Consider the following 72,089-nt stretch of genomic DNA (forward strand, 5'->3'; position numbering starts at 1 on the left):
AAAGTGTTGTAAGGACTAGGTGGATAAAATAGTAAAAACAAGAATTTTTATGAAAGATTGTAGATTACACATTTTGGTGATGAGTGTACAGCTATATGAAGTCGTGATTTTTGAATACTTCTGCAGCATTATATATGATTTTGGTTTGTTTAAAATGCTTGGGTTGATTCAGCCAAATAAGTATTTGGACATGGGTTCAGAATAAACAGCTAGGATCTCTGAAAAGCACAGTACTGTGTGACACTACAGATGTAATTTAAGCACCTAAAGCCAAATGTTTAATTTCTTCTTTTGCCCAAATGCTGAGTTCCAAGGATCATCAAATACTGATTCACCAAAAATGCTGAGGAAGAGATGTGAAGAAGGTTAGGGTTTTGTTTCAAAAACCTTGAAATACAAGGTTTTAGATATCAGGAGATAATTAAAATAATAAATTAAAATATCAAATGAACAACAAGACCTGAAATATTACACTGTGGAATATTTTAGCCGAGAAAATGTTCAGGATGGTTGTGAATCTTCCCATGAATGGACATGCCAGCAAATGCATCCCAAGGTCAGACTCTGCAGAGAAACTGCAAAAAACCCAGGAGCTACATCTCAGACTCTCCAGGCTTCCGTTAGCATGATAAATGTTATTGTTTATGACAGTATGGTTAGAAAAAATGGAAGAAATATGGCTTTTTCAAAAAGGTTGCCAGGCGAAACCCTCTTCTTTCTAAAAAAACCAAACAAACAAAAAAACCCCCAAAACCCAAATAAACATGACAACATATATGCACAGCCCCATGCTTGGTGACAATTAAACCAGCACAATCACATCATACTAACTGTCAAGCAGGGAGGTGGAGGGGTGATGATTTGGGTTTATTTTACAGTCGCAGGACCTGAGCTCCTTGTGATCACTGAACTCCTCTGTATACCAAAGTATTCTAGAGTCTGACGTGAGGCCATCTGTCTGACAGCTAAAGTTTAGCTGTCACATAAGACAGTGATTCCAAATACAGCAGCAAATCTACAACAGGATGACTGAAAAAGAAAAGAATCAAGGTGTGACAATGGCCCAGTCAAAGTCCACACCGCAAACTGATGCACTGAAATAAACACGAGGCGTTGTAATATACAGAATAAAGTCTGTCATCGTTGCATCAGTGTGCAGTGTGCAACATTGTGTCCTTCCCTCTGTCCAAATCAAATTTACTACAAAAGTGAAATAAAATGAGATACGCTGTTAGGAGGGGAAAAAATAAATCCAAAAAATACAGTTTAATATCAGAGTACTGAAAAAGTGCCATTAAACAGCAATTTATGTGTTTATGTTATTAAAAAGGTCAAACATAATTAATGTGTTGAAACTGTGACATGACACAAACCAGGAGTAAATATCTGATTATCTATGACTAAAAATGTGTTTATCTTCTCCTGGAGGTGAATTAAGATGTTAAGATCAGGGAGCTGTCAATGTAGTTACATCATGTTTGGAATTTAGATGTAGATAAAAATCAAACATCTCTTTCTTGCCCTTTTAAATTCAGCCCTCGAGTCAAAATTTGTGCTGCAGTAGTTATCATGAATCACAGAAACCATAACTGATTGGGATTATTGGTCGCCATCAGCGGCTGTCACAGATTTAGTCGTACTTCCAAGATTGATATTTCTGTCAGCGAATCCACCTGCGCTTATTCACTTTTTAATCATCCCAGAAAGATTTTTCTTTTCTTTTTTTCTTTTCTTGCCTACTAACCTGCATTTAAGACACAAGAAGTTCAGTAAAAGTAGGGCGAGAGCACATAATCATTGATACCTGGTGTGAAAATGCACTCTGTCAGCATTGCCAGCATCAACAACCTGACACAAATGGTTTGATCATTAACTGTATCATTTTCAACTTGTGTTACTTTAAGAAGTAAAAATCTTTTATGACTCTTTTTGTGAGAGTGACCAGAAACTATGTCAGTTTTTCCAGCTGTACTGTGCAGCTATGAAACTCCTCAAACAAGGTCCGCAGACGATGGAAAGTTCATCAGCAGCAGGAACACAGGATCAGCAGCCCCGAGGGAGCAAGAGTAAGATGAGATGACTGAACTAACACCAGCAGTCCAGAAGCTGTTGAAAGGTACGGCGGAGGTGGGGAGGCTGGAGGTTCAGTGTTTTGATGCTTATCCTTTGACACGTGAAAGAAGTCAAGTACTATGACCAGAATCCAATTGTTTATGTATTTGGCTTCAATATCTGTTGATTGGCCTATTCATTCACTATATGATAGGTTTTTTACACTAGTTTTTACCAGACATAAATTCCCTTAAACCACAAAAAGTGACTAACTATTAAAAATTTCCCAGGAACCAACATCGTCACACGAAAGAGCATCAAGGCAGTACTGGATGCCAAGGGATCGTCTTTTAAAGAGTAATAAAGTCTGCATTTGGAGGTTCAGGAGTTGTCTGTTGATTGTAACACAAATTTGTAGAGCGGGGGACTCTGTTTGTGACCTTACTTTGGCAGCTTTCTGTTTTCCACTTGTTCACTCACTCACTAGATCTGGGCATTAAAAACTACTTGGTTAAGTTCCTTAACCAAGTAGTAGCGATGCGTTTGATACATCCACTGACAATATTAACCCTGCAATTTATCCTTAGCCAGTGTATTTTATAGCGACCCTTTACAAGCATCCGTGAGTGACAAGCCGGGAGTGAGTATCCATTTCATTATTGCAGTAACCTTATAACAAACCCAGCAGACGACTGTAACTTTACAATCACAAGAAGACTTTTATTTATGCAACTCTCTCAACCTACATACTAATTAGCTGTATGCATCCCTTGGTTTAAATAATTTCCCTTATTTAAACCAGGGGACAGTCTCACCAAATGTCCATGAGTGTCTAAAAATGAACGTCCATCTTCGCTCCAGCTCATTTAAAGCCACATTTCAGTGTCCAGTGTAAGCGTTAGTATTGTCTGTGATGTAGCAAGAGCACAAAAAAGGGAAAAAGCTGACTTTATGAAACATCACTTTATTCAAAATTTTCAAACAGGGCCTTGAAAGAAGATGACTCTGTTTATAATTTTATGACATATCAGATTCACATTTAGCTGATTTAGGTGCTCGGCAGCTGTACCAACCCTTTGCACCTCTCTGTTATCACTTTTTTAATTGCATTATAGATAGCTGGAGACTTTAGATTGTGTTACAGCTGTTGCAACTGATGTTAAACACCCATGATTAACACTACCTCTCACTTTTAACAACACAAAAACTAAATATGCAAATCCTGATAGTCCTGTTTATTGAATACCCTTTCATGAGGTCATAAAAACTGATTTCTTTAGTAGCTTGTCACTTTTACCTTTGGTACAAAGAAGTTTTTACATTTAATTTAAATAACAGTGACAATACAACTACGGTTTTATTCAATTAAAGATTTCATTACCTTTGTTTGGATACATTTAATTTTGCTTCTTCGGGGACAGATCATTCCCATCTAAAACATCCAAACCACCATGTGCTTCAGTCTTGTACCCACACTGTTCTAATTAAAATAATCATAGACTTTCTTTGAACTAATGAGCTGCATAACCATAAAATATTCATGTCTGTCTGGAATCCATTTGTTTGTCGTTTATAAAGCAGAAAGCTTGCAATATGAGTTAAATATTTTCCTTTTGAATGCATATGTTTCATTTAAAAGCCAGTATATTTCTTTCACAATTAATTAAAATACATGTTTTTTTGTTCCGTTATTTGATGCTAGGGACTCCTTGAGGCACTGCTTCTATGCTGAAGATATAATTTTAAAGTAAATGCTATTTATTATATTCTGATTTTAATTGTTTTCCCCTCAAAATACAACAAACTTGTCTCGTGTTTTCAACCCTCTATCCTTCGCTGCTGCTTCTTTTGCATTGTAAGCTACAATAACGTCACAGCAGTGCAAGACCTGGCTTTATTACATATTAAAAGTATAGTGCGTACTTCATACTTTAATAAATAAGAAATGTGCATCTAGCATGGTCGTAAAAAACATTTCCCCCACACCGAGGAACCCTCATGCAGAGCCCCCAGATGTGAAGTAGATCACACTCCCTTCACTTCCTCTCCTTCTGCCAGTCCCTCTTTCCACTGCGAAGAAAGAAATCATTCAGTTTGGGCCTTTTTTGAAAACATACCCCGCAGCCCCCCTACCCCTCTTCCCTTCCCCTACCAACCCCTCCCAACAGCAGGCAGGGGCACACAGACGACCACAATCTCCAGCCAAACCCTAATTGTGTGTGCGTGTGTCTGCATTTTTTTCCACTGACATGAAGAAGGGGAGCAGAGCGAGTATTTACGCGCTCCACTTGGAAATTGTAGTCCTGGAGCTTTTGAGTTGATTTGCGTGACTGAAAGAGTGGAAGTGGCAGAATCTAGCGTTTCTCTATCCGAAAAAATTCCCGGACGCAGGTAAGTTTGGTGATTGGATTTATGAGAGTCTGAGTTTAGTGTACAGTATTAATGGGAAAGTGGCTGCTTTCTCACTGTGTACTCCCCCTGGTAGAAGTAGATAAATTTGAATTTCACAGCCTTTTGTTCATTTTTATGGCACTTGTATAAAGTTTTGTGTGAAAGAGCTGCTGTTGGTGTGGATGGCTGCTTTTGAGTTGAACAGAAATTTAAAGGGATGGTGTTTTTTGTTTGTTTTTTTTTCACTGTCAGAAAAAAGCATATGCATATAAAAAGGTCACATTATAGTGTTCATATATTGCGTAGTTGTGTGCATGCAAAAACGTCTCCACTTTTTATCACTATGCTAACAAGGACGTTTCTAACTTCCAGGCTTTAACACTACAGTCTCTGCTCTGCTACCACACTGTTACGACTCCTTGTCCCACTAACACTGTAGCAAGTCTGTGTGTTGTGACATTTGTGAAGCCCACCTGTTCAGGCTTTAAGAAGAGGGGTGGGGGGGCAACAAGACTGAATTATAGGGACACCACAAACACTCAGGTTCACTTAAGCCACAGACATGGGAAAGAGCATGGCCACATTTAGAGATGTGATTGGAAATGCATTTCTGCAAGTGACATCATTTTCACTTTGATTCCAGTAATTAAGATTTCAGTAATCTGTTTGTCCTTTTTTCCTTCTATTTCATGTAGATTTGCTACATTTTATTCCATTAAAAGACAGTTTAAAGATGCTGACATGCACTTCAGAAAAGAGTGATGACCAGTTGATTATGAGGGTAACTGAAAGAGTTTACTGAATTAAAATTATTCTTAAATCAGCAGAACAGCATAACAAAAACTCTGCTTAATGCATAGAACAAACGGCTAAAGTGTCCTAATGCTGGTGTGTGAGCTTATGGCTGCTTTCCCTCTGCAGACAAGCTTCTTCTATTTTAAGCCAAAAGAAAAGTCAGCCTATAAAAACAGATCCTTCCTCTGAAGCCAAAAAAAGGTCACTATGGGCCACGGAGAGTCGAACACAAACCCTGTTTCAAAACCATAAGACGCCAGCGTGGAAACTGTTCAGACATTTTCCAAAGACAAAGGCAACTGCTCCCGCCACTCTGTGATGTAGACAGGAGCATATGTGCCTCTGGTCAGCGGCGTTTTTAATAGAATGAAATAATGCCACTAAACGTCCTTTGAGTCGCACCCGCGACTGCTGCGGCGGGAGCTGAACACAGAGACAATAACATTTTTCAAGATTAATTGCGTTTCCATTTGGCTGTATTATGTCATTAGGCTGAAAGTTGTCACTCTTGGCCATAAGGTTTGGATTTATTAACATCCAAATGAGTGCAGTGGAAGTTCACAGTGATAAAAAGTTTTGGATATGCTGCATCTCCACACTTGCAGGGCATTAAATGTCTGCTCTCCGCTTATCACAGGTTTCACATTGAACTCACCTACTAGTTTCTCTGGCTTGTTAATCTAATCTGCTGGAGTGAGTCAGCTTACTAAGAAGTTAAACACAAATTGTAGACTTATATAGGGCTTTTTCTAATATACAACCAATTAGTTTGAGGACAACACTGGAGGATATCTACATTATCGCACAGCTGTCTGCAAGGACTCAAATAGTCAAAATAATAAACCCCATTCGTACAGTATGAGATTTTTATTGATCAAAATTCTGTTACAATGTGCATGTCAGTCAAAAGAAAGCATTCTTCTTACTCTAACATAATGACGTCAGGCTCCTGGACTGTGTCTGTGCCTCAAGGTTTCTGTTGGCTACTTGTCTTACAGCAGCCACAGCAAGCAGTGTGTGAGGTCACCATTTAAACTAATCACAAACAGAAGGAGACAACAGTTGGTCGTTTGATGGGCTTTTGCCCTGCAACAGCTCATCTTTTTAAAAAAAGAAAAAAAAAAGGAGACAGTGTTTACAGTGTGCAGCTGGCAGGAGTGGACATTTGTATTTCTCAACAAGACAGAGTAATAGGTGAAAGTCAAGCAACTCTGATTTCTAGTTCAGCTGTTGGGAGCTAAAATACTTTCAAGGCTGCTGTGAAAGTAAACCAAATGTGCTCTGACAGCAGAAAAAGGTCTGCAATGCTTCAACCTCAGACCAGACTCAGTTTGAAAAAACAACCATATATATATTTCCAGATGGAGAAGACAGAAGCGTAAAATGGAAATCATCGACATGATAAAGTGACAATGCAGCTGTTTCACTGAAAACTGCAACACATGGGAAGGAAGAGCCTCTCATGTGTTGAGCTTGGGATAACAAGCCCTCACTGTTGTGTTTACAAGGTGAATAGATGTCATGAAAGATCCCAAGACTACCGCTGGTTACCAGAAACCACACACACCCTGCTGCAAGGGTACTATTGTCAGCTCTTACAACCCTAGCGTGACACATCTCATGGATCTGCTGAGCCATGGCTCAACCACAGAATGTAAAGCATGCTGTAGTAAATAACCACAACCCAAGCCACATAAAATGTTCCCCTATTTATACTTTTTTACAGCATTTACAGAGCATGGAAAGGGTTTGTTTGGTTTAACCAATCACATTTGAATTGAACGTTTTCCCTTTAAAGGCACAGGCAAAGCTGAAATAATCAAAAAACATTTGAGGGACTAAAAGTATTTATTATTTATTTATTCATTACAAAAAGTAAACAAACAACAAAAAAATTTGTTGTGCAATCTGAGCATTAAAATTAAAAAATTGAACATCTGAGAGGATGCATGTAGTTTCTACCACTGAATTTGACAGACTTTGTCAAACTGAGTGTGACAGAAAGAATCACAACAAATGTCGGCCACACATAACAACACGATGAATGAGGCCACACACGCCTTTGCCCAAAAAAATGGATGTACAGTTACAGGAGCATCCAAAGAAGCTGAGTCTTCCAGAAGGAAAGATGAGGATGGCTTTCCCATTCTGTGAAAAATCGTGTGGGCAAATAGATGATCAGTATCAGAAATGGTGGGATCATCTACAGCTAATCTCTGTGTGTAAGAGACGAGGCTGTAAACCAATAGCTGGAGACACTGCTGGAGTAGAAATCATTGCACAAGCTCGGGAACACTTCCCCAAACCATCGTCATCACTGCATCCACATATTCAAGTCAAAACTATGCCATGCAAAGCACACTCATACATGGCCAAGATCCACAAACTATCTGCTTGTTTAAGGACTGAGGTAACGTGGAAAACTGTTCAAACTGTTTCTGGGGTCTGAAAGCAAAATTCTGTTTGGAAATCATCCTCTGGGCTACAGATAAAAGGGATTATCCAGCTTGATCAGCATCAGTAATCGGGGGACATGAGTGCACATGGCATGACCCAGCAAACATTTCGATGTTGAATAACCACCTGGCTTTTCTTGCTGTAACTCTAAGTTAGAAAAACAGTTCCAGCTTGTTAAACTCGTTATCTGCTGGAGATAATTTTTCAGCATCACCTGGATGTCCTTTTTTGGCCCTCTCGCAAAGGAAGACATCATTTTACATGATCTTTTTTATCCACTAACAAAATGAAACAAAACATTCTCACTTCAGACGAGGGTGGGAACGCAGCGAACCTGAGCTGTTGACCTGTAGCTTAACTGAGTTAGCTGTTAGCTGCCGACGTGTCAAGGTACAGAGTGTACAACATTGTGGAGCAGAGGCGTTGCATCTGAGACAGCCCAGGCACGTTTAACAGCAACAACAAATGAGACCAAATTTACATTGAGAAAAAATACCAAACAGCGCTATTTATTTATTTATTTAAAAAAGAAAGAAAAAAAAACAGCCTCCAGTTATACTAGTCCACGTATGCGGTGTGGCTGCCTGTTCACAACGGTTGATTGACCAAATTAGTGCGGTCTTTCACACGATGAAAACATCTGGCACACTGTGAAATTAAAAATACAACAGAGCAGGCGCTGCACGTTTAAAATGAAGTCTTCAGCTTCCAGATTCCTGCAGAGTGTTGCTTAAGAACTCATTTTTGCTCATCACAGCTGCATATTTAGAAATGTTTCTGCCAAACTTGAGACCATAAAACTATCTTAAATGTAAATAAGATGTAAATAAGCTCAGCTTCAGCACTGAATACATGGTGTTTGTGCCATTTATACAAATTACATGCATGCATTGTGTTTTATGAATTCTAATTGACAACATGAAGAGTATCTCAGCTTTTTTATTAATTAAGCATGTAAGTGAAGTAACCCAGCCCACCTTCATATTTATCTCACTCAGTTTTATTATCTTCACCAGTTGGCCAAGTTCGCAGTCACTCACTTCTACCTCTTTTCAGGTTACCATGCGATATTGCTGGACAAACGTCATCTTGGCTTTGGTATCCATGGCAACCCTAGCACAGTGCCAAAGTGGAGATGGGGACTGGGGTTCAGGCTTTGACATCTACTCTGTGATAATGGCCACCAATAACACATTGCAGGCTGTTGGTGATGAGCCTGCGAAGGTAAAAAACAGCCACGACTGGACCACATCGGCAGCATCCTCACCGTCACCTACACCTGTGCTCCACCACGAGCCCCAGCCGGACAGGTGCTCGGTCCACTTCAGCACCAACACTGCTTCAGCTCGAAGGCTGAAGGCCCAGAGAGAGGAGCTGGCCTACCTGCAGGCCATACAGCATGGGAACAAGGCAGTGATGGAGAACTTAGTGCAATTTGTAGGGGATGAGCTGGGAGATCAGCGCTATGAAGATGTGATCAAGGAAAATGTCATTGGCATTCAAGAGGACCAGAAGAGCTGCCACGAAGTGGTAGAAAAAGCAGAAGAGGATCTAACAAAGCAGCTGGAGGGAGACGTGCCGGACTCCTTCTCTGGGATCCACAAGTGAGTGCAGTAAATCAAATGTGTTTGTGCCAAACGTCATAAAGTTAACAGCTGAAATGTAAAGACGACAGCTAAAAAGAAAAAGAAAAAAACTGCTGTTTGTTTCTGTAGTGAAGATTAATTAACTGTCGTAGCACATATATTGAAGATACTGTGGGGAAAAGCGACGTAAAAAAGAAAAGATATAGGTTGAATTAAATCTATCACCAGCCCACATAGCAGACAGGTCTGGGCCAGATCTGGTGTCAAGCCGGCACTGCTGGTTGACTTCTGGCATGGTAAGTGGTATGTCATCCAGATATGGGCCAGGCCTGGTGTAGATGGGACTGTCTATGTGATAGCGTGCCATATCTGGCCCGATCATGGTTTGGTTTATGTGGTCCGGGCTCACAGAAAACAGGTCTGGCCCGGATCCGGCATCAAGCTGGCACTTCTGACTGACTGGTGTCATGGCAGAGTGTATGTCAACCAGATGTGGGCCAGGTCTGGCAATGATGGCACTGTTTGGGATTTGGACTTTAATTGGAAAACACAAGCTTTGGAAAAATCTGATAACTATTATTCACCTATTCCAGAATCATAAATTAAAACACTACCAAAAAAAAAAAAAATAGATTAAACTAGATTAATCATTAATAATAAAATAATAATTGGTTACCAAACTGAGACTTATTTTAGCTATCTGAAGCTGACACACTGTGTAAAAACCAATTTCTGATATAAAAGGGAAACAGACTAAAAGGTGGTTAAAAAAAGGGAACTTTAATCTTGTTTTTTTGGAAGTACCTAAACACCTCGCAATTAGAAGAAATAAATCTCTGGATAATCAGCAGGTGACACAGGGAAAAATGTGCTGAAATGAAAAAGATTGAGGACTAAATACACACCAGGGAACTATGGTAACAAGGCAAAGATGAACTCAATCAGACAATAACAAGGGCAGGAGAAGAACAAAGATAGGCAACAAAAAGTATCACAAAGAGACCCCGTGGCATATAAGTGGTAGTTTCTTGAACACATGTGATCCCCCCATTATATTATCGTGTCCTCACATTTTCTTTTTATTACCCTCTGCTGTTGTTTCTTCTTGTGTCCGGTGCTTTCTCCTTGTCATCACTCACTCGGCCGGCCACCTGGACTGTTGGTCCTGCGGAGCAGAATCAGAGAGGAGTCCTTGGCCTTTGAAGACATGCTTCATGCTGCCGCGGACATCGCCAGCAGGTTGGAGAGCTCAGCACAGGCCCTGCACGCTTCATTCACCAAGCAAATGAAAGACATTGTGAAAATCCATCGCTGAGAAAGCATTGAAAAGTGTTTTGAAAAGTGTTTACGCATCATCCTTGAACTTGTGAATGATGGTTGGCATTCCGTGAGGTCTCAAATTCAGGAAATATACCCTCTCGCCATTTTATAATTGTATTTTTATGTACATGTGCTGAGCATTGCTGGGATGCAACAGTATGTTAAGGTTAGACTTCACATCAACTGAAGCAGTCAACGAAGATGGATTGTTGACACCTCCCTTTCACAGAATATCCCCAGGACGGATGACATATGATTTTCCATCCACGCATTATTCATGGAATTTTTGTGAGGTCAAATATGGGAATGGCATGCAGTGCAGCTTTGAGCTAAGCTCGGTGTTTATGGATCAAAATAGATGGGCCTTCAGAGAACAAAACATAATGACTCTGTTACTCTTCTCCAGGGGAAGCTATGGGTTGGCCATCTGGTTCCAGGGTAAGGATGGAGTCTGGGATATACTTATAATGACTATGTGGTAATAGAGATTTTATTTCTGCAACAATAAGTGAAGGACAGGACTGGAACAACTAATAAAGGGTTTGTTTTCTTAAGAGAAATATCCATGGGGATAAGTTTCTATATGAATATTAAGACAGATCCTATGATTAGAGAAAAAAAAGAAGGATAAACTGTCTATGCAAGATATGTTTGCAGTTTCCCGGCTTAAGAAACCTATTTAAACAAGGTTTCTCTTTAATCCCGGTAGGACTTCCTGAAGGGGGATGCCTTTTCATTTTGTAAAATAAAATATGTAGCATTATATTTTGGAAAATAGATTTATGTTCAATCCTGTAAACGACAAAAATATATATAAATAAAGCACCTTGTTGTTTGATGTTTTTTACACTTACATTGTTTTTAAACAAAAATATTCATTATGGTGTTTTCACAGCTCCTGTGCTCATCAGTAGTTTGGGGTACAAACTTCACTCACCCGGTCTGCCCTCTAGCTGTTTTCCAAATATATATCGCACCATGTTGTGCCGTGTTCAGCTTCACGTCACTCGTCAGAGTCGTCACTCATTCTTTGGATGTTTCAAAGAATAAATACTGTATTAAAGTCGAGGCTCATAACTTTTTAATGCATTTTTAACTTGGTTTCTTGAATAGCTGCTCAGCATTTAAACACACTGGTTCTGTGTATGTGTGTCTCTTAAACACACACACACACGGAGGGAGCGAGAGAGAGAGAGAGAGAGAGACAGACAGAGCGAGTCGCTTTAGGTGCCAGATAAAGAGGCAAATGCTCAGAAGTGCCCTGCATCTCCTCCTGTTGTTTCGGCAACCTTACATATTACGCTTATTACACTGTCCAGCTGCCAGTCATGGAAAACAACTACTTTGAATTTTAAAACAGAAGGCACTCACAGGACTCATCGCATTGGACGCAAAATTCTTGGCACCCTGCGTAACAGGCGCATTTGTTTGGATACTCTCTGCACAGAAAAAAATCGGACTACTTTCCGTGAATTGATTTCCTGAAAACAGATTTATAGAGCTACTTTTATGAGCTGGTATGAGCAATTACAGCAAAGCTGGGACACACAGTGTTATAGTGCCGCTCCCTGATTCAGCACCCAGTGATGGATAGCGCTCATTGCGCGGAAACTGATGGCACAGTACTCGCTCTCCTCCGGTCCAAACAGCGCTGACAGTGAGCAGAGACGGAGAGTTATGGATGCTGAGATCTAAAGTAAGTCAGTCAGAGCGCTGTCACTGTCATTCCCCGCCCACAGACTTGAAAGCGGTTATCGTGACAGTAGCTGTGATGTGGTCCTAACGTGCTTCTCAGCTGCGAAGATGACAGATGTTGCTCACACTTTTCCACATAGCGTTTCGACAGTGGACGGAAGCTGCTCCGTGCTTTCTTGTGAAGTTTTCTTTGCTGTCAAGAGGACGAAATGGGATCCAACCACCTGTTCTCCGCCGGGACAGCTTTTATTTGGGCGCTACTCTTGAGTCCGGCCGGTAAGTACTTTTACAACTGTGTTTTCTAGTGGGCTAATGTTAATGACAGCAATAATAGCAGGTGTGTTTGAACCATGGGGGTTCTGAGAGATGAGCAACTGAGCAAGTGCAAAGAAGTAAGTCACAGACTGGAAAAATATATTCTAACCTTACTGTTAAGTTATGCTCGGCACTTTTCAAAATTAAAGGTGAGCGGATCGATCCAAACAGGGATAGTATTGATGTCACTGCTAGTATCGGTATTGGATCGATTCTAGCGCGATACGTTCGATAGTTTGTTTCCTTCCTTTAAGTTTAGTGTGTAGCCCACTGAATTGTGTTAAATAAATTATATATCTGTTTTTAATGGAAAAATATACCTCAAACATGCATTATAAAAAAGGAGCAAAAAGGCTGTTCTTAAATACATACCTTTATATGTTAAAAATATTGGTATCAATATCTGCAATATTAGCCCTGTATTTGCTTGGTATCAGAAATTTGCAGTCTCACACATGACTACTTAAAAGGCTCACGATCCTATTTTCACATTTAGTTGGATGTCTGTTTCATGCATTGGGAACTACCTCTTCATTTAGCACGTTCACCTCCAGAGAAGCAGCCATTTAGCTCATGAGAAAAGAAGTTGTTGTTAGGAAGATAAATAGAAGAAATGTAAGAGATAAATGAAGGCGTTTGCTTCTTTCTGTACAAAAGCAGGACAGCGGACAACATAACAGTGTGACAAATGAGCCACACAAATTGGTGCAACAGCTGATAGTCATGCTGCTGAATTTTCAGAGGAAGTTAATCTTGTTTCAAAAGCTACAAACGGACCAGAGGAAGAAACATCTTTAAAGGAATAAACTGAGAGAAGACTCGATCAGTCGATGCCAGATCATGTCTCAATTTTTTGCTTTTGTTATGAAATGATTTAAGCTACAATTTCTTACGGTCTAGTGCATACTTTTGTGGAAACAGTGTTTGATTCATTCAAGCTTGACACTGAAGCCCAGTTAGCTACTCTGGAAGTCCAGTTTTACATGGATGTCAAAATTTATCAGTTGCAATCATAACTTATGTGCACACAAAAAGCATTCCCATACAGAGATTGGAGATAAAATGAGTTCTTGTTGAAAAGGGTTTCAAAGCACCAAATTTACTCAGTCTCTGTATGCTTCAGTTATCAAATGTGTAGGTAGACTACATAACCATATGCTTATTGGTATGACACAGATAGATTTCAGCTTTCTGACTTAAACCCTGCAGTTTTTCACACACACACACACAAAGAAAAGATCTGTGGCATTCTTTTAGTGAACTTTTTACAGTAATTATTTGACAGCCCAATTTCATGAAAAGCACCTCTGGCCAGAGAAGCTGCTGACTCGATGATCCAAACTGGTCAGTGTTTTAAACACCTTGCCAAGTGACTTGGCTAAGGTCCAAATATACTGGGCCAAGTGTGCCGGATGTTGAAGGTGTCACCTCATTTCAACTCTCCCCTGGCATGAGGTTTGATATGTGGCACCCAAGAGGCTTTTTTCCAGCGCCACATCTGGTCTTTCCCAGATGCACGGACAGATGAATGCGCGCTGCCCCGACTGTCAAGACAGCAGATAGGAATTCTCTAGTGCCTGCTTGTTTGCCAGATTGAAATTAGTTCATGATAACAAGACATGAGCCCAGGTGTACCTTAGGCAAATTGAAAGTGACTTCACATATTGATTACCACGTCTAATGTATATTTACTGCATCAACAAGATAAGAAGGACCTTGCCAAATTTTGCATCCTTTGCAGCCTTTTGTTGGTAAAGCCAAACCAAACCAAGCCATTCAGTTAGCACAAGCAATAAATCACTGAAGCAGATTCGCATGTATTGCTTGGATTAGCTCTGTGCAACATGTAAGTCCATCAAGTGGTCATCGTCTAGTGGCCTGTCCTACAGTTACAGGTTGTAAATACATGGTAATGCTGTCAACAGAGCCACAACTCACCCATGGACAGATAGTGATGTGTCCTTGGCTAAGCAACCATGGCTGCTGCCAGATGAAGGTGGTCCAAGGTTTCATTTGAAGGTCCCTTGATGGAAGCACACTTGAATGGATCCTATTATAACCTCTGCTAAGAAGCAGAGCTCCAGAAACATTGGTGTATTAGTGACATGTAAATGTAATCACATGTTAATGGAGTTTTTTTTAAAATTTTGATGCAATTAATTTTTTTTCTGCTTTGAGTAATTGAACAAGTAGGCAATATATCAGTAAACAAAAATGCCACATGATTAAATATTTTGACATTATTGAACGAGTATTTTCTTTGAAGCTGAAATCTAAACGAGAACAAAAACCATCTAAAAGTTATAATCTGCCATTTTGCAAAGACTTTATAGTGGGTGGTTTAGCATGAACAAAACAATATATTTTTAAGCCGTTAGTTAGCATTACAATTGGACTGAATGAGTGCAGCTACATCTATATGTTATGTAAAGCTAATCTCTTCATGGATGTAGACTTCACTTTACAGATATGTGTGTTAGGGCTGGGCCATATACCGTTCACGGTAATACCGGTATAATGTTAGGCAATGATAAGAAAATTAAATATTGCGATACAATATGGGTAAAACGCGCATGTGCAGTGTCTTTGTTTTCATACGCACATGGCAGAAAAAGCATGGCAGCCACAGAGAATGAGAAGGGGGAAAGTGGATCATTGAATGACAGATGAACCAGAATTGGTTTGTAAAAATGCTGCAACTCCAGTGGTGTGGAACTGGTTTGGCTTTCATCCGTCAGATACACACCAAAGCACAATTTTTGGTAGAGCATGCAAGTGGGCCGTCGTTATTAACACCGTGTTTTTCGGAAAATAAATCGCTCTTAAAATACTTTGATTTTCTAAAAAATCGACAGTGCCCCTTATAAACCAGTGCGCCTTATGTATCAGTTCTGGTTGTGACCTCTAACCGATTTTATGTGGTACACGGCACTCGAAAATCTGTCAAAAAATGTTTAAGTACGACCTCGTAAGCTACGAAGCCGCACCGCTTGATGGAATGAGCATTACGGCTACCGTAGTCAGGAGCCTTGCGGAGTGATACGTACTGTGCTTCAACATAATGTTACCATATTGTGTGTGTATAACCTCTTTTTAAGTTTTGTGGATATTATACATGGTTATGCTCAGGATCTGTGAATGGTACTCCTGGCCATTGATCAGTGGTCGTTGATCAGTGGGTTTTGGTCAGTGGTTGTTGATCAGTGGTCATGAGAATTTGCATAATTAAGATTAAGGAACTGACCTCCCAGCCCATTGTTCCTTCAGTGGGCTGGTTTCAGTCATTATGCAAATGTACTGTTTATAAGATTGGGGAAACCTGCTGAGACTGAAGAAGTCACATGGATGAGCGACAAAACGTTTCTCCCACAAAACGCTACGTCCAGATGAACAGAATCAACTTTTGGAGATTTACTTTCCTGGATGATTGAGAATGCATCAAGACGTTTTGGTTAAACTGTCAGCAAGGAATTTGCATTAAAAAAAACAGCTGCTTGTTTAAGTGAAAATACTTTGTTTTTAAAAAAAAAAAAAATTTGCACTAATAAAGTTGCGGAGTTGTAAAGTATTTTGTCTCCCGTCAATTATATTGTCAATTATATCGTTATCGCAAATTTTCAAATATATATCGTGATAAATATTTTTGGCCATATTGCCCTGCCCTAATGTGTGTTCATTTATAAGAAGTATATCGATGTAACATGTGATATTCTTAGACTGTCAAATTTATCAGGAACCCTTCACACAAACAATAAAGTGACAGTTTAAGAGGTGCATTGTGCCAGTACCTAGGCAGGTAGATGTACAGTAATAGCAAATATAAAACACATTCAAGGTACTCAATACAAGTTAGATGCAAGTTATTGGAAAACCAGTCTTACTGACCAATATTAGCTATTTGCAGATTTATTGGTATTGACATTTACACAGGCTGATAAGTTTAAATTTAAGAAGTAGAGGTGAGAATAGCAACTCCGAACCATATTATGAGTGTTGATGTTGAATACTTTGTCCACCGGAGGGCGCGCTACAACTTCCCTGTTAGCAACAGACATTTGGCATGCCATAAACACAACAACCAACTGATCCGAGCGCAGTCACATGAATCATAAATGACTAAATAAACAACCACACATAATAAATATAAGGGAAATTTAACTGCACGGTGGCGCGGTGCATTAGCACTGTTGCCTTAAAGCAAGAAGGGCCTGAGTTCAAATCAGCCGACTGGCCCTGATTCAAGGGGTTGTGTCTGTGTGGGTTCTCTCCAGTTTTGTCCCACAGTCCAAAGACATGCAATTAGTGTTGCCAGGATGATTGACGATTCTAAATTGCCCATGGGTGTGAATGTAAGTGAGACTGGTTGTCTGTCTCTCTGTGTTAGCCTTGCAAAAACTGGCGACCTGTCCAGGGTGTACCGTGCCTCTCGCACTATGACAGCTGGGAAAGGCTCCAGCCCCTGCTACTGTGATAAGGATAAGTGGAAGAGGATGGACAGAAATCTGTTTGTGTTTCTAAAAGAAAGAAAATTGTGTTTTTCAAAAATAACCAAGTAGTGGTGTCGATATCAGTCTTAAATGCAATAATATAATCATGAATATATATATATATATATATATATATAGCTCCCAGCATCAGTATGTGAAAACAAATAAAAAATTTGACAAACACACACAACCATTAGCCTCCACTCCAAATCAGGAGCATCAGTTAATTGTTTCATGCATCAGACGTAACACAGAGTGACAGACAGCTCAACAATAAACACCCTTCACTGGTGAGAAATTAGCTCACCTCCACTTAACAGTAGCGAGTAATGATGTGTGTAATTGACTCTGACTACACTGATGAAGGTGGAAGCAGTAATCCCCAAGGGACGGGATTCCTGTCTATTTCCATGCTTTTCATTCTGCAGAAACACAATACGGTGACTCAGTCCCAGCTTGTACACAAATCTGTCTAGAGTGCATATTCAGAATCAGTTTAATCAAGCCGCCTCTCACTGCGAGGTCTTACATACATAATAATAAGACTTTAGAGATTGTATAGCTGAAGTGATGTTACCGTCGAGGGGAGGAGAGACGCTTCCTTTGTCTCCACCTTCTCAGCTTGAGAGATTCTAGCAGGCAGCCCTCAAGGGGAGCCGAGATCAAGAGATCAAAAGATTTGCTAAGATGTGAAAAGTCGATAAGACTTTACAAAGAAAAGTCTTAGATGTTTAGAGTAGGCTTCTGTGATGAAGCACGACATGTTCGCAGTTCTCTCTTGCTCCCAAAAGCAACCCAGATGCCAGCCAGATTTACTAGTATTTGTTAAGTGAAGATTAGGAGAGAACCAGATGACAGAACATGGATGTCATCCCAACATATACCATTCAGCTTCCTCTTCTTTCATCCCGTTTCAGTCTTAGAATGACATACCATTCAATATTAACTAATAATATTAATGCATTAAAAAAGTGCAAATATATTTAGTGTCAAGATACAGGCGAGGTTTTTATCACAAACACCTTTAGTTTTAACAGCCCCATGTTAGCTTATTTAAATGTTAACAAACTCTATGATGCAGATCCAAGAGAGATGAATAAATATATTAACCGACAAGAGAATAGAAATATTACAAATTCCTAAATTACCCACTTATTGCATTTGTCTTCTATAAATGGCTAACTACACCAGTAATGTATCCACAGCCCTCTGTGATGAGAAGACCCACTCACATGCTGAAGATGACCTTTTCAAGACCCTGTTCGCTGGGTACAACAAGTGGTCGAGACCTGTGCCAAACATCTCCGACGTCGTCATTGTCAAGTTTGGACTCTCCATAGCCCAGCTTATTGATGTGGTGAGTGTTTGCCTTGCGTTTCCCACAAAGAGCTGGTGATGTGGCAACCGATGCCTCTAGTGCAGGGCTAGGCAACTCTAGGCCTGAGTGCCAGTGTCCTGCAGGTTTTAGATCTCACCCTGGGTAAACACATCTGAATCAAATGATTAGTTCATTACCAGGCCTCTGGAGAACTTCAGCTTTAAATCAGCTGTGTTGGATCAAGGACACATCTAAAACCTGCAGGACACCGGCACTCGAGGCCTGGAGTTGCCTAACCCTGCTTTAATGTTATTCAGAAAAAATAAATGAATGTTCCATTCGATTCAATTCAATTTTATTTATACAGCACCAAATCACAACAACAGTTGCCTCAAGGCGCTTTATATTGTAAGGTAGACCCTACAATAATACATACAGACAAAAACCCAACAATCATATGACCCCCTATGAGCAAGCACTTAGGCGACAGTGGGAAGGAAAAACTCCCTTTTAACAGGAAGAAACCTCCAGCAGAACCAGGCTCAGGGAGGGGCGGCCAAAGACATGCTGGGGAAAAGAGAGTTAGAGATTAATAACAAGTATGATTTAGTGCAGAGAGGTCTGTTAACACAGTGATTGAGAAAGGTGACTGAAGAAATAACACTCAGTACATCATGGGAATCCCCCAGCAGCCTACACCTATTGCAGCATAACTAAAGGAAGATTCAGGGTCACCTGATTCAGCCCTAACTATATGCTTTAGCAAAAAGGAAAGTTTGAAGCCTTATCTTAAAAGTAGAGATAGTGTCTGTCTCTCGAATCCAAACTGGAAGCTGGCTCCACAGAAGAGGGGCCTGAAAACTGAAGGCTCTGCCTCCCATTCTACTTTTAAATACTCTAGAAACCCATATGATCGGTGATGATAGGGTTATGATATTTCTGTGCATTGACTAAATACAGTGATGCCTGTACAGTATATACTCAAACTTGGGTTTCAAGGTTAGTATAGGCCTGTTCATGGGTACACTACATCCCACAGCTATGAAGGAAGCTGTGTATATGATTTCCATAAAGTCATTAAAGTTGCAGAAAGTTATATTTGAGTTTTCCTTTGACAAAACACCAAGAAACACAGACATATTTCTCTGGTCTGAACCCCCGGTTGACAATTTTAACAATATTTCCATCATTCTCGCTCTCTATCTGTCTGTCTTTCAGGATGAAAAGAACCAAATGATGACAACCAACGTGTGGCTTAAACAGGTTAGGAAATCTAGTGTCAGTGTTGATTTATTATTAAGGTTTTATTTTTATTTTTTTTTTATATTCAGGAGGGGATATGCTGACATGAAATGTTAGGAATGCAAAAAAGCATTCGCATTGTTGAAGTTTTGACGAAGTGAATGACTCATATGATGAATACAAATGGGGCCACGGCCCTCCAGACTGATTCGTGTTGTTTGTGTCTCGCAGGAGTGGAATGACTACAAGCTTCGCTGGAGACCGTCTGACTATGACAACGTGACATCCATAAGAGTGCCGTCAGAGCTCATATGGGTACCAGATATCGTCCTCTATAACAAGTGAGTCTGAGATAAAATGTAAGGGTTACTGCATTTCTTTTCTTGGCTATCTAATTAACTCTTTATTAAAATAAATATAAAATACACTCAGACCTACAGTAAAGCTCAGTTGTGCAAATGAGCGTATGAGAGTAAAATAACTATGATTGTTCAAGAAATGAATATCTAATATTCAGTTAAACAGCTTTACTCTGATATTTGTTGCATTTTGTTTAACAAACTCACTAAAATCATTCATCTTTTATTCTGATTAATATACAATTGATTATTAGTCTATTCAGTTCTGAACTACATAACCAATCACAGTTATTTCTCTCTACTGTACTGAGACGCTGCTGAACACTTTAAGGTTTGCCAAAATGCTTCAGAGGATTGTAATGGCAGATTTAGGGCTGTCTAACAGCTATGCTCTTATTGTAGTATGACAAAGGAGTCCAAACTCACGCCTGTTGCCTTAATGGTATGTGTAAGAAGATGGCACCATCTAGTGGTCTTTGAAAACAATGGTTTGCTCCTCTTTCTCATGTTTCTTCCAGTCCTGATTGGGTGGCTGGTTTTATTTGTACCTTCTGAGATATATGCGGTACAGTTTACACGCTGATGTAAACACAGCTCTTTATTATCTGTTTCATTTAGCAAAATGAAAAAGATACTGCATTTTATATTTTGCATGTCTGTTAGTAAAAGTCGGTGGAGTGCATTTCATTTCATCGAAATGAAGGCAGCCTTTACATGTCTATCGCTTCAGTGGGAAACTGATTGCAAAAACCACTTTTGAGAAACCTCTCCCATCACCTAAATTCACCTCCTGGAGATTAAACCGAGCACGCTGATGATAGGTTTCTGCTCCAGCGCGCTTGTGTAATCACAGTCTGTATGTGAAATTAAAAGAGGTGAGACTGATTAAATGATAAGGACGTATGATTACGTCTTCTGCTGAAGCTAGTGTTGCCATTAAAGTGGTGAATGGACGGGAGATTACAGTCAGTTTTTCACTACATAGTTTCCAAAATGAAAAAAAAAAAAGGAAAACGAAATAAAATCTCAGGAAAGAAGAAGGGGAATAGAACTGATCATATTGAAGGTTATGATTTCTTATCTGATGTAGCCTTTGCTCTCAGATGAGGTCTATTGTGTGTTTCCATGACTTATATGACAAACTTCTCCTTCTGCAGTGCTGATGGTGAATTTGCTGTGACCCACATGACAAAAGCTCACCTATTCTACACGGGCAAAATTCGCTGGGTGCCTCCTGCCATTTACAAGAGCTCTTGCAGCATTGATGTCACCTTCTTCCCCTTCGATCAACAAAACTGTAAAATGAAATTTGGCTCCTGGACTTATGACAAGGCCAAAATTGACTTGGAGCAGATTGAAAATACTGTGGATCTCAGCAACTACTGGGAGAGCGGTGAATGGGCCATCATCAATGCTGTGGGAACGTATAATACAAAGAAATATGACTGCTGCCATGAGATTTACCCAGACATCACCTACTTCTTCATCATCCGACGTCTTCCCTTATTTTACACAATCAACCTCATCATCCCCTGTCTGCTGATCTCATGCCTCACGGTTTTGGTTTTCTATCTACCGTCAGACTGCGGTGAGAAGATCACCCTGTGTATCTCTGTGTTGTTATCCCTCACCGTCTTCCTGCTACTCATCACGGAGATCATACCGTCCACATCCCTTGTTATCCCTCTCATCGGCGAGTACCTCCTCTTCACCATGATTTTTGTCACCCTGTCCATCGTTATCACTGTCTTTGTCCTCAACGTCCACCACCGCTCTCCCAGCACTCACAAGATGCCCCACTGGGTCCACTCTGTGTTCCTGGACTTGATTCCACGTTGGTTGTTCATGAGGCGGCCCGCACCGGATGGCCGCCGTCGCAGGCTGCTGCTCCTTCAACAGGAAGCGGCGGCAGAGCGGCGGCAGCTCCGAATAGCCGGGTATAAATCGGGCAACTGCATCAGCACCTCAGCTAACTGGCTAAGAGATGGGACCACACTGGAAGACCCCGAGAGAAGCTGTTATGAGGACTTGGAGCTGGGAACACTGACATCCTATTTCTCCTTCCGTCCTCCTTCGCCCAGACCTCCAGGGTCAACTCCTCCGCCACAACAAAAAACCCCACAGAACAGCCAGAGCCGACAAGAGGTGGTGGCAGGGGGGAACAGGCACTTAACTGGAACCAGAGGTAATTCCACTCCTCGGCCGGCTAAAGTTGACAATAAAGTGTCACAGTCAGCTTTCCTGCTTTCACCAAGTGTCATGCGTGCATTAGAAGGGGTGCACTACATTGCAGACCACCTGAGGGCTGAGGATGCTGACTTCAGTGTGAGTATCAACATCTAATATAAAAGCAGAATGGCATTTTGTTCATTTGTATTACTGATGGTATTCCAATTTACATTTATCTCAGTTATGATACAAAATCATACTCTGGGCATGTTGATTAGATAATACCTGTGCAAAGTGCAATCAAAACATCCTACTACTCTATATAAATTAAAAATCATACATGAGTTAAATTTGGCTGCCATACACTTCAAGATTGTCTTCAAGCCACAGACGACTCTCAGTGTTCCTCCTATGTTTGAAATGCACCCTGGAAGTTTTGTTCTGACCGCCTGCTGTTCAGTGAGTGCTGAATATTGTCCATGCATTTATGCATTTATATAAATACATAACTGTACATAGTTCTTTCAAACGCAATTTCTTTTAATACTAAGGCCTGCAATACCTTCACAGCCCACAGGGGGACCCATCCTACACTTTGGGAGTCACTGCAGTAGAGCCTGTAGTGCTGAAGATAAAACTGAATGACTCACAAACAAGCAGCTACTGAAGGTGGCTGCAGTACAGGCCTAACAGAGAATCTCCAGATGAGAATCATCCAAGAATGAAAATAATCTTTATATTTTTAATTATGAGTTTGTCCATTTATTTTTGAGCCATTCCAAATGGGGGATTGTGAATAAAAATGTATATAATTCCTAAAAAAGTTAGGGCAATATTTTTGTAAAACCCCATGAGTTGAAGTGTGCACCTAAATCTCATCTTGATTGTTTGATTTAAAATCCACGGAGATGGTTTGCAAAAGCAAAGCTGCATTTGTGTCGTCTGACCTAACTGTATACTGATACCCAGAACATGTAAAAAATAAATAAATCTTAAGCTCTCAGTTTACCATGACACCTGACAAAAAGAACCAAAATAAGGAGTATATACTGAAGTTTGATAACTCAGTCTTTTAGTGTCTCAGTCCGTAGTCTCTCAGTAAGACTTTGTCCTGCCAAAACAACTTGAACATCTTCCCTTTGGTTGTTAAAAAATATTATTCAGATTTTTATCAATATTGCGCCTCTTACTGGATTTGAAAAACCAGACAGGAAGGCAGAAAGCCTGCAGAGTATTCATGGACAAAATAGCAAGCATAAGAAATTTAGCATACTCTTTGTTATCCTTAGAACTGATCCCAGCTAGTATAGTGCGAGAGGATATGTCACCATCTGACACAGGGATAAGATATTCGCACTTCTGGGCAAATTTGAATAACAGAGTGAACATAATCCCACTAACTGCATATCTTTGGACTGTGGGAGGAAACTATACCCGGAGAGAACCCACACAAACAGAGCTAGAACATGCAAACTCCACACAGAAGGCCCTCAGCCTCAAACTCGGGATCTTCTTGCTGTGAGGCACCATTCTGCCCTAGAAAAGTAACTTTTAAATAAAAAAAAATACAATTTTTTTTTGTGTCATATATAGGAAGTTACTGAAGAGGTATAAAGACTGGCTTTGGCAGCTGAGTGACTGAAGAGAGCTTTTCTGCAGACAGATATTAAACTTCAAGGGCAGATACATGGAGCAGTAATGCATGGAGCTAAATCCCATTATATGCATAACATCACACTGAAATTACTGTTGGGAGCAGCTAAGAAAGAACTGTTTAAAAGTTTGATTGGTTACAGACAGGTTGTAGCAAATCGCATTGACAGAAGAAAATAGAAGAAACCGGTCAGCAAAAGTGAGCAGAAATGTGCATGAATATATGACATAGCTTGTGTGATGAGTATTTTTTCTTATGAAACATATTTTTCATAGCAAACAATACCACCCATGATGTGAATTATTATTTAAATTCATAATCTTTTTTCTGTTCTTGTTCTCCCCCCTTCTCTGTTACTTCTTTCTGCACAGGTGAAAGAGGACTGGAAGTATGTCGCCATGGTGATTGACCGTATCTTCCTGTGGATGTTCATTATTGTCTGCCTGCTTGGGACAATTGGCCTCTTCTTGCCCCCGTGGCTAGCCGGCATGATTTAAGGCTTCTGGGAAAGGGTTGAATTCACAGTCACCTCCTCTTGAAAGATACTTTAAAGTGTAGCTGAACTCTTCTTTAATCTGACTCAACTTTGTGTAACTCGGTGCAACCCAGGCGTCCTCAAAAGGCCGTTGTGCTCTTTACACGTCACCAAATATAACTTATGAATAGTGGAGACAACTCGGCTATTTTCATATTCTTATTCCCAGTTGGGTAAAAATCAACTACAATCTACATTTTTAAGGGAAGATCAGACTCAGCTACCTACTGTTAGCTATAAAGTCTTGGCTCAAGTTTCATCTCAGACGCACTTTGTCAGCCTCAGGTTTACTCCTTAAGCATCATCTGTAACATTTCTCAGGTTGTTTTTGACCTGAATGCAAACATTTGCATGTTAACATTCACTAAAGTTAACATGGCTGTTGAAAACTGTGCTGATGTTGGTATTTTAATGTGCAAATGTTAATCCCTTTTTAGCATGTTAGCATAACATGCTAGTTAAATATGTAGTGCCAACGGCTGTGTTAGTAGGGTGTCACAGTGATCACATTTTTCTTTCCTATAGTTTCAGGGATTGCAGCTTAAAACTCAACAACTTAATAACATTGCATTCACTGATAGCAGAGGGATCAGTGGAAGCTGTTTGTCATCTTGCTGTCTTAGCAGAAGTCAAACTCTGAATCAGACTCAGTTTATCATCCCAATGTTAGCTTGTTGTAAAAGGCTCAAGGATGGAGATTAAAACATTAAGAAAACAAGCTTGTTTTAAATTCGTCTCATTTTCATGCTCTTTACTTCATAGTTTTCTGTCTGTCTTTTTGATATGTCCAGAAAATGATGAAAGCGGCTATATGTGCAGGCGGGGCCATGCGTGTGTCATCACATGTCATCTGCCTTAAAGGCGTGAATAAAGGTTTCTTCAGCCAGGACACGCGAAGGCTTGATATTCCATACTTATGTGTTGTACCGAGTGAATCGACTGAAAGGGAACTAACTACTAGAGTCTATTCTACATTTGAGTCGTATTTTAATAATATTTGTCATGAATCTGTTCTCTTGGATTCTAAGCAAAGTTTTCTTTGACCACATATTCTGGATGGTGGTGAATAATCCTTCAAGAAATGGGCATTCAAATGTGATATACTCCTCAGTGCATCCCTAGTCTGATTTTAGTAGGGGTAACTGGACTGGCTGCGCCAAAGGGGATCTTGGATAAATGACTAAATATAATAATTTTCCATTTAATTTGCCACCGTTGGTCAGTGGTATTGCTCAAAACTGCTTCATGAAGTTTTGAATTCATTTGGTACTTTTAAAGGTTTCCAGTCATGAGCTAAAATATGAAGAGCTTAGTCTGTGTTGCAAGATTTATTAGGATTCATCCGCTGGAGCCATCAAATGCATGGAAATTTATCACAATCTGTTCAAGTTGCTATGATACTGGTAAACCAGTGAACGTTTAAAAAATAGGGAGAATTAAATATGTAAACAATGCCATCTGGGTTACTTTTTATCAGATTAAAAGTTGTTGATGACACTGTTCTCTTTGTGTATGGTGGGATGAACACCCATTATTGTAGACTATATTGGATGATTTGGGGTGACTTGGTTTGGACAAAAAAATGCATCAACACAGGTTTTTCATTCTGGCGATGCTGCAACAATTCCAAGTATTTTTGATTGAGCATACTATACAATAAAAACCCATGAAACAAATTTGAAAATTTGTCTGCACATTTTAAAAAAAAATATATTTTTCTTGTACAGTATTTTTTGTATTCTTTTATACAAGAACTGACTCTGAAACTACACTTAATGATCACCAGTAAAGACTTATATCTGTAAATGTTCCTATCTCCTTGAGCTTTCAGATGACCTCATTATGTAGATAATTATACAGTGGCATTTAGAGGTTTATATACAATCATCATGGGCATGAATTTCAAGGTAATGCTGGCTTCTAATGATTTATTTAAATTGTTCTTCTTCCAGGAGGGCAGGGGGGTTATATAGCATACATCTTTCATGACTTTAAAAACAAGAATTGGTTGCAGATCTTTCAATTTATTTCATGTTTTCTCTAATCCACATACTCAAAAATATACATACAGGTTTAAATATATATGCACTTCCACTAATATTTGGTGAAATGTCCTCAACCAGACACTTTTGATAGCCGTCAACAAGTTTCTGGCATAATTGTGACTGAATACTTGAACACTCTTCTTTGCAGAACTGACAGAAGTCATTTGAATTGGTTGGGTTCCTTGCATAGACGTGGCTCCTAAGCATAATCCACAAATTTTCAATTTATGAGGTTGAGGCCTTGGGAAAGCTATTCCAGAAGCTCAGTGTTAGCCTGCATTACCTATTCCACAACCACTGTCTTGTTGAAACACTCAACTGTGTCCAAGTTTAACCGTCTAGTGGATTAATTAATTTTGAGGTAGTCCCTCTTCATTAGGCTATCCATTTTGTGCAACTCACCAGTACCACTGGCAACAAAACAGCTGCAGAGCATGATACTACCACCACCATGCTTGACAGTTGATACAGTGTTGTTAGGTTTGAAAAGCCTCACCTTGATGCCTCCAAAAATACCTCTTGGTTTTGTGGCCAAATATTTTAATCTTTGTCTTGAAATATTTTTTGAAAAACTTCTCTCTAGGAGACATTTGATTTGTCCATATGGGCAGCTGCAAATTTCAGTCAAACTTGAAGCTGTTGATTCTTTCTTGGTCAGCAACCTCTCAGTCTGTGGCGATGTAAAACTGGACAGTGACGCCTCTCGAATGCTGGTAGGTGCTTTGAACTTTCACCTTCCTGCTTTAATATCTGACCCTCCTCCACTTCATCCCCAGACAGCTATGCGTCTGAGACCCTGTCTACAATTCTGGGTAAAATTCTTTTCGTCTCACTTACAAATGGGAGTTGCTAAGTCCTGCTGTCCACTACAAAGGACTAGGAATAAAAGTTTTGTTTTGAAAGTGTTAAAATTATGAAATCCAACTAAATCAAAGAATAATATGTGTGTATATATCGTATCATTTAATCTCCCTTAAATAAATCTGGAGCTGCAATGCTCATCATTTTGAAAAGAAAGTCCATGCGCTCTGTTAACCCAACCCCGACATAAGTGCCATCAATAGAAATCCCAATATGTCCTCTTGGCACTACAGTATGACTCAGATACATTGCATAAATTGTGGTAGATGCAGAGGTCTTAGACTCATGTCCCTAACAGAGGACAACAATGAATTGCTGGGTCTTTGCGAGGATAATACTGTGTGCTTTAGTTCATTGTTTTAGTGAGAGTCATGCCACTTAATTGGCCAACTAACCTTTTTATATGGTCATTTTTATCTCATCCAGCCGGACGACCAGTGAGCTCATGCCATGGCAAGGCAAACATCCACCCCTCCCTTTACAGTTCACTAGAATCACTCAACCTTCTAGAGTATGGCTCAGAATTTGCTGTAATTTGATCACCTAATGACTCTTCAGCCAAACTGTGCTTAAGCTCCACGTTTGTCATTTTACAGGCAGTTTTCAGAGTTCACAAAATTCGCAACTTATCCTACAATCTTGGTTGGATTTAAGTGAAACCAGATTAATCTGTCGTGGATATGATTGTTTGGGATCTTCCTTCACTGCTTGGTGGATTTTAATTCCCAAGACTTTGTGCAATACAGCCAACCAAAGACGACAACAAAACGCCATTGATGCTATATTTACAATTCACTACTGACAAAAGTAAACTGTTCGCATGTGTTTTCTTTTTTGCATGAAACATTTCCCATGCAACACATTTTATATTTACAAATACAATTTTCAAAGCAAATATCTGAGACAACACTTCACCAATCACACACAGGTACAGTTATCATTTAAAATTGAGCATAACTGACATCCTAAACATGATGCAAGGGGACCACAAAAGGAAAAATGACATATTTCTGTATTATTGCATTACCTAAGAACACACATGCATCCATATGTAGCATCACATTTAAACTAAACTCTCATTAACGTGACAGTGGCTATCCAAAGACCCAGTGATGCTGCAGGATTCATTTCACTTATTGATCGATGTGATCCAACTAAAAATGCATGCTTTACAATGCACAAATGTTAGTTTTGACTTTCACATGTTAAAAAACAAGGAGTCCCTATTTAGTTTGATGTGAAACTGAAAAAAAAATCTAATGTCCTTTAGGGGGCAGCAGGCTTTGCTAAATTGGCCCTGACTCTTGCTTGATCCACAGCGTCCAACATGTTCTTGCTGTCCATAGCCAGAGTGTGTGCGGCAGCCAGCATCTGTTTCTTACACTCCTCCTTCAGAGAGGTTATGGCATTCTGCTGAGCCAGCCGCATTTTGCTGATCAGCTCCCCCATGTCGTGGTTCAGCAGCTTCTGGGTGCCTTCGATCTGCGGTATTACAGAAGACCAATGGATCAGTCGTTTAGATTGCCACTTTGATGACTGAGTTTTACGTTTTGCCAGCTCTCCGGCTGAGGAAGAGCTGGCGTTGCGTATATTGGCTCACTAACACTGCTTTTATGATGCAGAAATATGGATTCTGGGTGTCCCCACCGAAAATGTAAACTTTAAAGGCAAGTGTATCATATTTGATGAGTTTTTGAGACTTCTCCATCAGTGTGATTTTTTTTAACTAAAAGGTTTTTAGAAATAAACTGAAGAAAATGTGATGTAGCAAATGTTATACAAATTAAAATGAAAATATTTAATATTCTTTATTATGTCAGGAGGATCATTTTTAAAAAGAAAATGCAACGTTCTGGCAATTATTTCATGGTTCATGATTTAAAGGGATAAAATAGTTGTATAGTTTTTGCTTTGCTTGTGTTTAAAGGGATAAAAATGCACAGAAAGGAAATTAAATAATAGAATAATGCTCTCATACTGTACCTCAGTCCTCACAGACTCATGTAAGGTGGGCAGTATCTCATCCACACTTCTAATTAAATCTCTTAATGTCATCCCAACAGACTGTGGGCAGAAATCAATACAGAAATGACTCAGGAGCTTTGTCTTTGCGTTTCAAAATTTGGCATTAAAGCAGCAACAAACTGTATCACTGAAGTGGAAAGCAGATCATTTGTCTCAGTGTACCTTGATATGGGTAATGTATTGTTCTGGCTGCAGCCCAGCGATGTCATTCTTGAGCTCGACGACTACTTTGACCAAGTCCATGACGCAGTGATATACTTTGTCATCTGTGCGGTCCAGCTCAGCTGTGGGCGCAGGCTGAAAAAGGAGTAAATAGGTTTTAAGAACTGAAATATTAAACAACATCACAAGACACTTACTCAGATAAAACAGTAGCATCGATGCCCTTTCAAAAAAAGGACAAATTATGAATAATTTTTCATTCAAAAATCAAAGCTATTAAATTAAATTATCTTTTTCTGTGGCCTAAGAATAATTTTAAGAAAACTAAATCTACTTACCTTTGCTGTGAGTCGTGGCGGCTTCTCAGGCACTGCTGTATGGCAGAAAGATGAAAAATATGACAGATGAGGAGAAAGAGCAAGATCAAATACAAAAGGAGTGACGGAACATCTTTAGATCATTTTAGATGTGAATCTGTGAATTGCTTTGAGTGCTTACCAGTCTCGATGTCAGTCGGCTAAAAGAACAAAAGAAGGATCTCATGAGGACGAGATGAGGAATCTTTACAATTCTTTCTAATCAACAGCTCACATTATGTATTGACAACAACGCACAAAAGTAATCATAATAATCGATGCTGCTGATAGTTATATGAGACCGATCAGCTGGTCAGTTTAAGCAAAAAAAAAAAAAAAAACGCTTAAAAAACCCAGTATTAGGTTTATGCCCCTGCTGCCCTAAATTAACAGTATTGGTAATTACCAAAATCATTTTTTGTGTTTCTGTATTGATTATTACACCAGTGTGAACAAGGTGTCTAATCAAACTGATATTTTAATGCTAAAATTAAATGACTGTTGTTATCCATTAATCTTTAAATGTACTGTTTCATAAAAAGCAGGGAGGTGCTCGTTTCTAAAAGAACATTATTATTTTTTGATTAAGATGTCAGTTATTCATGAACAGGAAAATTCATTTTAGTGGTTGAATGTTATGTCTGATTCATTTCTCACTCCTCTGGGAAGTCCAGTATGCTGCCTCAAACTTCCACATAAAATGTCACTTTCAGTTTTAAACAAGTTTTTGACAGATTTCTAAAATATTTGCATTTTTTCTTTATGACAGGTCATCTAATTAATTTGTTAAACACTGCACATCATCTAGACTTGATAAATTAGCCTTTTAATACTTTTTTAAACTTTAAATGCTTAATTAAGGTGAGAATACTCTTAAATAACACACTTCCTGTCATAAATGTATATTTCAAATTAAGAAAAAGGGGAAAAGCTTTGCAGGATATATCATGTGGATGCCTCATCAAAGAAAATGACAGTCAAATGACACAAACATACATTATTTCTAGGGTTATAATAACACTTTATATATAAATATTCTATTAATATTAAATATATAATAATTAAAAATGTAATAACGTATTTCATGTGTTTATTTTATGCAGCTCTGGACATTTATAGTAATTTTGGTGATACAAACACGTAGTAAAGCTTTAGTTTTGCCATCAGTACGGTGGCCCTGAGAGGCCAAACGGACTGCAACTTAAGAAAACACCAGCAATAAGAAAACTCTGAAAAAGCACACAAAATACAACGGAAATAGGAAAAAAGAAAACAGGAATAGAAAAAACGAAAACAGAAATAGGCGAAAACAGATTTCCAAAAGCACAAGGGAAGTGTTTCTGGGGAGACAATAACCCGACGGACCAGTTGCAGAAACCAAAATATGCTAAGAATTGCGCTGGGAGACACTTAAAAGAAGTGGAGGATCTATCGCAAAAAAAGATGAGCGGTAAGTGTGTTAGCCTAACTATTAGCCTAAAAATCCATCATCAGTATTATATGAATCATGAGATTAAAACACACTTACCTAGCATATTTTGGTTTCTGCAACTGGTCCGTCAGGTTATTGTCTCCCCAGCAATACTTCCCTTGTGTTTTTGGAAATCTGTTTTTTTTTTGTTTTTCCTATTTCCATTGTGTTTTGTGTGCTTATGCAGCGTTTTTCTTGTTGCTGGTGTTTTCTTATGTTGCAGTCCGTTTGGCCTCTCAGGGCCACCATACATCAGACAAGGCAATTATAATAAATTTATCATGATAGATAGACTTCAGGTGCATAAGTTTCTATTTAATAAAATATCTAATAAAAGAGTTAAACTAAGTTGACTAATAGTGGTCTGTACTGATCCCTGCAGGAAATGTGGCCTATGACGAAGCTCATTTTTCAGTGATCACAAACAGTCACAACTGGACTGACAACAATGTAAAAAAAACCCAAACATTTACTTTGTTTGTATATTAGCTATCTGAAAACATGTATGTCTCCATTGTAACTAATTCACTAAACTGCCTGTAATTAAAATTACACTCTGTACAGGAGCACACCTACCTCTGGATTGGCAGTATCTTCTAGTCCCATGGGGTCCTGCAAAGAAACAGGCAGGTTCATTTTATACAACAGAGATATAGACCCTCTCTTTGGAACTGTTATCAGGGGCACATTCAATTTAAGACTAGTGGGGCGTTTTGGGTGAACAAGTAGGCTGATATTATACAATGGTGCCTCGTTCCATGTAGCCTTCACAGCTACACTACACTCGGAACCAGAGGGGGACAGAGACACAGAGAGGGGTTTGACAAAAGTAAAGGATGCTCTGTTCCCCACCAGCAGTCTCTCCTCCTGTTTCAGCCACTTTTTATCCTCCATCATCTGCTCTTTCTGCTTGCGGAGCGTTTCATGTATCTGGTGTTTCTCCCTCTGCCACAGGAGCTGGGAGTCTTCCCCGGTGTTCCGTTCCACTCTGAAAAACTCGTTCTCCTACAAGTACAGCGAAGTGTAATTACAATGTAACTAAAACAAAGAATCGCATGAGTATCCTCTCTCCTTCCAGTTCTTGATTACTCGATATATACAATGCTTTAGTAGGTTGTGCAGATAAACCTTTAAAGGAACTGCTTAGTGTCTCTTACCCCCATGCTGCGGCGCCGGGGCGACCTGACTGGTAGTGCAAGAGTGTTGCTGGAGTCAACAGGAGACTGATAGTCACATGGGCTGGCTAGGTCAGGTGAGCTGGCACAAAGAGCCTCATTGAGCTGAAAAGATACAAACAGACACACACACACATACACACACTTATATATAGAAAAAAATTAAAGCTACCTCAAAGGATGTGTCTAGGGGTTGCTTAAAAGTACCTGAATGTGCAGACCAATACTGAGTGTGTTCCCAAACCGGGCTGGTTTCATTCTTGAAGGCTTCAGGAAATGTAAAACATTATAAAAATGTAATTCGTTACATCCAAACTTTAAGACTGAGCAGTAGGTAAACTTAAAAGTAATTTATACCTTAGGCGGGGGGTCAATGTTGAACTTGGTCTCCAGAAATTTGGTGGAACGCACTCTGTCTCTCTCTCTCTCTGCTTCCTGTTCTTTCTCCATCTTGTGGACATCACTGTTAAATTTGAGACACATTTTACATCATGCCTTTGTAATACATTCACAAAAACCTAACATGTAATTTCAGTTAGTCGGTAGCCAATGTAGTAACTTTGTGTCAAGCCAGCTCTGAAAAGCCAGTGGATTAACACAGCTAGGTCCATAATTTGCTGGACAAAGGCACTTTTTTTTTTTTTTTTTTTAAATTTTCCTTCCATGCACCACCCCAGTTATTGTTTTAAATCTAACAATCAAGATGGCATTTAAGTGCAGACTTTCATCTTTAACTCAAAGAGTGTTACATACATTTTTCATGGCCTTTTTGAGACTTACAGCCATTTTTATACAGTGTCCTCTATTTTCAGAGATTAAAAAATAATTGGACAAACTAACAATTTTAAAGGATTTTTTTAAGGGTTGTGTAAAAATCCTTTGCAGTCAGTGCCTGAAGTTTAGAGCCCATGGACATCAAAAAATGCAGTTTTTTCTACTTTGAGATGCTATGTATTCACTTGTATCTCCAGTAACTGAAAATATGGTCTTGTTTGGTTAAAATCAGGTGACTGACTTGGCCACTGAAAAATATATCCAATCTTTCTGTCTTGAGAAATTCTTGGGTTGCTTTTGCAGTATGCTTTGGATCATAATCCATTAACGAGGTGCCTACTGATTAGTTTTGCAGCATTTGGCCGAATCTGAGGCCTGTACACTTCACAATTCATGCTGCTTCTTCTATCGCCAGTCAGATCATTGATAAACATATGATCTAATCATGGAAACAGATGTGTGTAACCAATGGTTTGCACCTTGTCTGTATTTCCATTGAGGTCTACGTCTCTTGATTGTGACAGTGATACACCCATGTCCCTAAGAGTGTTCTTGACTTGGTCAGATGATGTAATGTTGTTTTTCTTACCCATGGAAATAATTATGTCTGATTTCAAATCCAACAACTTTGGATTTTAACAGTTTTACTGTTGTTGAAAATCCAGAAGTATGATGGCGTCTTTGTCTAACAAATTATGAACCTAACTACTCAGTAAAGGGTTGATGGTTTTCCTTATTTTCCATCACATGTATATAGACAGGATACTTCTGTTTCAGTCAATGGCTAAAGTGACGGGCTACAAGAAGATAAAATTTAAAAAAAAAACTTCTCTAGTAGAGTCAAGAATAAAAATATGAAACTAGAAACGAGTAAAATAAACCTTTTTTAACATAGCACTATGAGGCCAATATCTGCTTATGCAGATAATCACAAACTCCAATTGAAAAAGATTGGGCCCACTAACCAAGCCTTAATTAAAGGATCTCAATCCATTTGTATTCTTTATAATCACTTCTTTTAATAACCCATAAAGAATTACCTGATCTTCATAACCAACTCGGTGAAACTGGGTCTCTCACTGGGGTCGTAGGACCAGCAGCGGGTCATGAGTGAGTAGAGGGCAGGAGGGCAGTTATCTGGTTTGGGCAGTCTGATGCCTTGCTCCAGCTGGTTGATCACATCTCTGTTCTCAAGCCAGTAAAACGGTTGCTGTCCACCAATCATTATCTCCCACATACACACAGCTAGAAAACAACACAGAAACAAAAAACAAGCTTGAAAATGTTCACCCTCCAGTTCATTATTCATTTTCAGATTGTGTAATAGACTACAAATAAAAAATATCAGGCAATAAGGATGAAATCAATGCATTAAGAATAGCAAACAAAGACACACAAATGCCACCTGAAGCAGTCATTGTGGTGCTTGGTAATGGAGCAAGTAATAATTATATCCATTCATTATTCCTCTTTTTGATTATTTTCATTAATTGTGGCTTTATTTTGCTTTATTTTACAATAAGCTGTGTAAAATAGAATTTTTCATTCTTGTACTTAAAAACAATCCATGACTCTCTGACAGGAAGCAGCTGCTGGGTCAGAATCTACTTAATATAGTGCTATAATAAAGTGCTATATAAATAGCACTTCTATGGTATGGTAATATATCTCATATTTTTAATGCATATCCTATAGCTTTATTTTAGCTATATCAGCCTTCAGTCCACTTTATGTCAACAGTTGTATGAGTCACTGTTGCAAAAAGAAATACAGGAACTAAATACAATGCATTTTGTGAGAAAATATTACAGATCTGGGTCAATAATAGTGTTTAGTTCATGTTTAAAAATTTATAATGAAGACCATAAGTATGGTTGCATTCAGTGCATGAAAATATACAGTGCAGAACAAACTCATTTTACATTGTTGGCCACATACAGTCCAGTTTGATCTTAAGTGGGCCGGATGAGAGAAACTCCCTTTTCTGTCAGTGTAAAGATATTTAACTACATATTTAATCTCTAATATATTTTATCATGAAAAAGAAGTGCAATTTCAACAGTACATATCAGTTTTTAGTCATTATATGAAATAAATGTGTAAATTACAGATAACTGCACAGACAGGCCTGTAACTGAAACTAACTTTTTTATTAATTAACAGGATATATCTTTATTTATTTATTTATTTTACTGTGAGCAAGCTGTAAAAATCATAAATTTTATAGCATGTAATGAAAAAGCAGGAACTCTATTACTTATTTGCATTGGTTTAGTGTGAATGGTCTTTATCAGTAGGAACGAAAAGTCTAAAATGTATCCCTTGCTTCACATTTTCCAAAGCCGTCCGGTGGGCCAGATTGGAGTCTTTGTCAGGTTAATTCTGGGCCCCGGGCCTTATGTTTGTTCATGTTTTAGAAAAGCTGATTTGCATTAGGGGAGGATATCAAATAGTCAGGCATCATAAAGGTAATTCCTCACTCTCTTAGGCCTCAAAGGTCAGAGGATGCCAGTATTTCAGTACTTTTGTAAAAGAACTAGGAGTAAATACACATGAAAGGCTGTTAGGTTGGGACTCTGAGCCTTCTGTGGCTTAAAATCCCCCATGTAAACCATCAGTGTGCAGCTATAAAAAACAAAACAAAGAAAAGAAGGATAACAGAGTCTACTGTTATGTATGTGTGCACGCTATCTGTAATGTAGAGCCATATCAGCTTAAATAATCCCTGCCTTGCCATAATATCTTGTAGCCCTTGTTTTCGGTTGATTATTAACCAGTAACCTGACCTTTTTCTATGTGCAATTGCTTCTTAGTCTCCTGTGCACCAAACCCTCGAAATGTCACCGTGCTGCTGTAGGTAAATGCGTAACAAGCTCACCGAACATCCACACATCACTAGCTGAGGTAAAACGCCTGAAATTAATGGATTCTGGGGCCATCCACTTGATTGGTAATCGGGTCACAGATGCTGCAAAGAAATTAGCACACTGTATTATAGTCAAGATAGCCAAAGTCATGGTTTTTAAAGATTTTTCCAAATAAGTTAATTAATTTGTGTATTTTTTTTTCATATTATTTCATTTTTGTATTGACAAGGAGACATAACAGACTGTGGTTTAACTATAGATCCTTTAATCTAAAATTCTGATCAAAATTATTACATGACTTCAAACAGTAACGTGAACAAGATCAAAATGTAGGAAAAACATAACAGAAGCGTTTGCAGTTAAAGTATTTTATAAATCTAGCTGATATTTTATGTTTATTGCATGAAACTTTTGTGTTAGTTCATGAGTGTCTCTTTTACCTTTGTAGTATTCTTCATCCTCTATGTACCTTGATAGACCAAAGTCTCCAAGCTTCACACAGTCCGGACTGGCGACTAATACATTCCGAACTGCTATGTCTCTGTGAGCGGACAGGATTGGAGGAAAGGTTGATGTTTATGTGGGTACAAGTGGGTAATGTAGGTAAGATTCAGGGGAAATGTAAATAATGCATGTGAAAACCTGAAATTGTGCACTCAAACAGTCTGCAGACACAACTCAATGGAACATGTTGTTCTGCTGTTTCAGTACAACTTTCTTCATTTAAATACATGTTTTAAGCTTAAATAAAACAATGTTTTTCCAAAATGTGACGACTTTATCACTCAGGCGACTGAGCAGGATGCCTTGTGGGAGAAAGCCCAACAATTCAAATCCAACTTTTTGAATCAACTTCAGATATTATGTCTGCTTCGTTTGTCATGAATTAACAAAGAAGCATGCCTCATCTGGCCATCAAACTGCTTGTCACTACTTGAACCTCTGGAAATGGAGGACTGTGTGTAAAATGGCTGTAATTCTTAAACTGAAAGTGTGGATTACATTTTAGGAGAAGACCCTCGGGTAGACCCAGAAGCCACGGGAGGGATTATATATCTCGGCTGGCCTGGGAACTCCTCGGGATTCCCCAGGAGGAACTGGAAAGTGATACTGGGGACAAGGATATCTGAAATATCCTCCTAAGCTGGTATGACTTTTATGTCAGACAATGATCATTTAGGCTGAAAGGGGGCAGAGCTTATAACACTGTAACCTTTCTGTTGAATAAAAGCATTAATTTTTTAATTAAGAAGAGATTTAAAAAAAAAAGGATTAAAAAACTGTACCTGTGTACCATGTTAACCCCTCCGAGGTAGACGAGAGCTTTGCAGATCTGCAGGCTGAACAGCACTAGGGTTGTATTTGTCAGCTTTTCTTTGTTTTGAACCAGGTAGTTTCCCAACTGCAAGAAAATCAATAATGGGCTTAATCAGTCAGGAATTCACATGTGCAACATCTGCTGTGGCATCCAGAAGCTACACTAGTTTAAAAAGAAAAAAGAACATATATTAAATGCATATTTTCTATAAACAATTAGGAAACGCGGACTAACCTCCCCATACTTATATAGCTCCATGACAATCCACACGGGATTCTCCTCTATGATTCCAATCAGTCTGACGATGTGGGGATGGTCGAGGTTCTTCATGATTACTGACAAACACATACATCACAACTTATCAGGACAACTCTGTCAGTTACTGTTGACACAGTTGTGGTGAACATAGCAGCTGTTTTAGAACTCTTTTTCTCTGCGTACCTGCTTCACTCATGAATTTTTCCATCACGTCAGGTGAACAGTCTTTGCAGGTTTTCACTGCCACATTAACTCTTTCACCATTCTGTCCAATTAAACACATGTTATCGCACATTCACTTTGCGTGCTGCCATTTATTTCTAATGCAATCGTGTATTTTCTAGATGCTCTGTAAGACACTGTGCTTAAACCCTTTAGACTTACAGCTTTTTTGTATACTCCGTCGTAGACTTCCCCAAAAAAACCCTCGCCCAGGATTCGTCCGAGAACAATGTCATTTCGGTCGATGCCATATTTCACAACTGCAGAGCAACAGTAACATTTGTGAACATCAAAAAGTGAGTTTTCACAGGTATGATCCTGTAACAGAATTGAATAAAGACTAACCTGATTTTGGCCTTTCATCAATCTCACAGTAGATATCTGAACCTAAAAATGCAAAAGATCTCATTTTTATTGTCTTCATAATAACATCACTATTAAAAGGAATTTGGTTTTTAACTATTAAAAAGTGTACAGTATAGGTTGTTAAAATTCTGAGCTCACCCATACTGTGTCTGAGCGAGCTTGTCTCTCTGCTGCTCCAAGGAAAAGTCAAAATGGGGGAAAGCCTAAGTCAGAAATGTTCAAGTTGGAGCACTGACTGCATGAGTCAATAAAACAGCCACTTACCCAGTAGGAATTTCAGGTAGGGAGGTTCTTGCATTGGCATCTAGGATAGAAAGTAGTTATGAGAATCCAGATTGACTTTTAAGAATATATTTCAAACAGCTTTTAAGACAATGGTCAATCCTTAAACACAATATGTTGCCCTTTATTGCAAGTTTTAACTCCAATGATGTCAAGAAAACAATAGATGAATCTTACACACCTCTATTTGGTCGGTGGATAACACTTTCATCTGTGTTGTTTTCCAAGCGGCAGTACCCGTCAATAAGATCAATCATGTTCTCAGCCGTAGCGACCGTGGCCACATTGATGGTCAGACGCTATCAATGAGGACACAATGGCATGTCACAAAAATACATAGACTGAATGGCCAGTTTAAGAAATGCCAATATCTCATCAGCCAATCACATGGCAGCAATGCATTTAATCATGTAGACCTGCAAAAGCTCAAACTGAGCATTAAAATAGGGTGAGGTAGGTAAGAAATGTGAGTTAACTAATTTTTAACCTGACATGGTTGTAAGTGCTAGGCGTGCTGGTCTGAGTATTTCACTCATTGAAGTTTAAAGAGAGTGGTCCAAACAGAGAAAGTATCCAATGAGCAGCAGTTCTCTGGATGAAAATGCCTGGTTAATGCCAGAGGTCAGAAGGAAATCACCAGAATTCGGGTCGATAGAAAGGCAAGAGTAGCCACATTAACCTCTTGTTACAACCAAGGTAAGCTGAAGAGCTTCTGTGAATGGCCAAACACATCAAACCTTAAAGCAAACTGGCTACAACAACAGGAGACCGCACTATTTGCCACACCGGTCAGCTAACAACTAGGAACTGAGGCTACAATTCACACAAGCTCACCAAAACTGGACAACATAAGATAGGAAAAATTGCCTGTTTAATGAATCTTTAATGTTGCTGCAACATTTGGTTAGTGGGGGTCAGAATTGGGTCTAAAACACATAAAAGCATAAATGTATCCTGCCTTGTTCATGCTGCTGGCGATGCTGTAATTGTGTGGGGGAAACTTTTCTTGGTACACGTTGACCTAGCACCAACTGAACATAGTTTCAACACCCAACAGTTTTGCTAATCATGCCCATGCCTTTCTGACCACAGTGTACCCATCTTCTGATGAAACACAACATGTCACATAGCTCACTGCTTTCTTAAACATAGCAATGAGTTCACTGTACTAAATGGCCTCAGATCTTAATCCACTAGAGCGGTGAAATGCGAGATTCACATCATGAAAGTGCACCCGACAAATCTGCATTAACTTTGTGATGCTATCATGTTAACATGGATCAAAATCTCTGAGCAATGTTTCCAGCACCTTCACAAATCTGTGCCACAAAGAATCGAGGGAGTGCTGAAGAGAAAAGACAGTCCAATCGAATACCAACGAGGTGTACCGAACAAAAGGAAGCTATTGAATGTCATCCCCTAATATTTCAAACTGTAGGGAGGAATATTTTTAAAGTTTTGATACACTTACTTGCTTCGCGCCCTCTATGTCAAGATTTAGGAGAGCCTTGCCATCATTCTGCGATATGCATTGTACTTTCTTAATTTGTTTGAAGTCAGCTAAAAACACAGCCTGCCACACAAAAGGAATGAATGCAAGGATTAAATTATGATTGGTGGCAGGTAAGTTAAAGCTGTGTGCAAGATTACCAAAATCCTAATCACGCTTACAGCTGAATCCTTCTGTGTGCGTTGGCGAATTCCCCTCCCACCGACGACCAGCTCCACCGACAGACTCCAGCCTTGCTATTCACAGATAAATACATTTGAAACATTAATACCTCAAACAGTAAATCTACAGACCTTGGAGTTCTAGACAAGCTTAACGAGGTCTATTTTTTTATTTATGAATAAGACATGATTCATTGCTCCAGATGAACAGAATGTTCCTGCTCACCACTAGTTCACAGGGGAAGGCCTCTTCATCGTAGCTGACGAAATCCTTAAGAGTCTCAAAAAACTTGATCATGCAGTGATCTTCCTTGAGTGTTGCAAATTGCTGAAATGTTTGCTGAATCATCTTCCGCAGTTGCCTAGGCTGGATCACAGCCACAGAGATTTGAAAATGGTAAAACTTGCACTTTTGCACAATAGTGACGCAATATTAATTTGCAAAGGAAGTATCATAGTTTGTGGGTGCCTGTTTAGGTAGGACACACTAAGTCACGTTTAGAGAAATTTACCTTCATGCTGTTAATCAGCTGCTGTGGAAAGAAAAGGTCCAGGCCAACTTCTTTTCTAAATTGGTAAAACATACAAAAAACCTTAGAAGAATATTCAGAATTAAAAACATGCTGTAAATATTACTAGAGCTTGAAAGCCAATCTATTGCCGATGTTAGCTGTTTGCCAAACTATTGGTACTGGCATTTATAAATTTTTATAAATGTAAAAATTTCAGTTAAAGTTTTTTGGTAAGGAACAATAAATAGCTACACATAAACACTGGGGAAATCTGTTTTTATTTAGGGTGTCTCAAAGAAAAAAAATGTATGTATAATATATAATATACAAATATATATCGGCTTTTTAAATCATCATCAAGTCATTTAAATTTTATATTGAGCTTGCATCAACCGGTATGCAGCCTGTTTGAGTTGCTCCTGATTTTTTTCCATGCTGTGACTTTTCTTACTTTTTTTCTTTGTCTTTTACTTAGTATTACATAATTTCCCTAGGAATTAATAAAGTATTCTGATTCTGATATAATATTTAAAAAATGGTCCTTTTAGTTTAATTCAAGGCATTTTTAACCATTTTTAGAAGCTGAGGGCTCACAACCCATGAAGTGTCACTTTTAGGGTAATATAATTAAACAACACCAGTAAACTGGATTTAAAAGCCTTTAATGTAATATTAGAGCGATAACTATTTGTACTGTACAGAAAGTAAAAACTTACTCTAGCAGCTCAAAGTTAGATTTCTTTTCAAGACCTTTTGCATTCATGTCTTTGTAGAAGCGCCTGTGAAAACAGAGTGACAATAAAGGTATAAAATGAATAATAAATGTAAAGGCAAATGTAAGCAATTTAACTATTCTATAGCTTTTGATCATTCTATTAAATACAAAGCACAGCAACACGGGTTAGGTTATGAAAGAGCCTGCAAGAGCGGGACAATTGGAAAGTGTACAGTAAATACACCCAGTTCAGTCACCTCACATTCACAGCGAGGTAAGGAATGCAGTGACTCACCTGATCTCCAAACAACCAAGCTGCAATGCCATCCCGTCACTGACTTTACTGGCATGATACTGCATGTAATCACTACGCACCTATAATAAAATGTTAAAAATTTGAATTTCATGCGAATACCAACAAAACAATTCTAAATAGAACTTCAAATACAGTCAGTCAGGACTCTTTAAATCAAAAGAAAACTATTTCCATCTAGGGTGATTTTTACTTGACTTTACTGGACTCCTGAAAGCAGCAGCACCAACCCAGTCTGTCATCAATGACAACAGGCTTCTTTAGTAGAGTTGGGTTGCAAAGTGGCTTGCAGAGGCAGCAGCAAATTTAGCTAGGCTTCAGCAACTAAAGTAACACACTACACGAGATTTGCTAAAATGATGCACAGGATATCAGTTAAACAACAACAACAAGTACAATAGAAGCAGGAAGCTTTTATGACAGGATAACAAATACAGTTACCTGTTGGTAAAAATACAAAAAGGTCGATCTGTCATCTTTGAATTTTTCCACAAAATTCACAGGAATGTATCTGATACGAAGGTCATATCTGTGCTCGAAAGGAAAATATAGATATCAGCTTACAAATAAAACTCAATACAATAAAGCTTACAAAGAGTACATATTTAAAATTACAGATTAATATCCTAATAGTCCATCAGTACCTCCACTCAGCTTCCAGATGATTGCTCTCATAGCGCTTCTCCACCTCTCCAACAGTCAGGTCTGGATGGAGCCAGTGAAGTTCTTCTGACTTCAGATGCTTTAGCATGAGGCCATAGCATCCTGCGTGTTGAATGTTTGGCCCTAAACGCCCGCTGACCAGAATCGAACGAATGATAGCCTGAAGGAGAAAAAAAGAAGATTAAAAAATACTTTTTGAAAAGATTTGTGGTCATCTTTCAGTTTATTGAAATTTGTGGTTTAAACTCGTTTAAATATGTAATGGCTATAAAATTATAACATCAAGCGGTGGTGGTGGCACTTCCCTTTTCCTCTTTTTTTTTCAACAGTGAAATTTACTTCCTCATATTTTCTGGGTTACACTCTCACCCTAATTTGCCAGGAGTTGTCACATTTGACCAGCTTGAAATTCTTGCCCAGGTTGTTGTTGGTGCAGAAGCACACTTTAAGGATTTTGACAGGTCCACCATCCCCAGAGAATTGTGCTTCAGGGCCAGCCTCTGTTTCATTTTGTCGTGGACTGGGCACCTTCCAGGACAGGGTGTCACCGGACATCACCTCATACATTGTCAAACCTGGGTTGGCATCATCACATCAAAATCATCCTTTAAACAGAGAAAAGAAAAACAATACTTTATATACATGGTGCTTTTTTTAGATGGACATCTGGGTAAACAAAGGTTTAACTGGAAGAACTGAGTGATAATAATTTCTTCAAAAGAAAAGGACACACTGTTCTGTGAGTTGCTTCATTATACTACTACAGTCATGCAATGCTTCACTTTGAAGCTGTGATCTTTTGCCATGTGGCTGCTATGATTCATATCATTTTTTCTGAGACATCCAGATTACATTCTTTCTCAATCAGATTTCAAGTGAAGACCTGCGAGGTTTTGGAGTAAAACTAAAACCATTTTGAGAGCAGCCATTCACAAACATGCAACCAAAAGTACAATGAAATATTAAATTCTTTGCATTTTCATCTCCATAATATTTTGCTGCTAAACGTTGTTTCTCTTTCCTTTTGCCACCTGTTAACTACCAGTTCATTTTCACTCTTTCCCTGCAAATGATTTGTTATAAAATGTGTTGTCTAAATAGCTTGGGAAGAAAGTGACTGGACCTCTTCGACTTTGTGGAGACATTTCACCTTTCATCCAAGAGGCTGCCTCAGTTCAATTCAATTCAATTCAATTCAATTCAATTCAATTCAATTCAATTCAATTCAATTCATACAGCACCAAATCACAACAACAGTCGCCTCAATGCGCTTTATATTCTAAAGTAGACCCTACAATAACACATACAGAGAAAAATCCAACAATCATATGACCCCCTATGAGCAAGTACTTTGGCAACAGTGGGAAGGAAGAACTCCCTTTTAACAGGAAGAAACCTTTGGCAGAACCAGGCTCAGGGAGGAGTGGCCATCTGACGCGACCGGTTGGGGAGAGAGAAGGAAGACAGGATAACAGACATGCTGTGGAAGTTCTAAAACCAAAATAGTGGAGAGTCCCTTAAGAGGACATTTTTAGAAGTAAAAACTTAGTTAGCAGTATAAACTCAACCACCTACAACATTTCCAAGCTCCTTGCCACCATCCTAGCTCCCTTTGTGGGGAACACACCACAACCCACCATGAACGACCATGACTGAAAAGAGGAGGTTGCTTACGACACCTCTTAGCCACCTACAATGCAGTTTTAAACTGACTTCCCAGAAGCTTAAAACCCCAACTCACATCTTGTGTCAGGTGACCTCAGTAGGTCACGTGATAGAGTAAGGCGAGGTCTCAGAGCGATTTCATGTGAAACCTCTGGTGGTAATAACCCACATGTTTTTTTCATACTTTGCCTCATGTGATGACGCACATGATTCATAGTGGGTCGGACCTTGGACCCTCTTTAGGCTTTAAATACCTGGAACTCCTGACCATTTGGTTTCAGAACTGAATGAGCGGTCTTTTGGATGAGAGTTCAAAGAGTATACCAAAGTACGACAGGTGAAACATTGTCACGAAAGTTAGAGGTCCTGTTGCTTTCTTTCCAAGGTCCTTAGACTAACCATGACCTGGATCACTGAGAACCTACACAGAAAACCTGTCGGGCAAAAGAATAACATATAATTCATGTTGCTTTGTTCAAAAATACATTTTTAATGACGTGTTTAGGGTCATTTTAAACTTTGTAGTTAAACTTTCTATTAATTTGGTGTAAAATGCCATTTGCGGTCCACCTGCAGAGACTACTAGCTCACCGGGGGAATGTACCAATGTTTTTAACACAACTGTTGGTATGAATACCAAGGTTATGCATAAACTTGGTATGCATACATTGGTATACTCTTTAAATTAAAAAAAACAAACAAACATTGAACATTGAACATTAAAACTCCTGATAAGGACACTGAGACTACAACTTGCACAGGCTCACCAAAACTGGACAACAAAAGACTGGAAACATATTATCTGCTGTGTGATGCTATTCTGTCAACATGGACCAAAATCAATGAAGAACATTTCCAGAATTTTGCTGAATCTATGCCATAAAGAATTAAGGCAGTTCTGAAGGCAACCAGAGGACATAGTACTTAATTAATGGAGTGACTGGTGAGTGCAAGTTTCCTTAAATCCATAAGTAATTGCGCTTACAGTATGCAGTATGAAAGTGACGGCCTAACCTGCGTGTGCAATGATTGGAAACTGACAGTAAAAGTGTGTAAACCAACACAACACTGAAATCCACTGGAAACCAAAAATCAGTGAGTTACTGACTAGCAACTATAACATCACTGTGTTGCGCATTTTCCATCCTGTTTTTAATTATAAGAAATTGGCTACTTTGAGTTTTATTACAGGATAATTCGATGATTTGAAATTCTAGGAATTCTGTTTCTTCTCATTTATGTCCAGCATGCTATAGCTAACAGGCAGTTAGCTTAGCTATATATTGGCCTGTCACAAAACTATCAGTTTTGCCGTATAAGTTGTCTTTTGATTTCAGAAGTAAAAACCTTTTACATCACAAATACTTGTAGTAATTTGGAAAAATTGCAGAAGGCCAGACTCTACAGTGTGGATTTTGTGCAGCATTTTTACCATAGTACACATCTCAGCTGAATAGATGGTGGCACAGACTCATAGGTGTCAGAGTCAGACCCAAAAATCCAGCACCAGTGATGCTCTGTTTAGTACAATGAGTGGAATAACTATCTAAGCCTGAAGGTGTCAAAATCTGCCTACCACCAGAAGTGGTAAGATATGCTAACTGCCTCCTGGTCCAGCATTACGTTTAGCATACAGACCTGACATTCTAAATCCAAAATACTAAAAAGCAATAAAGACCCCTCCTTCTATAATAATTGTTAATGTTTTATATATTGAAGTTATTACTTCAAGTATTCTTTTTTTTTTTAATCTAGTAAGGTTTTTAGGTCTCGTACTACGATTTGCTCATGAGATTGGCATAGACTATATACATAACATTTAACTAAATCATAATTCATTTATCAGTGTTTTTTCTTAAACCAATTTTAATGGTTTTGAAGCCACTGGAGCTTTTTTCAGCTGTCACATGACTAACACAGCAAGACAGATAACTAGTCATGCTCATATTCCCCCGTAATCTAGGATCGCCAATTGACCTAACAAGCATTTTGGGACTGTGGAAGGAATCCACAGTGTACCTTGAGAGAGCAAGAAGAACAGGTAAACTGCACACAGGAAAGTACCAGCCGGTCGGCGGATTCAAATCTGAGACCTTCTTGCTGTGAGGCATCAGTCCCAAACACTGCACCGCTGTGCTGTCCTGAATTATAATTATGGCTTGTTAAAACAACATGCAATGATTTTAAAAAATCCTTTCTTTTTCATGTAGGAATATTTATCTATCCTCCAAGAACAGATAGGAATATTTTCAAATGCATTCGAGCAACAGGAGATTCTGCACCATTTGGTGATCTGAGATGTAACAGTTTTTATGGCTGTGATAAAATAACAGCTACAAAAACACTTTTGGAATTAGATGATAATTTGTTCGCTGTTCTGAAAAGCAAGAGTGCTGTACACACTTTTACCAAACAGGTTATGTGACACAGATAAAGGCAGGAATTACCGTGTGAACCAAAAATAAATAAATAAATGCACAGAAGCTCTTACCTTCTTATTCTGCCTGACCAATCAAAAACTGAAGGCTCAGCAAACAGCAAAAGAAACTAGCTGCAACATGCGTACCTCACAATACTGTCGATCGGAAAAGTGTCTTCTGTCTGTCATGAGGTGTTTCCGTACAACTGAAACTCCACGCTGTTAGTCCGTGAGGGAGCTGAGCAGCGTTAATTCTTTCAGGGCTTTCTGCTGCTTTTCGACTGTGTTTGTTAGCCTGAGGCCATGAATTCCCCAGCAGGGCTGAGTGGGTGTGTTTGTGTGTAAGTGTGTGCGTGTGTGTGTGGAAAAGAAAAAGAGAAGATGAGTGTGAAGCAAAGGCGGCATGTTACACCATCACCTGGGTGTGGGCGGCCTGAAAGAGGGGTTCCAGGAGACAGAGTGAAGTTTAAAATTACTTCCAAGAAAAAGCATCCATGGACTGAACATGTGGATTCCACTAATGTAAACCTATACATTACATACTGCTACAAATGGCCAAACACCACTGCAAAATCCTTTGTGACAAAATATTTGCATAAGGCTTATTACACAGTATACCATGAAGGGTTTGACGTCACATGGTCAACAACAACCGCAACAACAGCAACAACAGGACAGAAAAAAAGATCGTCGAAACAAGACCACTGATTGTCGTAAGGTCTTAAACACGCTGTTGGGCAAGCGTGTGAGACTAGATTTAGTTTTTAACACTTCAACACACAAATCAGGAACAACGAGGCACAGACATGGACAGGTCCCTGTTTAAACTGGGCTTCTTACCAAGTATAAAGACTGGCTTTAAAAGCCAAGCAAACTATTTCTGGAAGGAGGCAAGCGTTAACAAAAACTTTTTGTTTGTTGGCGGTGAGTCACAATTAATAAAAAGAAACAAAAAATAGACAACACACAAATATAGTCAACTGAGCACTTGTGTCACTCAGATAGACCAATTTATAGCTTTTTAATGATTTCAGTTCCTCTTATGTAACTGCAGATTACTTCCTTCTGACTTTCAGACTGATGTTAAAAAAAAAAAAAAACTAGGCTTTTTTTTTTAGGTTTTTGAATTATTGTGATGAAAGGAATTTGCCACATTTTTTTTTACAATTAATGAAGAAAACAAGTCTCAATTCAATCATTAAGAAAAATAATCTCCCACAAAATGACAGGTATTTTACAATCAGATAGATTAGATTAATATATCAATTATGAATTAATAAATTTAGAATTAATGTTCAGATACCTCAAAATAAGGTCTTGTGTTTTAATGGCAGTAAGCTCTTTTGAATATAGGAAAAGAGCCGTCCAATTCTAGACAACACACACACAAACACACACTTTTTAAAAATCCCCAAGTAAAATAACAGACAACCATGAAGTCTTTTCTTCTGATTGTTTGTAAAAACACTGATTTTTTTTTAGTTTTTTTGGTTCATAAGTGAACAAAAGCGACACTTGCCAGGCACACGCGTTGTTGCCACTCACACACTGTCATGCTGGCACTTGAGTTGTTATGGTAACGACTGTTCTCTCGAGGGAGATTTTTTTTTAACACAAACTGAGAGCGAGGTGGAGTGAACTAACTCTTTCAACACTCATCCACAACAGAGGCCTCAGCGGGACAATAAGTGGAAATATTCATTACCGCAGACAATTATCTAGAGGAGTTACTGCTGTATGTCTCCGCTATTATTCTGCTGGGATCTAATGAAAACAGCATCAACTGAGGAGGGCGTATGGACGCTGATAAATGAGAAGGAAATTCCACAAGAAAATGAGTGGCAAGGCAGAAACTTTAAACAAGGCTGCACTTAGAGGACAGTGGAGGGTTAGGGCTACAGAAACGCTAAACTGATTCTGCAATGCAATAGGTCTCAGAGAAATAATGGCCACCACCACGCAGCTGGGGAATGTCTAACACACTGTAAGGTTCTTTTGATTATTTTTTATCATTTATTTATGTGAAAACTTATTTTTTGCACGACTTGGCTATTTGCAAAGTTGAAGCCTCTTTTAAATGATGGCAGTTAAGATAAAGCTTGCATATAAAACTTTACTCCTGTTTACATTCAGTCAATTTGGAAAGCATCAGAGTGAGGCCAGTAACACTTAAGCTGCAACTCCAAGTTCATTAATCAGTTAGTTGCTTGAAATAAAAACAGTCTGTCTTCATTGTTTTAAGGATTAAACACTTATTTGTTCAAGCTTGTGAAGTGATCTGTTTTATATAATTGTGAAAAAATAACGGTAGGTTTTTTTGTCCTTAATTAATTGATCATTAGTAAGTATTATATCAGTAGTTGCCATTCAATTCAGTGTTATTTATTTTGCACCAAATCACAACGACAGTTAACTCAAGGCACTTTATACTGCAAAGTAAAGACCCTGAAATAACAGGGGGGAGCAGTTAGTGACAGTGGGAAGGAAAAACTCCCTTTTAACAGGAAAAACCGTCCAGCAGAACCAGGCTCAGGGAGGCGGAGCCATCTGCTGCAACTGGAGTCACAGATATCAATCCTTATATGAAATATTTGATGCTTTTATTTCATGACCTTGAGATTAAGCACTGCCTTTCTTGAACAAAGTTCAAGTTTTCAACTTTATAATTTGCAGTAATTTAAAGTTTGTTCACTACATTCAACATCTCCTTTTAGTTGTAAACTTTCCTATTCGGCATGCATCTAAATGACTCCTTTTAAAAGATAGTGACCATATGTTTTAAATTACTGCTGAAAGATGCATGTCATCTTTTCTTTTAATAAATGAAAAGCACGCTCGGTTGACTGACTTGCCCGTTGAAGAATATCCCATTTCACTGCCTTGAATAACTTGTCGGTTTGCACCTTGTTGTAAACTCTCTGTATTTACATTCATGCAGACGCCTCCATGGTAGATACTGACAATGATACACCTATCTCCCTGAGTGTGTTCTTGACTTCTTTAGATGTTGTGAAGTTGTTTGTCTTAACCATGGAAATAATCCTGTTATCACACACATTAGTCATCTTCTGTGGTCTTGCAGGTCTTTTGGTATTGCTGAGGTGGCCAGTGCATTCATTGTCTTTTAAGAATGTACCAGACCGTTGATTTGCCCTCTCCTGAAGTTTCTGCAACTCTCTGATAGGGTTATTTTGTTTTTCAGTCAAATGACTGAATCCTTAACTTTTACCGACATTTATTTGGGCCCAAGTGAAAAGCTATAAAATTAAAAACATCTAGTATTGATATTAGTTAGGCTTTCTATTTTGCCCATCCTCTGACAGCCTCTCAGGTTTCTTTCTAAAGCAACAGCAGCAGCCAGACAGCTGTGTATATGGAAGACAGTGTTTGCCAAAATCTGTCATGACATGCACACCTGACAGTAACATCCATTCCTTGGACAAGTCTCATCACATGGTGTTTCTGAGAATTGATATCGGAAAAACTCCCACCGGTCATTATCTTACCTATCTTACCTACATTTTTTTTTTACTGTGTGTAAATATATTAGAAAAAAATCTTACTCTTGATATCTGACATTAAATAAAAAAAGATAATTCCTCTCCTGTAGAGATGATAAAACCACAGCAGTTATTGTGTAACCTCTGTTCCTGGTGGAAACAGAGCGCAGGCAGGCACTCAGGCAGGCTTACTCTCTAAACACATTTGTGCTGAGGGTCTGCATATTGCAACGTCATGACCCCAGGCACTGGAATGCGGCGGGCTGCCTCCTCACCTGCACAGACATGCTTTCATAATGAACAAAGTTTTCTTTCTATGTGAAAAAACAGCAGCTAGCACTCCACAATCTGCCGTTACACTCAGCTGCTTATCCTGAAAACACACTTGCACAAGCCTCACATTTTTTTCTCTTCCCTATCAGTTAAAGAAAATATCTAAAAACTCACGTTTGTGGATAGTTCAAAGAATGAAAATGAATAAAACTAATTCTGGATTTGCAAGCTTGTGCAATCGTATAAATGTTGGCCAATCAGTCTTTTAATAACTTGTATAGTAAATTTGGGCCTATGGCAAACACTCGGATTAATCATAATGGTTTGTTCAGTAGTATCTGGAAACCCCTGTGCTCACAGAAACATAAACACGAGTTAATCTTTGAGTCTTACCTGATTCTGATTGAACTCCCCTGAGAATAAAAGCTTTATGGAAAGTAGAATTCCTCCCGGAGAGCCCTGGGCCCGTCAGTTCGCCTCTCGCACTGTTAGTCGAGCAGAAGGGGCAGGTAGCCACTCCCTCACCTCTAGAGTGCTGATCTAAGGTGAGCCCACTTCCTTATTTCAAGAGTCTTTTGTGATCCGGGCTAAATAAACTGTCTGCCCAACAGTTTTGAACTGTTTACGACCCAGGAATGATTTTTGAAATATAATACAAAAGGGCAAAGAGAAACAGAGTTCTTTAAAATCAAATCTGCACAAACCGTGCTGAAATATTCTTATATTTATTTTCTCCCGTGTGACAAACTTTGTCCTCTACGTTAAGTCGCCTTCCCTGGTGTTATGTTGTAACTACATCTTCTGAACACCAGAGGGCGCTGTACGCTCAAAAATATCGGGCTGACGTTAAGCTCCAAACTGGTTTTAACTATGTGTATAAGCAGATATAACTCAAGTCCTGAATGCAGATGTCTCATGCGACCTTAGATCAGCTATTATTTTTTCCTTATAGAGATCATGTTATAAAAAAGTGGACTCGCCTACACTGAAGTTTCCTGTCGAGGTTTTTGATTTTGCTGATTATAAGGAGAAGGACAGTCTTTAGGATAATACAGGTTTGAAGGATGTTTATCTCCTTTAAACCCTTTTTTTAGTTAACACATACATACAGTCCAAAGCATCACTTTTCTTAGCAGGATAGCGGTGGGTTTGGAGCCTATCCCAGCCCCTATCCAGGGTACACAGGGCTAATTTAGAATCACCACTTAACTAATTTCCTCCCAGTTGGACTGCTGGAGGAAACCAGAGCACGTGCAAGCTCCACATAGAGGTTCCAGCCAACCAGCAGCAATGAGGCAAATGAGCCAACAGTGTTTACCACTTACCTATAATTTTCTTTGCAAAGGTAATTCAATCTAGGGACAGGCGTTGTAAGGTTGCTCGATCTATAAATGGTTACATTGTTCCATCCCTGTACAAATTAGTGCAAATACAATTTATATTTAAACAAATATACTCACCGGCCATTTTACTTTTGCACTTGGATACATTGTGGTCATAAAGGGGTGGACATGGTCGGCAATTATATTCAGGTAGGCTGTGGTTAAATATTCCCCACACTATTACACAACCAGCACACTGTACCGTTGAAAAAAAGGCAGTTTAAAACTGTGCTTTCATGTTTTTTATACCACTTTCTGACCCTTCTATCTGAATGTTAACACAGAAATAAAGACTCTTCAGGCCAGGCAATGTTTTTCCATCTTTGTCCAGATATGATGTAGCCTCAGTTTGACAGGAGTCCCACCTGATGTGGTCTTCTGCTGCTGTAGCGCATTTCCTTCAAAGTTCAATGCTTTGTGTGTCTTCTGCATGGCTTGGCTAGTGATCACACCATTGTTGTAGCTAAAGGCAATTGCACTAAACTAAACTAAACTTCTGTAGAAGCAGTCTGGCCATTCTCCTCTGGCCTTTTGACATCAGCAAGGCATTTTCTCTCGGAGAACTTCCTCTCACTGGATATTTTCTCTTGTTCAGACCATCCTCTGTAAACTGTAGAGATGGTTGTGTGGAAAAATCCCAGGAGATCAGCAGTTTCTGAAATACTCAGACCAGCCCACCTGGCACCAACAACCACTCCACCTTCAAAGTCACTTAAATCACCTTTCTTCCTCATTGTGATGCTCCGTTTGAACTTCACCAAGTTGCCTCAATCGTTTCTACATGCCTCAAGGCATTGATTTGCTTTAAATACAATTGGCTGAGTGGATATTTGAGTTAATGAACAGTTGATCTGTTGTGTCTAATGAAATGGCCAGTTAGCTTAGATACATGAGTGATGTGTTTTTGAAAGTAACTTCCTGCTTCTTGACTCTGCATAAAAAATATGTACGCATACATGTTATATATATAATGAAAGTTAACTTCCTATTCAGTTGTCATTACGGTATAACAAAATACAGCTTTTTAATACATAATAAAAAATACCAGAAGGATTGTAATTCTAATATCACATTACATGCTTACAGAGAAACACTGACTAGGACAGGGAATTATATTATTAGCTCCTTTGCTGCACGCTGTCAAAACATATATGATACTCTCCCTCGCACACCTCTGACTCCCAAGGGAGTTGTGCAAAAGCTATTCTGCATGAGCATGTCAGAAAGCCAGCTGTGTGCTCTCTGTTTCCAAATACTGGCATAGCTCCATGCAGAGAGGTGGCAACCCAGCAAGGGCACAAATAAAGGAAGCGGGAGCTTTGATGGTAATGATTTCATGGCAGGAGTGGTGGGATCTTAAAAAGTCAGAGTTAATGATGGCAAACCATTGTAACTGCTGACTCTTACCACTGCCCCTCTGCCCACCGGTGGCTGCTACTGTCTGAATGCATACAAATCTGAGCTTAATGGGCACCTGTTGGAGATTCTTGCCCTTGACTCTGCTCCAGTCTGCTGGATAGTGGGTGTGGTTTGGTCCCGTTCTGCCCCAGACTTGAACTCCCTTACAGCTGTCACTGCTCCACACAGCTATTCCAAACCCTCAGGCACAGAAAAACAGGACTGGATGCTATGGCAAAGAAGAAAAAAGGGGGAGGGCTGTGTGAATAAAAGATGTCACTGGCAAGTGATAAAATGTATATGTTTGATAAATATGCAGCAGTGAGGATGAGCGTTGTGTCAAATATAATGAAACCTAAAGAAAGTTCATTCAGAGTTCACGCTGGTAAAAATGTGTTTGAGAAGCAACTTTTTGAGCCAGTTTTACTCACAGCCAGCTTTCAGAATACTGGATGGGGAACAAAAGCATTGCCAAAAGAGGGGACATCAGCAATGCTCACTGAAATGTTTTATAGAGTTTTTGGACAACACTGGAGGTCTACACAAGGAAAGCACGGCAGTCTCAGTTTTGTTATTTTTTACGTACAGTTCCTTTTCCATCCACACGGGGTTTCATAACACACATTACACGATTCCTGAACTACTGGCAGTTATATTTAAAAGCGTTCAGTTTTCCCCAGAACATCTGACTGCCCGGAGAGCAAATATTTCTTCACAGGCTGAACTTGTTTGACTTGCCCCTATTTTTAGTGCCTGCTCTTTTATGAGAGATGAACTGTTATAAATGCTCTAATGACTCCCACTCCTGTTCAAGCATCCCACTCTAATGACCACCGACCCCACCCTAAATGCTTGCTGTGCATATGGTTGAGAAAGAATGCTTTGATGTTACAGGTCTCCCCCTTTCTGGCCCTTTGCAGAAACACTAAATCTACCTTCTGTCTGCTTAATAACGTCTGAGATATTTATCTTTCCCTTGATGGTCATCAAGCCCATATTCCACCACTTGTGACCCCTGAGGTCACCGCTCTGAGTAATGGTCAGCTTTGGCTTGTCCCTATTTCTCTATTTGCTCACCTTTTGACTCATGGAGTGAACATCTGCAAGACAAAGAGAACAGCAGAGGAGAAAAAGAAAAAGGGGGTGTTATTTGATTTGGGTAGCAGGTGTGTAGGTCCTGGGTGTTTATGTGTGTGTGGGAGTGTGTGTGCCCTGTACAAAACCGGTCATTGAATCCCATCCAAACTCAGCATGGGGTCACAGTTCTCACTGAGGTGTGAAGTGGCCTGGGCCAGGATTGGATTATAAAGCTGGCCCCGCATTACAATATAGGTGAGAAGCAGCGGGTGGCCCCCTCCATAACAGCTTTAGCAAACAAGTTAAAATGCACAAGAACACCCCATGCATGGCCTTAAAGTAGTGTGCTGAATGGAGACCTGTTGTTTAAAAATGATATACAATTAAGAGCCCACAGGGGAGGAGAGTAAGGGTCATAATGGTGATTAAATAGGTTAAATAGGTATAGGTTCCCCATAATAAAAACATCCAAAAACAGCAGGGTGTTAAAGATAGGCTAGGCTGAAAAGAAATATGGCTTAGAATGGGCTGATAACACACACAAAAAGACTATTTTTATTTTCACACAGACCCATATATAAGGATTAGTTGGATTTTATGTGGTTTGTTCTACAAAAAAATTATTTTAAAAAAAGTATTTCAAGGGAACAAGCCACAAACATAAGTGTTTTTGGTAAGTCTGGCAGTGTGACCAAGAAGTCGTGCTTAAATGCAAAAGTGTTGCACTTTACTTCTTAAATGAACTCTGAAAAGAAAAAAAAAACATTGACACATTAATGCTGCTAACACATCCAGCAGACACGGAGCAACATTAGCATTCATTTGGAAGTCATGTTTCAGTCCATCTATTGAATGCAATTAGCCGCTCTCTTTTTTATTCTGTTTTTAACCCCTGACCAACTGGCGTAGCTGCCCTACTGCAGAGTGTTTAAGGAGTCATTGATTCCATTTTTAATGTAAATCTGTGCATTAGCACAAAGTTTCCAACAAGTGTATATTAATCACTGCTTTCATTGAGCTATAAAACCCAGAACTGCTCCGAGTCCAGCCAGAGTGAATGGGGCACTGATTTTGTGACTCATAATATGTTAGTGGGATGACTCACTGCTATAATTCCAGGTTACACACGTGTTAGAAGTGATTAAATATTAAATTATTCTGGGTGTAAAAAAACCTTTGGTTGCATGTCAAATCACCACCCTCCTCCACCTTTCTTCTGTGCCAGATAACAGGGCTGTAAAGAGCAATGACACAGACGGATTCAACTGCACATGAGAACCGACTTGACATATTTACCTGTCACCTCGCAGTAGTTTTGACGAGGTCTAAAGGCATTTGTGGGATGTCATCCAGAGGGGGCATATTCAGGGAGTGTTGGGACATTTATAAAGGGGAGTGATGGCGTGGCTGGCATGCTTTCGTGGGTTTTAGTAGCGGCAGCTGCCGAGGGCATCGAATGGTGTAATACCATGACAGAGGTCAATCCTTGCACTGGTAAACCAAGAGATATGACCAAGGCAGGTCCCGCATCCTAATGGGTGGGAGTAATATAGTTATAGAGATAAATATATAAATTAAGTTCAAGTTTGATTCAATTGTATTTATTTAGCAACAAATCACAACAACAGTTGCCTCAAAGCGCTTTTTATGGGAAGGAAGTGGGAAGGAAAAATTCTCTTTTAACAGGAAGAAACCTCCAGATGAACCAGCCTCGAGTTGGGGTGAGGGGAGGGAAACAGATTCAAATGAATCTCAATAGTCTTTAGGAGTCTTGTTAGTGAACACTCAGCTAATCTTTTCTCAACTTAAAAATGAATATGCCCTCTCGGGCAGTTCATTAGGTCCACATTAGGTAAAACTACTCATTATCGCAAATGTATAATCAGCCAGCAATGTGGAAGCAAGTCGGTGTATTTAGGCATGTAGACAGACTCTCTTGTCAAGAGAACTGCTTTAGTTCAAACTGAACATGACAATGGAGAGAAAAGGTAACTCTGAATGTTTTTGGTTGTTGGTGCCAGATGGACTGGTCTGACTATTTTAGAAACTGATCATCTGCTGGGATTTTCCCACACAAACATCTCTATGGTTTACAGAGAATGGGCTCTGAGTGAGCTTGGTACCAACTGATGCCACAGCCTACCTGAGTATCATTGGTGTCCATGCCTACCTCCACAGTCACCAGATTTCACTGAGCGCCTATGAGATGTGGTGGAAGAGGAGATTCACATCATGGACGTGCAGCTGACAAATCTGCAGTAACTGTACGATGCTATCATGCAAATGTGAACCAAAATCTCGGGGAATGTTTCCAGCACCTTGTTGAATCTGTGCCATGAAGAACTGAGGCAGTTCTGAAGGCAAAAGGGGTCCAACCCACTTTCAGCAATGTGTACCCAATAAAGTGTCTGGTGAGTCCATTGTCTAGTTTTCTTAAAGTCAAGGTGAAGCAATTTCAAAAATATAATAACAGATTTTTCAGACCACCTTTGCACTTAAATTCTTTCAACTTGTTAACCTTCTGACTGCTTGAACTCAACATGTTAAATTAAATTTCTTAAAATCATCCTTCCCAGCAGAACTACCAGAGATAGTTTGAAGAAAATACTCATTAGCTTCCTGGAATATGCACAGGTAAGGTTGTTTCTTCTCTTAACAGTAAAATCAAAGCAAGCCACAATGATGGCTAAGTCACTGTCCTTGTACCAAATTCAGTCACTCCCCTTCTATACTTGTACTGAGTAACTGAGTCCCTTCACATGTTGTCTTTGTACTGATCTGGTCCTCTAAGAGGTGCAAGCATGCCGAATCAAGAAAAAACTTGAAATTAAGGAGGAAGAAAAGGACTTTATACAAAGGAAACCATCCCTGTGATTTTTTAATTTCACTTCTCAAGTTTTTAAATCAGTATTTCTATTGTGCTGCGACTGCAGTCCAAGTAAACAGCTTGGTAAACACCAGCACATTTAATCAGCTATTTAAAAAAATGTCTAATTTAAATGTCAACTACTGTGTTTCAAAACCTATAAATGACCCAAAACAACTAACAAAGCTTTACAACTGTGTCTTTCACTTTTTTCAGCATTATTTTATTATATTGTTTTTGCATTATATGTACAGTAAAAGCAACATATCTCCTGAAATGGAACTCTTTTTTTTTCAAGCATGAGTAAGTGTGATATTATCAACAGCAGACGAGGAAAAGAGTCATTAAAGTGTCAGCGATGAGGGTTTTTACTTTTTTGTCGGTATGAAGCGTGAAAGACGGAGCACAGACAAACATCCTCTCATGTTTGCCTCTCTCTCTCTCTCTCTCTCGACAGTGCTTTCCTGCACACCCTCACTCACGCCTTCGTGGACATGCACGCAAATGAACACACTCCCTCCCCACACGGCTATGGAGAGAACAGAGGGGGGAGGGGCACCAATAGGATGATGTCACCTCTGTAGACAGCTAAAGCTGAGGCTTGAGATAATGGTGACATTTCAGGAAAGGTGATGTCATTCTTCCACTGCCGCCTCCTCCTCCTCCTGCTTTCCTTCCACTCCTGGCCTCCTCCCTTTCCCCCCTTCCCTCCCCTCATCCTCGGTGCAGGTGGCTGGCCAGGCTCTTTGAATCCCAGTGCAGGAGAATTAGCTTTTGAATAGGCACAGAGCAAAACAGGCAATGTGAACCCAGCCCCCCATGCTGTGCTTGTAGCTGTGATGTGTGAGACTCTTAATGTGTGTGGGTGTCATGTGTTTGAACGTGGGTGTCATGTGTTTTAATATGTGGGAGTGTGTGTGTGTGGATTTTGATATGGACATGCCTGTCTTTTTTTTTCCTTTCCCCACTCTTTGGGATTTTTTTTAGGATGCCAGATTGTATATGAGTGGTGGTTTATGTTGTTAAAGCCTACACATCACTTTTAATGTGTGCATCTGCCAGCATGTGTACGGACTCGCATGTCTATGCCGACTGTGTGCACGCATGTGCATGAAGATGGGATTTCTGCCCTCGCTCTATCCCGGTTTCCCACCGAGACCAATCAAGCACAGAGCTGCCAGGCTGCAGGGCTGGTTGGCAATGGGTCCTTCACTGAGCTCCTCACCCTTAGGATCTGCTCATTTAAGGTTTCCCTGGCTTCACACAACCCTCATTTCTCTCCAGAAATGTAATATACTGTGTATTCTAGTGAGCAGTTATGGCTTAAGTGGTTTTATCCTCTCCAAAGCCTTGTGCTGGTTGCAAACAAAAAGAAAAAAAAAGAAGAAAAATAAAGTGCACTGTGGGAGAGTTTTATTCTAAAACAAGATGCCTGTGAAAAACAAAACTTCAATATCTATCATCCGCTGTAACACGTGATCGTTGTATTCAGTGTTATAAAAAAAACAAAAAACCTCAACTTTACTTCTAGAAAGTTTAATCTGAAGACTTACAGGCAATTTGCATTTTTATGGAGATTTGGTGAACCTGCCTCAGCACACTGGGCCGATTGCCACAGATAAGTGATGCTTCAAAGCCCAGAGGCTGCTGCACCTCTAGTCTTACCGCTGAGCTCGAGGCTGCTCACCAGCAGTATTTTTATCCCTGAAAACTCACCGCTAGTGCACTGCACTTTCACTCTGCCAAGTTCTGCTACGCCGTCTTTCTTCCCCTGTCGAGAGGACTCTAAGCAGCGTGTGTGAGCTGTAAACAAGTTCCCACCCCCCACCTACACTGCCACACACACACACACACACACACACAGGCTGTATCTGGGCAAAAAGAGCTTTCTGAAACCATAAGCGTCTGTCTTATCATATGATTGCTTTTTGTATGTCACACACTTGAATCACGGGGCACAGAAGGCTTCCCTTAACACCTAGAGGAAGTCGACCAGAAACAGGAGCACATGTTACAAACTGCAGAAAGACAAAAACTGTCCACGGATGAGAGTGGAATATGAACATGAGCGATAACAAGGCAGCATGGCAGCTAAACACTGCTGAAGTCTAACACACTGCCACTTTGTTTCTCACACTGTATAGCTGTGGAAATTCATGATGTGTTTCTCAATTCTGAAGCTTTTAGTCCCACTTCCTTTTTAGATGTTCACATTTAAGGCTGTGTACTCTAAATGCCATGTGAGCAGGTTTTTGTGTGTAAATAACAACACAATAAGGATGACTTACCTTATAGCTGCATGACCATTACAGCTGTGACTTTTTATGTAACATTTATTGTAAAATTTGTTACATCATCAACACTGACATCATCATATGACATGATAATGACATGGTAATTAATGTGTAATAGCAGGTTTAAAGGCTTCACTTCCTATGCAGCAAAAAGTTGATGATTATGTTTCCAAAGAGCTTAAGCATGCTTCGTTAAATCCAGTTTGCCAAATCAAACACAACCACCCACTCTTGCACATACTCTTTCTCACCTCTTTTGACCTCGTTTTGCTTTTTTTTCCACCTCTAGAAAGAGAAGTGCACCTGTACATAGTGGGAGATAAAAGTAAATTACCGAACGGCGATGCGCAAAGCGTTCTTTATGTGGCTGCCGTTGTTTCAGCTGATGAAAAGCTTTCCATCTTCAGACTTGGCGGGGGATTTATAGCAAAGGAGACACTGTGAAAATATTTACCGTACTCAGAGCGAAAGGAAATTGCTTTTTCCGAGTGTTGACGGAATCTAAAGTGCTAAAACCTTTCAGCATTAAGTGAAATGAAGAGGTTTTCGATGTGTGGTGTGCAACAGCCTTTTATATTATATGAGTGGTTCCACATCACTGTGTCTCCCCAGGGATCCTGTTTCAATTCTGACATATACATCATTTTCAGTATGATTGCCTCATGCTATGTGTGAAAATTGTGCTGATGACTAACAGCATGCAGATACTTTTTTTTTCAAACTAATGTACAGCATGTGCTCCTGAGGTAAAACTGGTTAATCATTCATAGTCTGGTGGCTTGTGACATTTATGCACTCCTTTGGGTCTATTAAATACCAGCATTTGACTTTTGGAGAATATAGAGGAAATGAGAGTGGTGCGACATGTGACGGGAGGTTGTTTTAATTTGCCGAAACAACAAACAGGTGCACTTGCACATGAATTACCTCGCGCCCCTGTTTGGTAAACATAGTCAGATGTAATGACAGATGGCATTTTCAATCTAGGAACATTGGTATGTGACACAGTGGTAATCATGAACGGAGGGTCCCCCGGGATGCAGCACTGTCAGGCTGATGGACTCATTAGACACGCATCAATGTCTGTAAGAAGTGGGCTTGTTTCTATCACCCCTGAGCTGTTTGCGGCAGAGTTTCCCCCCGCTGGATGGATAGCAGGAGCGCTGATTAAGATGCATAGATATTTTGGAGCACCTGAGGAGTCACATAAGCATGCTCAGGTTTCCTGTACCTTATGCTAATAAGTCACAGCACAGTCACAGCGCTTCTGGGGGAACTTTCTAGGTAATCAGTTCAAGTAAGTGGAGACAGAAAATTTGTGCCACTGTCTAATAAGGCTACTGGCTTTAGTTAATCAGTTACTGATGTGCACAGCTTCAAACGGCGTAGCTTTTAAATTCTCTTCCTCTTTTGTTCTTCTTTTTTTTGGCTTTTTGATTCCCCTTGATGACCCTTTAGAAACTAAGCAACATACTATTACTTTTTCATTATCTCAGAACATTGCTGACTGGACACATGATGTAATCATATCATCAGTTGGAAATAAATATACTTCTAATAAATAAATATAGAATTGAAACACTGCTCCTAACTTGAACACATATAAAAACAGAGCTCAAAGATGGCAGAAACATGGATGGTACCGGAGGAAGTACACGTGCCTATTGATTTTCCAATAAATTCTTCCCAGTGAGTTTTGGTTGTACTTCCAGATATTTTTTTAAAATTTGTAACTTTAACAAGATGACAGGATTCGATGGGAAAACTGAGGAACATGGAGCAAAGGCTTCAGGGACATTTTGATTACATAACCAGTCTCCTGCATATCCCTGTAGCAGCTATGGTTTGGTAAAGTGTTTGTTACTCATCTGAAAAATTAATAAATGGTTAAAAAACAAAGAATCAAGACATATATGCATATTATGATAAAAAACACCACATCACCTTTAAAGTGACATGGCAGTGTTCAGGGCTAAAAAAATACACCCAGCACCCAAGTACCAAAAACAGCTTTTCCGAATGTCATCTTAGCTAATTTACATAAACTGGATCCATTTTGTATGGATCCGTAACTTATTTCCACCACAGATTTATTTATTTATTTATTACTCAAGATTTTGGGTTACTATCCTAAAACTTTAAATTATGACTTAGTCAGAAGTTTCTGCAAAACAGTTAACATTCTGAGATAATAACTCTAAATTTTGCCTTTGTTCTGCCTGGTGATTTTTAAAAAAAATCTCCGGTGGCAGAAACAAGCTTCCATACCTGATGGTGTTTGTAGTGTTATAGCTCATGTGCCTACAGCCTGTCCATGAAGTCTGTGCCTTGGTTTTGGTAAGTTCTAGTAAATTTTAGCAATTTTATTTGTATTAACTTAGCACTAATTAGCAAGTATCTGTCATCATGCAGAGTTGCAATATGCTAGCTAGCTAGTTTGACTTAGCACTTTACCCGCTTGTCCCTAAATACCCCTTTCTGGTTTCATAAAGGTATAATAAAAACTTTAAAAGTTGCAAACCAGTGGGTGATGTCCATCTCTTACCCCTGTGAGATAAAAAGCCAAGCTGTCATGTTGTGCTGTCTAAAACTTATAACTACTTATTTAGCAACTTTAGCATGCGCCAAAGGAGAAATTATAAGTGCTTTAAATGTTTTCCTACCTAATAAAAATTTTCAAGAAAGTCCTCAAAAAGGAACTTTGAGTGATGTAAGTGTACACTGATAAGAATAAGAGAAAAACAAACAGAACGAAAAAAGGAACGAGAATGAAAAAATAGGAAATGCTTTATTTATCTCCAAAGTTGAGAAATGACTGTGTTGCAGTCATTTTAAAAGTTACACTAAAGAAGAAACTCAGTGAAATAGCAAACATATAAAGGTGGGTGTGGGGGGAAAGAATGTATAAATCTAAATCTAAAATGAATTTAGGCATGGTGACATGAGGTGGTGAAAAGCCTTGTGTTAGATACATTGAAACAGTTGCTAGTTAAAGTGGCAAATATCTGGTAAGTCCAGTTAGTGTTGACAAGATTCATTAATTATCCATAGCCACAGTCATAGTCAAAAAGATGACTATTGATTGACTGATCGACATACAAATACACTCATTTTTGCAGCCTTGTGCAACAGTCATAACAGAGATATGAAAAAGACTTTGACTTTAGTCGTGTAAACTGTAGATAGCTCTAAAATGGACTAAAACATGGGAATCTGAAGGTTAAGCTTTATTGAAAACAGCAAAGCAAAATAATTTTACAAACAAGCAATTATCTACACACAAGGAAGCAATGCAGAGAGAAAATGATGAGGCTTAAATAGGAGTACAAGAAAGTAAAAGACCAAAACAACCAAAGCAAATATGCAGGCAGCTACAAAAGATTTGTTCTTCGAGGTTCTGGAGGTTTTCATCAGTAGTGCTGTGAGCTGTAGTCTGCCAGAGGAAGCCTGTGTCTAAGCTTAGTGTGCCTTTGTATAAAAAGAGCACATAAATGGGTGCTTTCAACCCCATAGCCTGAAGTCATACATCTCCTTTCCAGCTCTGTTGTTATCATGCAACCTATGACACAGCAAAAACTCAGGTCTAATCACAATGTCCTCAGACTTATTGTAGTGTTTCTGCCGGCAAAGTGAAAAACAGCCCCTAATGTCCCATGGGGTTATCAGAGGGAACCAGTCTTTCCATGAAACTCTTGGCAAGAAAGCAAAGAAGTGAGTTTCCTAACATGCCTTTGGTGTATATGTGTATTTGTGTGTATAAGTACAGATTTTGGTCTGTATTTTATAAGTTATAAAATAGCAGGTTATTAATAGCAGTTCAAAACAGTATCGGTTTGGGCAAAAACAGTTGTAAGGCTGTCATCATGTTAAAAGGTCTCAAACTCATTGACAAAGTTTTTTTTTAGCCACTAAGGTCACTGACATTCCTGAAGTGGAGTTCCCCTGAAAACTCTGACTACATGCAAAAGGAATGCTGTGATGCACTGGTCCGGGCCCTTTCCATCCATGATGCCACCCAACATTAACATCTGAGTTGTGGCATTTTCTGTGAAACTTCCCCTTGATATATGTGTGGGTGTTTATGAACCGCAGGTGTGGGTGCTCCTGGAGAGTCCCAGAGGGGTCCCAGAGGGACACAACGAAAGAGCGGCTTAGGGGGTGACATCATTTTAGGTGGCCATGTCCCATTCATCACAGAAGCCGAGGCTGACTGCTGGGAAGTGTGTGGGTGGTGGTGGTGATGGTGGGGTGGGGGAGGTGCGGGGTGTTATCCTGATGTCATTGTTTTTCTTTGCGGTGACCCTAACGTCTTATCCACCCACCTAAAAACGGGTGAAAGTGTTTGAAGCTATTTCTGCCAACCCACATGCCTCTCCCTTCACTTAATCCCGAGCAAACATGAACTTCCTCGTCTAAATCAGGTGAGAACTTCAAAGCGATGGCTCTAAAAACATCCAGTCTGGTGACCTGTAGGGTTTCTCAGGAAAATTAAGTCAGCATGGGAATGTTATGGCAGTAATTTAGTCTGGAAAGAAAACAAGGTACACTTCTGGAAAAAGAAACCCTAAAATCTCAAGGACTGAAAACATTCAAGCATTAATGAAAAAAAGTGCTATGAATGAAAAACAACAGAAATAATGTCAAAGGTCATGCATTACATGGGACCTACTGCTCCCATCCACATTTTTTTCATATATTTTTTTTGCATATTTCTAGCACTTACATGTTTCAAATCTTCAAACAAATATTAGACAGAAAATAAACTGATTAAATACAGAATGCAGTATTTTTTTTTATCATATTATAATAAAAAAAAAAAATCAAAATCAGGAAGGAGGCAAATACTGTATAGGTTCACAATATTTAAGTTTGAGCCACTCATGTGACACAAGTTAAATGGCTTATGAGTAGCGAAGGACACTAGCTGGATGTGAGAACTGTCGCAGCAGATGGCCGCCCCTCCCTGAGCCTGGTTCTGCCGGAGGTTTCTTCCTGTTAAAAGGGAGTTTTTCCTTCCCACTGTCGCCAAAGTGCTTGCTCATAGGGGGTCATTTGATTGTTGGGTTTTTTCTCTGTGTGTTTTATTGTAGGCTCTACCTTACAATATAAAGCGCCTGGAGGTGACTGTTGTTGTGATTTGGCGCTATATAAATAAAATTGAATGGAATTTATTTATATTGAGGCAGAGTAATACAATTACAAAAATACAAACAGCAGCTTACTACTTGGGTAAAACTGCTTTTTTCTTAGTTCTGTTTGAAACAGTGTTATTGGGTTCACTGTTAAATAAACTGGATCCCAGTAAAAGCAGGTATCATCTGGAGCCATGGCTGTATATCGAAGGAAGTTACAAGCAAGATCTGCTTTGTGTAAAAGACACTGTAATTAAGTGATGGTGTCATCTGTAACATAACCCTTTTCATGGGTTGTTTACATGAGTCTTTTGATCCTGCACCAGTTGTGCTACCAGGGTGGGGCACGCGCTTATTCATAGACAATAACAAGAATCATTCAAGGAAGATTTCAGTGTGAATGCTTCTGTGGAAAATTGCTGTGAACTATGCAACTAAGTGTTTGAGTGTGCGGTGCTTATCAAACAAAAAGGCTTTTAGGCAAATGTATTCGTAACATGTATCGATGTCACAGCTTTGATGCACCCATATCTGTAATTTTCAGACCTTTTATATGCTGAAATAGGGTCTGCTTTAAAGAAACATTCAATCTCATAGAAAACTGACATAAATCTTGCTATTTTGGGATCTAATTTTAATCTTAATAACAACTTTAAGGCAAAATGGAAAAAGTCCCCAAAACTCCCTTTTTACTGCAGCCACACAGGAAATGAGGTCATCTCCTCTGCCGAGTCATTTTAGCAATCGCCGAGCACATGACATCACTGAAGGTTTCTTCACGCTTGGTTCCCCCCACTTCACTACTTATACAGCTACTGTACTCAAATATTAGCATTTATAATGTGACTCCTTAAAAATATTTTAAATATATTCCTGCTAATTGCATCTACTCTGATAGTTCAGTGTAAAACATCAGCAGTCACAGTCGCAATTTTGTTTTTCTTGTTATGTTTCTGGGGGGAAAAAACTGCATATTCCTTAACAGTTTTTTGCCTTAGTGACAGCCCGACCTATCCCTTTTTTTACACTGTGCATAGAGATGTATTTCCACAGCTGTACACTCTGTCCTCATCCCACCCAGATCTGCACTTCCTTTCTGCACTGCTACAAAGCAGAAGCAATTATGCTGACAGTTGCCTCTCTTCAAAGTCTCTTTAACGGCACGTCAGTTCCTGCTTCCCTTGGGATGGTTACTGGGGGAAGATGAGGAGACTGACTGTGACTGCCGGCTATGTATGGACCAGCGAGCTGCAGCTCTTATTCACTATGCCAAAATCTGCACATCCTCTCTCAAGTCAGCAGAGACACATTCGCCTTTGTGAACTCCTCAGTTTAATGCATGACTGTCACAGCTCTGGATGGTGGCTGTATGATCCGTATGAAAATGCTCTAAGCAGAAAGACATTATCTGCAGCCGTCGCTGCTATTCACATGCCTACCTAGTAACTCTATTATTAACTAGACAGAACAGAATTCTCTCACAATTAAAAACCCCTGCCATTGAAACATCTTTAAATATTTCATATAGCTTGCTGCTCTGCTCATTAAGTTGTCATATTTTATGCTCCAAGCATTACATCTTCTCTTAATTTTTAGGCACTGATCTTAAACTTTTATAAGTGTGTACCAAGGGTGGATTGCTGTGAAATTTCTCAGGGGAGAAATCCAGTTGGATAACCGTATATTTTCTCTGGTGCCACTATTTGAGGCAGGTTTTCTTGAAAGAAGCACATAACCTGAATCCATCCATCTTCTTCAGCTCAGGGAGGGAAGTACTGCAACTCACCCAAGGTGTCATAGAGTGAGAAGGTCACTAATCTGTTCACAAATAGTGACAGATAAGTGTTCACACGTATACACAGTTTTGAATGTGCAGTTAACCTAACACTGTTCATTTTCTTGCTGAGCTAACTACTTTTACACTCAAGTAGTGACATCACCAGGCTTATGATGCGGACATCAGTGACAGAGGTGATTCTTATAACAGTTTAAAATGTTAAGTTCACCATGCAACAAATGAGACTGAATTTAGGTGTGGATAAACCTAAATGGGTCTAAAGTGATTTCAAAGTGCTTTAAATCGTCAGCCATTCACTGGTGATGATTGGATTGCGTACTGTTAGAAAGAGGGAATTAATGAGTTTTACATGGTTGCTGATCGGTAACAACAGCAGTGGCTGCAGTAACTCCAGATATGCTCGCAAAAGTGTTGGACGAGTGTAACTATTGTATAGAGATATGATTTGCATTCTTTTTGGTACAACCTTATATTATATGCATGTGGAGAGGAGAACTGTGGTCTAATTAGATCTTTATTCCAAATAGAAACGTCAACAGAGCTCCATCATTTCTGCAGTTCTATTGCGTCCAGTTTTGACCAGGGAGATGACGTCAGGTCAACCATGTTTGCTGGATAGTCTTGCAAATTATTGCCTTTATCTCATCCCACCCCCATTCCCCGACACATGTGGATGCACTCAGTGAATTAAAAACAGCCCCATTATTCTTCACTGGTTGCGAGCAACAGGAATGTGGTGGTCATTGAATGCATATGGTCCTTGGCCACAGGTGTGTTCCCAAAACTGTGTGTCTGAAATAGAGCCTCGTGTGCTGGCATGACGCAAGTGCTATAATGATATCAATACAAACCTGGTACAAATGTAACATCTGCTGCCCATGTGCTGTGTGTAGCAGGTTCAGTCACCCAAAGCCTTTGGGAAATGAGGAAGGAAGCCAGTGCAAAGACAGTAAAATTAATTCGCAGCTCAGTCATGCAGCCTCCTCCTAAATTGACCAGAAAATAGAATTTTGCGAGCATAAAATTCCTTCGTGGTAACTGGATCATTTCTTAACACTGACTGACAAATTTCAGCAAAGCTGCTGCTGAGGGGTACAAAATGGCATTCAGTGTATTCTAACATTTGAGGTGTGAAGCATGGTGGGTGTTAGTTAAAATGTTTTGCGCTGCGGCTCTACTGTGCACCGACTGAGCCATTGGATAATGAATGTCTAATTAAGACAAGCTTAAAATTATTCAAAACATGCTTGGGACTGCCTCATTTCCTTTGGAGGTATTCCCTAGCTCTTTATTTTCAGGAAGATGGTGGAAATCGCTGGCGTGCTGTGTGTCTGTGTGGCTTGTTTAAGTGCTGCAACTTAATGTGAGGGGCGCAAAGACTGTCGTTAGATCTTCAGAGGCGCTGACAGATCAGAGGGCGGCTGTCACACCTCCAGGCAGTCTTTAGCAGCACAGTGGAGATCCTTCAGTGCTGCTGACCCCCCTGAGATACACCACGGCTGCCCAGGACGCTGCACAAGTGTGATAGATTTCAAAGTAAGGAGCGGCTGCTTCATTGATTTCACTTGCTGTAACTCTGAAAGTCTAGCGGGTCTTTTATGTCTCCTGATCCAAGACGTGATAATTGATTTGGTTGATAAATGATCTTTGGGAAAGTTTCTATGTAGGTCAGAGCTGAATAAATAAATGAGAAGCAATTAAAGTTACAAAGTTCCCAACATTTGTATAATTAAAAATTCTCTTCCAGCATGCTCAGCTTTTAATTATACCATAATAATAACCGTGCAGTTAGAGTCTCAAGATGATAGGAAGAAGTACTAACAGTGTTTGAAAGAATTATATGGCCAAACATCACAGAATTATTTTAATATGAATAGACATATTTATCCCTTTCTTTGCATTTCCTCCTAAAGTAATTATTTGCATGAAAATACTACATCCTGTGGAATCCAGTGCATTTGTGTGGCTGTGTTTAGAAGAAAAAAGAACGAATTTCACTGTCTATTCACAGACCTGTCCGACATCTTTCATTTTTTCCGGCTCTCTCTGCCAGTCCTTTCCGGAGACAGTGATGTGCTTAAAATGCTGAATGCACACTGCTTTCAAGGAGACAATACCTTTATGTTTTATTTCCTGGACTGATTCCCCCTGGCTGTGAAACATGGCTTGGTGCTCTGCTGTATCCAATTAGCTTCACAGAGACAGCAGAGAAGATCCTCTACAGGCCAAACAAAAAAGTTGAATAGGTCATTTCACGGATGAGCATGGCGTACCGCTGATCCCTGGCAGAAACTGAAGGATATGTAAATCCCTGTAGCTCTGAGGGGTGACGTAATGCCAAACATAAAATCTAAAAATTATGACACCTATTTGCCTATAAGGAGTGCCTGAGTTGAAGATGGAGCTTATTATTGACAGGGAGGATTTATGGTTCTTTAAAATGAAAGCTTTTAAACTGGGTGAGTCATCAATGAGCAAGACCATTTGGAAAGACCCTATAAGAATGATTTGTTTTGAAGTCATTCCCTCTGACATTAACAAGGCCTTTGCAAAAACTGAGAAAACTAAGATTGCCAACTTTTAGAAACTTAAAAATTATGTTTCTAAAGTAATGACTTTAACAATCTTAATACAACAATGTCAAGTTTATTTTACATTTCAATATGTTGCATTCTAATGTCTGGTTTGTTTTGCTAGGTTTCCTTTAATCTCCATTTTACACTTCTTAAAGACTCAGCTAAGCTTTCAGGTACATGCATGACCTCATATTTAAGATTTCACAAAGGAATATTCCCCTATGAAACACTCTCTGATTGCTAAGCACCATAAGATCTTATATTTCCTCGGGATAGCAAGAACTCTGGGGACTCACATTAGCAATTCATTTGGGGAACATAGTCAGCTTATATCATACTGGACAGAAAGTATGCTAGCTTAAATGAATTTGTAAAAACAATGCAAAGAGCAGGAGAGGTGGTGCAACATAATCCTAGTTTATCAGGAAACTCTTCAAACTTTTCTCTGACTTAATATCATGCAGAATAAAAAAAATAATTCAGTTCAATTATTTATATAGCACAGTAACAATCACAATAGTGGTCACCTCAAGGTGCTTTATATTGGAAGTGAAGCCCAACAATCACATAAGGCTCTGTGAGCAAACACTTGACAATATTGGGACAAAAAAATTCCCTTTTAATAGGAAGAAACCTTTAGCAGAACCATGTTCGGGGAGGGATAGCCCTCTGCTGTGACTGGTTGGTGGTGAGGGCAGTGAAATAAGGGCAGAGAGAGACAGGACAAAAGACACGCTATTGGAGAGCACCCGGATCCGTCAAATCTGTCTTCGTAATCCAAACTGGGAACTGGTTAGCAGAAGGGCCTGTTAGCTGAAAGCTCTGCTCCCATTTGAAAACTAGAAACCACAAGTAAGCCAGCAGTCTGAGAGTGATGTGCTCTGTTAGGATAATAAGGTACTCTGAGAATTTTAAGATCTGATAGACCTGATTACTGCATGTGAGAAGGATTTTAAATTCAATTTTGAATTAACCAGGAGCCAATAAAGAGAAGCTATTATGGGATAAACTGGTCTTTCTTGTACCTGTCTGTACTCTACCCTTTTAGAGGAACCTGATATTTATGAATTACCATAGTCCAGCCTAGAACTACTAAATGCATTTACTACTTTTCAGCGCCAATTTAGAGATATTGCACAAATGCTAGGCTGCAGTCCTATACATTTGTTCAATATTCACACTGAAGGACATATCCTGATCAAAAATGACTCCAAAGTTACTTGTGGTGTTACTGGAGGCCAGATTAATGTCATCTACAGTAAATATCTGGTTAGACACTGTGTTTCAATTACAATGATCTATTTTTTTCTGAATTTAGAAGTTGGAATTTGGAGGTCATCCAGGACTTTGTGTCTTTAAGAAAGACACTTTATAATGTAAAAATTATTGGTCCCTGAACATAACCCTGTGGAACTCAGAGACTTACTTTTGTGTGTGAGGAAGAATCCATGTTTATATACATAAACTGGAATCTATCTGACAGTGCCAGTTCAACAGTGTGTTCTACTATCTGTAGTAAAATACTGTGGTCAGCAATATCAAATGCTGTGCTAAGATCTGACAGGTACAGGACACAAGTACAGAGATGAGTCCACTTTCAGTAGCCATAAGAGGACCATTAGTAACCTTTAGTAGTGCTGTTTTGTGCTATGATACACTGTATCCTGATTGAAATTCTTCAAATAAAACATTCTTTTGCAAATTATCATTTAACTGTTTGAAACTACTCTTTAAAGAATTTTTGAAATAAATGGAAGGTTTAGATATCGGTCTATAATTAGCTAAGACAGCTGGAGCTAGTAAGGGTTTTTAAAGTAATAGTTTATCGGTCTAAAAGAAACCAAATCCATTTCTAAAGCTGGCTAATCGAAATGTTCTACATAGGGGAGACTTTACCAGGGAGGATGGAGGGATTTTCCTCCTGTGATCTACATCGTTCCACCTCTGCAAAATTGGTAGGCTGGTGGTAGGCTTGTAACAGTCTACAGTGGAAACAACAATAAAATAAGAAGCTGATTTGATTCCAATAGAGGTAGAGATACAATAGAGATGAAACTGCGTAGAGGGGACCTGGATTATGTTCTGTTTCAACTTTTCATTAAGCTGAAAGACAGTTGTTTCATAGTGAAAACTACTGCTAACTAAATAAAAGAGAAATGGAAAGGATGTCATATTTTACCGGAGTCTTACAAAAAACACTAGAAATACTCCTGCATGTTGTCAACAACATGCCTGATTGTGTACATCAGAATTTCCCACGGTGCAAAGTTCTGCAACTCATCTCTTCTTGCTGAAAAGTAGTTGCACTGGGGCTGCCCTGACCCCCAGCCCCAGCCTTTGTTTTTATCACAAATCACACCCTAGTTATATCTATTGGTTTTATCTGTACAAAAGCTGGAGTGGAAAAAACAGTGACTTCCCCAGTTGTTTCTGAAATCACTTCCTATTTTCTACACAGCGCATTACATTTCTGCCACCATTTCATTTAGCGCTAGAATTTTCAGCGTGTGATTTTATTCACTATACATGACCTTCAAAAATCCCCCTCGCAAATAAATAAATAAATAAATGAATGAACACATAACTTTATAGCCATAGCCATAGCAAGAGTTGCTATTAGACAAACAAGATGAAACATCTTATTTAATCTGCTTTATGGAAGTTTCAAACAGCACAAAACTTATGTCCAATTAAAATGTAACCATGTTAGATTACATGACTGTAGAGGTACATAAACTTACTAATATGTATATTTATGTGCAACTTTCTAGGGTTTGGAACCCATTTTGCCTTTAGAGCTTCCTTAGTTCTTAATGGCATTAATTCAACAAGGTGCTCAAAACATCCTCAGAGTTTTGTTCATATTGACATCATAGCATCACACAGCTGCTGCACATGTGTCAGCTGCACATCCATGATGTGCGTCCACACTCCCACTACATCCCAAAGATGTTCTTGGACTGAGATCTGGTGACTATGGAGGCCATTTGAACACAATGAGCTCATTGTCATGTTCAAAAACACAGTTTGAGATTATCTGAGCTTTGTGACATTATTCGTTATCTTGCTGAAAGCAGCCATCAGAAGATGGGTACACTGTGGACACACAGGGATGTACGTGGTCGGCAACAATACTCAGGTAGGCTGCGGTGCTTAAATGATGCTCATTTGGTGCTAAGGAGCCCAAGAAGTGTGCCAAAATATCTCCCACACCAATGCACCACCGCCTCCAGCCTGAAACTTTGATACAAGGCAGGATAGACCCATGCTTTTATGCT

The 72,089-nt window shown here is 39.3% G+C and overlaps 3 protein-coding genes across 6 annotated transcripts; 2 read left to right on the forward strand and 1 right to left on the reverse strand.

Annotated features, from left to right (window-relative positions):
• The first annotated feature begins 4,153 nt into the window (after positions 1-4,153).
• si:ch211-142k18.1 lies at positions 4,154-11,439 on the forward strand. Its single transcript, XM_039599004.1, has 3 exons — positions 4,154-4,443; positions 8,752-9,299; positions 10,458-11,439. Exons 2-3 carry the CDS (start codon positions 8,758-8,760, stop codon positions 10,594-10,596), a joined length of 681 nt encoding a protein of 226 aa, XP_039454938.1. The 5' UTR covers positions 4,154-4,443; positions 8,752-8,757; the 3' UTR covers positions 10,597-11,439.
• A 417-nt stretch (positions 11,440-11,856) lies between these two features.
• chrna2b (cholinergic receptor, nicotinic, alpha 2b (neuronal)) lies at positions 11,857-25,090 on the forward strand. Of its 2 annotated transcripts, none has more exons than XM_039599001.1 (6): positions 11,857-12,572; positions 18,304-18,455; positions 19,635-19,679; positions 19,890-19,999; positions 21,175-22,342; positions 24,212-25,090. In XM_039599001.1, exons 1-6 carry the CDS (start codon positions 12,506-12,508, stop codon positions 24,335-24,337), a joined length of 1,668 nt encoding a protein of 555 aa, XP_039454935.1. In that variant the 5' UTR covers positions 11,857-12,505; the 3' UTR covers positions 24,338-25,090. The 2 variants fall into 2 exon arrangements, with proteins under 2 accessions (XP_039454935.1, XP_039454937.1); XM_039599003.1 differs by having other exon boundaries at positions 21,175-22,202.
• A 2,891-nt stretch (positions 25,091-27,981) lies between these two features.
• ptk2bb (protein tyrosine kinase 2 beta, b) lies at positions 27,982-50,885 on the reverse strand. Of its 3 annotated transcripts, none has more exons than XM_031731980.2 (31): positions 50,682-50,885; positions 42,801-43,036; positions 42,413-42,591; positions 42,210-42,297; positions 41,751-41,830; positions 41,457-41,519; positions 40,741-40,795; positions 40,455-40,595; positions 40,229-40,303; positions 40,029-40,130; positions 38,739-38,856; positions 38,540-38,579; positions 38,414-38,445; positions 38,255-38,296; positions 38,072-38,169; positions 37,871-37,952; positions 37,664-37,764; positions 37,398-37,513; positions 36,552-36,652; positions 36,123-36,212; positions 34,285-34,489; positions 32,828-32,933; positions 32,678-32,737; positions 32,453-32,575; positions 32,148-32,300; positions 31,872-31,907; positions 29,967-29,985; positions 29,807-29,841; positions 29,469-29,603; positions 29,265-29,345; positions 27,982-28,763 (listed from the first exon to the last, which is right to left on the reverse strand). In XM_031731980.2, the coding sequence occupies exons 2-31, from the start codon at positions 42,996-42,998 to the stop codon at positions 28,548-28,550; spliced, it is 2,970 nt and encodes a 989-aa protein (XP_031587840.1). In that variant the 5' UTR covers positions 42,999-43,036; positions 50,682-50,885; the 3' UTR covers positions 27,982-28,547. The 3 variants fall into 3 exon arrangements, with proteins under 3 accessions (XP_031587840.1, XP_031587842.1, XP_031587841.1); XM_031731982.2 differs by lacking the exon at positions 50,682-50,885 and adding an exon at positions 46,663-46,798; XM_031731981.2 differs by lacking the exon at positions 50,682-50,885 and adding an exon at positions 46,588-46,787.
• Between the last annotated feature and the right edge of the window lie 21,204 nt (positions 50,886-72,089).

Source organism: Oreochromis aureus, linkage group 15, assembly GCF_013358895.1.
Source record: "Oreochromis aureus strain Israel breed Guangdong linkage group 15, ZZ_aureus, whole genome shotgun sequence".
NCBI lineage: Eukaryota > Metazoa > Chordata > Actinopteri > Cichliformes > Cichlidae > Oreochromis > Oreochromis aureus.

What these genes read in the sequence shown, in the direction of transcription:
- si:ch211-142k18.1 (XM_039599004.1), top strand. Translation starts at nt 8,758, where the DNA reads ATGCGATATTGCTGGACAAACGTCATCTTGGCTTTGGTATCCATGGCA. An exon ending in TCCTTCTCTGGGATCCACAA is followed by an intron (nt 9,300 to 10,457) that starts GTGAGTGCAGTA and finishes CCTGCGGAGCAG; the next exon opens with AATCAGAGAGGAGTCCTTGG.
- chrna2b (XM_039599001.1), top strand. Translation starts at nt 12,506, where the DNA reads ATGGGATCCAACCACCTGTTCTCCGCCGGGACAGCTTTTATTTGGGCG. An exon ending in TAGCCCAGCTTATTGATGTG is followed by an intron (nt 18,456 to 19,634) that starts GTGAGTGTTTGC and finishes TCTGTCTTTCAG; the next exon opens with GATGAAAAGAACCAAATGAT. An exon ending in CTGAGGATGCTGACTTCAGT is followed by an intron (nt 22,343 to 24,211) that starts GTGAGTATCAAC and finishes CTTTCTGCACAG; the next exon opens with GTGAAAGAGGACTGGAAGTA.
- ptk2bb (XM_031731980.2), bottom strand. Translation starts at nt 42,998, where the DNA reads ATGTATGAGGTGATGTCCGGTGACACCCTGTCCTGGAAGGTGCCCAGT. An exon ending in TATCCACCGACCAAATAGAG is followed by an intron (nt 38,580 to 38,738) that starts GTGTGTAAGATT and finishes TTTCTATCCTAG; the next exon opens with ATGCCAATGCAAGAACCTCC. An exon ending in AAAATTCATGAGTGAAGCAG is followed by an intron (nt 37,765 to 37,870) that starts GTACGCAGAGAA and finishes TGTGTTTGTCAG; the next exon opens with TAATCATGAAGAACCTCGAC.